We start from the raw sequence: 72,089 nt of genomic DNA on the forward strand, positions 1-72,089 counted from the left end.
GGAAATTATGTTTAGCCAACTGTGTTAAGTGTAACTGGTGACACTCCAGGTATGCCCATTGTTAAACACCCTGCTTGGTCAGTGCATTTACTAATCATGCTCACATTGATAGCTTGCATACACAAGTGGGACAAGGCACTGGTTCTGACATGTGGTTTTTCTTTTGTTTTTAAATAGACAAATACATTAAATGCAGTACTTTACATTTGTTTTTGTTTGCTGCAGACCACCACTTACATCACCATGCCTCTAAGCTGTTGGTGTTTGATCTGCACTGGTCTTTATCTTTTCTTTTTTTCCCTTTCCAGTGATAAAAAGAATCTGGCAAATTCCTGTCTAAACCTATATGTTGCAATAGACCCCATGCTGATATTCAGCTAGAATACAGAAATATCCTGAGACGTTAGTCTGTTAATGTAGAATTATCTAGCTGCCAAATCAGTATTTCCAAACTGTTTTATCAGTCTAAATATATTTCAGCTTTGAGTTAAAGATTTAGGAGTACGACTGTAAAGCCAATGCTTCAGTTATCTCTGTTTGCTAATGCTTACAGTCTAAACGACAGCCGTGGCACACAAACTCTGACACTTTGGTGGTATGGATGCTTTAAGTCCTGCTGATTTCCCCTCTTGACATTTAAAATCATGCAGCCATTCGTTTTAGCCCGAGGTGCTTCGCGGATCAGATGAAAGCTGTTTACAGATTTTCAAAGGTTGTTCAGAACCAAAAGAGATTGCTGAAGATGCCATTTTCCATGTGCTTTGTTCTTCTTCAAAACTCTGCTTGCAGATTTGCCAACATTTGATATCTGGCTTGAGAAAAAAATCTGAGCTATTAAGATCAGCAAATCCCACCGTATGAAAGAAACTAAATATTTTCTGTACTTGCACACAGATCACAGTGACCTGTTGTGTGTCCAGTACAAACATTTCACTAATGGGCTCTCAACTACTCTCACCATGGTGACCACATCGCTCCTGCTGAGTGTAATTCTGGTAGTTGAGTAGTCTGGCTTGATGGACTTCCTTTTTCAGCTCCTTACATGTCAAACCAGGAGAATTATGTTCTTTTTGACTTCTTTCCACCAACAGGAGCAACATTTTTCAAGAGAAACCCTTCACAGATAAAGCAAATAAATGTTAACATTTAAACACTGGAATAAGGCCAGGTTTGAGAACAACACAAACCCAAGGCAGGTCTGGGAGGGCATCAGGGCTATCACGGACTACAAAAGAAGAACACCATCACCCTCAGCCGACAGTTCTACTCTGGCTGAGGATCTAAATCTCTTTTATGCCCGTTTTGACAGGGAGAACACCGACCCTGCTCCGGTCCTGAGCACTCATGAGCTGAGGCGTGTGTTCCGGAGCATTAACACCAGGAAGGCGGCCGGGCCGGATGGAGTGCTGGGCCGGGTGCTAAAAGACTGTGCTGCGGACCTGGCGGACGTCTTCACCTCTATATATAACACCTCGTTGTCCTGTTCACTGGTACCATCCTGTTTCAAAGCAGCAACCATCGTTCCCATCCCAAAACAGTCAAATGTCACATGTCTGAACGATTTCAGACCTGTGGCACTCACCCCCATTCCCGCCAAATGCCTGGAGAGACTGGTCATTAAACACATCAGAGCTGCTTTTCCACCATCCCTGGACTCGCACCAGTTTGCATACAGGGAGAACCGGTCAACCGAGGATGCGATCGCCGCAGTGCTGCACACATTACTGAAGCACTTGGAACACAGGAACACCTATGCACGGCTCCTCTTTGTAGACTACAGCTCGGCTTTTAATACCATCCGGCCATACAAACTCCGTCCCAAACTCCACCAACTGGGACTTAACTCCTCTCTGTGCAACTGGATTGTGGACTTCCTCACTAACCGTAGACAGAGTGTCAGAGTGGGTAAGAACACCTCTTCCACCCTTGTGGTCAACACCGGTGCCCCTCAGGGGTGTGTTCTGAGCCCTCTGCTATACACTCTCTTCACCCATGACTGTATTTCCTCCTGCGCGTCCAATCTCATTGTTAAGTTTGCAGATGACACTACAGTGCTCGGACTTATATCCAACAATGATGAGACAAACTATAGGACAGAGGTGCAACAACTAGAGTCATGGTGCCACGACAATAACTTGGTCTTAAACACCAAAAAGACCAAGGAGATCATTGTAGATTTCCGGAAGAGGGGTCATAACAACCATCTGCCTCTCTTCATTGGCAGTGAGGCGGTGGAGAGGGTGAGCAGTTTTAAATTCTTGGGGGTAACTGTGACCGAGGACCTGTCCTGGGGCAACCATATCACCTCAGTTGTACGGAAGGCCCAACAGCGCCTCTACTACCTGAGGAGACTGTGGAGCGCACACATTCCCAGATCTCTGATGTTGAACTTCTACAACTGTGCCATCAGCAGCGTTCTGACGTATGGATTTCTAGTGTGGTTCCCCAGCTGCACCAAGGCCGATCAGCAAGCACTCCAGCGGGTGGTGAAAGAAGCTGGCAGAATTATTGGAACAAGTCTGCCAGAGATCAGTAATATCTTCCCCACTCGCTGTCTGAGGAGGGTGCACAGTATCCTGCGGGACCAACATCACCCTGCGCGCCACCTTTTCCATCTGCTGCCCTCAGGGAGAAGGTACAGGTCTATACAGGCCAGAACATCCAGACTGGCCAACAGCCTGTATCCACAGGCTGTGAGGCTCCTGAACTCTCTGCCCCCCTCTCACGGACAATAACCATATCCAACTTCTTAATAGCAATGAACTGGTCTGCATTGGTGCATCATATCTTTATTCTCTTCCCCCTCCTGCCCCCCCCCCCCCCCCCCCCCCTCTTTCTTAAATAGATAACTATCATATCTGATATCATATCTCACAGTACAATAATATTGAATGGGTTGCATTGTTGTATTTTGTCATGTTTCTCAGGTCTTTGTCTGAATTTCTACGAACATTATTGCTAAGGATTGTCTTATTGCATTGGAGTCACACTGGGTTAAATATGTACACTTGGGTTTTAAGGGGTATTTATTATTTTCTTCTTCTTTTTTGGGTTGTATGGAAGCCCCAAACGCAATTTCATTGTTCTTGACAATGACAATAAATAAATAAATACTAAATACTAAATACTAAATAAGCTTGTACTTTAATGTCATTGTGCTTGTAACGGAGTGATAAATTCCGAGCATAAACATCAGAGAGACAGCAAACGGTTGCAGTCAGAGCAAATGCAGAATGGAATAAAAGCACGCCTTGATGCAAGATGAGGGAAACATGTGAGATGGTCAAAAGGCTCTTGGGCCATGAAACATTTAATTTCCAACATTTCGTGTTTTTTCCCACATCAAACCACTCTCACCAAAAACCATCTATTCCCTTTTCAGTAGGAGCCTCACTCAATACCCCCTGCCTTGCAGTAGCCATGCAAAACTGGGACCATCTGTAGCTTCAGTAATGATGATGGCAGAGAATCCTAGAAAGGCTTTGAAAGCCTTCTCTTTGACTTTGGTGGGCCAAGATTAGCAATCAGGATCCAACTGCTGCTCTTGGAGCATTGCAGTAGCTTTGAAACCTCAAAGGAGCAAAAGAGGGAGTGTCGCTTGTAATCCTCTTGCATCTGGTTTTCTACATTTCTATCTCTGTTACCACATGATAACTTTATAGAAGTCAGAGCAGTCGCTACTCTCTTGATACATGGTAATAATTTTTTTTTTACTATACATGCAACATATTTAAGTCAAGGCAGTCAACAAAGCCCAATTTTATTTTAAAAACATAAATAATGCATTAATGGAAATGTTCTACTGACCCTCGGCTCCAACAATTCAGTTGAAGGACACTTGAAATGAATCAAGCAAAGAATCTCAAGTCTTCATTTCTTCCCAGGACGGGTCCTGAAACCGCAAGGTGATTTGGCAGATTGATGTTCACAGTTTTCTTGGCTTGTGGTAACTTCTAACTCATTTTAATGATGTATTACTGTGTCTCTCAGGTATGGATGAACATGAGGATGTACTCTTTCTCCATAGACTAGTGTGCAGGTAAGTGCCCACAGGTTTCACAGTTTCAGTCCAGGTGGGTTTCATTGGTGTGCAAGACTGGGTTTGGCAGGTTTCTCCAAAGGTAAAGCAAGTAGGCACACCAAGAAAGAATCTGTGATAACTGAGGTAAGTATTGAGCATATTTCAACAACAAGAAAACAAGCTTTCATTGCTACGAGGCCTGAGTCTCATTACCGCTCAGTATTGCTCAACAATCCAGCGAGGAATTGAGAGGATGACCAAGGTTATATACTGCAGATGAATATACCGGTAAGTAGAATCAGGTTTAACCCAGACAGACACGATAGACAGAGAAAGCAAATGGGGGAGAGAGAAGGTGGGTCAGGACCTGAGAGGACGGGGGAACTATGACAGGTTTATCGTTTCTCTTTGATCAGGGCTCTGACATGCTTTGTGTGTAGGTGCGAGTGCCTGATATGAGCTGTACAAGTGTACAAGTGATTTGACAGCTGTTTCTGAAAATCTGAGATGCTTTTATGAAAAGTTTCTCTTTTTTTCACCTAATTATGAGAACAAATAAATTTGTGATGCTTTTACATTTCAAAAGCAAAACGTCTGAATAATTCACTAGGGATCGGGATTTTGGACACAACAAATCTTTCATGTTTTGAAAAATGTGTAAAATATTGATGTTCTCCTTGAATCTATGCACAGTCAGAATCCAACAGGAGACATAAATCATGCGCAGAGTTTTCTTCTATTTACAATGCAAAGCAATTTAACGAGAAGTCTTTTTTTTTTTTTTGCCACGCATTCATTTACTTTGAAAATGTGTCAGGATGAGCTATTGTGCAATCAAACATCTTTTCTCTGAGATTTACCCCGCTTCCTACCACTTAGTTAAAATGTGCATTTACATTGGATCACATATCTATTAATTTTTTTTTTTTTTAAGAAGCAGCAAATATTTGCCATGTTTTCAGATATAAAGAACTGAATCAATGTTTTCTCAGTGTATTATAAGATCTACAGCTTGCCAAAATTAAACTGGAAACTTTTCTTATGTCTATTTTTTTTTAACATTTTTTAAGACATGTATTTATTTGAACTAATCGGCTAATGTTTTATTACAGTTCTTTTGCCATTTACCAAATTTATAAATACAAAAAATCAGTAGTAGAAGAGTTTGAGGCCTAGCTGTTTTACTTTCATCTGCTACTCCTTCACTAGGATTTGCTACTTTGGATAGATCCACATATTTGATCTGGCACTTTCAGCCTTCCTGATGCAATCCTTCCAGGGACCACAACACTCATAAGTCATGACAGTTTGGATTATGATTGTTATAATTTAATATCTTTCTCTGACACAGATTTAGTTTCCATTTATAGCAGGATAGTAAACATGGCCACATGGATATGTGTACATATGTGCATCCACTATGTCCACATATCCATTCTCTCACGCTTATCCATTTCAGGGTCGCAAGGGGACTGGTGCCTATCCCAGCTACCTGGACAGATTACCAGTCAGACAGACAACCATCCATACCACACTTACACCTATGGGCAATTTACTATCACCAATTAACCTAACCCCACTGTGGGAGGAAGCCAGAGTAGCCGAAGAGAACCCACACACCACACAGGCTCTAACAAGATGGTGGATTCGAACCAGGACCTTCTTGCTGTGAGACAATAATACTAAGCACCGCCCCACCAGCATGCACTGTGTGAGTGGAGAAATTGTTTAGTTACTTTCTTCAAATATTTTAATTGAAATCAGTAGCTTCTCCAGTGACTCTTTCATCCTCTGGATAAAATCAAATTCCAATACCGTGGACTTTAGCAGATGGTGATAGGTCTCGTTTGCTCTGCAGCATCTGTAAACTCAGTCATGTCACGCAACAATCCATTCTACACCTGCTGCAGGTTGTGGTTAGTGTTTAGTTCCCCGTTGATCTCCAGACTAAAAGGAGGACTGGTGTCACCAACTGCATGCCAGACAGTGAGGTAGCAGTTTGTTCAACGGCAGAATGACATCCTCTCTGATATCAAGGACTAACACAACAGCAGCCTGGCCAGCGAGCCACCTGAGGGGAAAACCAAAATATGCAAAGAGCCAAAGCTCACTGGCTTTGTTCTCTTGGATGAATAAATAGCAAAAATTAAAAATGAAATGCTGCAGTGGGGTTCCAAATATATTTGAAGGCCAAGTAATATACGTCAGCAGTATGTCCAAGTAAAGTGTTGAAAAAACAGAGGCGGGGGTTTACGACACCAACTCTCTGCCATCTATAATCCAGTTTTGAGATCCCTTCCCAGACGCCTTAACGCCCACTCACATCCTGGGCCATCTGACCTCAGGAATTCGCATGATAAGGTGGGGCCAGGTTTCACAATGAACACACCCGAAACTCTGGCTGATTGGGACCCACGCCCAGTTTCCCACCTTGGCTCAGGCGATTAGAGGATCATCAGGGGGTCCTTTTGTCCCTCTGTGGGGGGTCACTCCCACTAGGTTTATATCTGGGACTCTCCACCATTTGACCTTAGAACTGAAGAAGCTTCTCGGATGAGAGGTGAAACGTCTTCAAGCAACTTAAAGAAGTCCAGACGCTTTTCTTTGCAAGCTCCTTTGACTGTTGAAAAAACTGCTTTTACCTTCAATTAGTCACCCGACATTCATCCACTTAAGGTTCATGAATTACAGTAGTCTGAATCATTCAGATACTCCCTGATCTCTATTTTCTCTCATCAACTCGGGAATTAGTAGCAAAGACTGTGCCTACGCAGTTCTGCTGCTCTGTCTATAACAGAAGGTTATGCGTAACAGCACAGTGTCCTGTGTGAGTATTGTGCGGGCTACGTGTGATATGCTTTCATTCCAAATTAAAAGTTAGCGTGCCAGGAGGTGGCGGGATCTGGAAAGCAAAGAAATGAAGACACAAAGGTTTGCTTAGAGCATTTAAAGTGGAAAGCCATGGCTGTACAATATATGTTATATCATTATTAAAAACACCAGTGGTGAGTGTTCTATAAGGGGAGAAAATTACATCAAAAGCAACTACATATGACTCTTTTCGAGACCCTGCTCCTAATCCTCTCTTTTACTGTCCATCTATTTCCTTAGTATGCTTCACACAGTTCATATTCTAAAGAATAAGAGTAAATACACAGCAGAGCATCTGTCTACAAATATCTACATTTCAAACTAATTAGATCTGTCTTCTTAAAAAAAAATCTATGATTTTTATTGCTGCATTTACCGCAGAGTTAAAGCCCACAGTGGATGTTTTTATGAGAGTGCAAGGCAGATGAGATTTAGGTTGCATTTGTCATTTGAGCTCATCAAGAAGGGAGCATTTCCTGTGTTTTTCATGGTGTTTTCTCAGAGCGGGGACTTATGGTTGGAGGAACTAATAGAAAAAAATATTTAATACACTTCTGTGAGAAATAACAAAAGGACCGAGACTTAAAATGGTAAATAATTTATAACCATTTCCTTAGGAGTGATGTATTATGTCAGAACAATTCACTGACAAAACTGTCACCAGTGTGAAATGTAAAAAGAAAATTTTGCTCTGCTTCCATTTTTTCTCCAAAGCCCAATCTCCCACAAACTGTCATGTCATCAAGGCCACGAGATCTTCCCTTTTCAAACGCATCTGAAGCAGCAAGTCACAAGATGTCTAAGAAATCCCTTCAAGGAGTGATCTTTTAACTGTGTTGTTGCGACTCACTAAAATCCTTGTCAGCTGCGAGATGCGTGTCAAACATACAAAGTAACAAACCAAGGGTTGTTGGTTATGATGACTAATTATGCATTGCGTAGAAAACGGGTTACCGCTAACTGTGGATCATACAGCCCGTGAAAAAGAAAAAGGAACGATTATGCATTCTCCGTCAGTCACAGTTAAATTCCCTTCATGCATTCAAACAGGTTTTTCTCAGCATTGTGCAGCAATCTTTTGCACAGATTATCTGTAACATCATTTCCCTCCATGTATGGCTCTATAATCTTTAGATGCACAACTTAGCAAGTCAGGAATGAAAGTCAGAAAAAATAGAGCCAAGGCAGACAAAGAGCAAGGACAAAGATTGCATGCAGAGGAATATCATTAATCTGACAGTATATGTGGAACAGGTGCTGTGCCTCGCAGAATGAATATAAACCAGGGGTTTTGCTTAATGACCATTTTAATCACTGGATTTCTAATCCAATCTGTCATACCCATCATCCCACAGGATATTGTGATTGAATGTGATTGATTTCAACATCCTGGAATGAGTCTAGGATTACATTAAGAGACAGAAGCAATTGACAGTCTGAAGCCCCGGAAGAAGTCTGGCAGGTTTTAAAATGCTTGGAACAAACCTACCTGCCAAGTACCCTGATAAAGTGCATAGTCAGATTATTGGTGCATTTATCAAAGGTTGGCACATCAACTACTGATAGAATCTAGTTTCTGTTTCCGTTTACTGCACTTGTATTTATGATTTTTTTTTAATCTGCACCATAGGTACTGTAGGCAGCGTATCTACAGAGTAGGATGTACCAAAGTAACGTGTTCCTGTAATCGCATTACATTTGTCAGTAACGCAATAATGTAAATTTAGCCATTACATTACAGCTTAGTTCTTCAGTTATCTGCATGTCAGATGGGTAAAAGGCGGAGGAGGGTCACACACTTCAGCAGCATTTGTAGAGTAATTTTTATTGCACAAAAAGACAAGAGTGTGATGTTAAATTGCAAACTGTGTCCAGAACAGAAACAACGGCATTATATTCCTAATAGAACTTCGGCTCTTTGAAAGTATCTGCACAGAAAGCAATGCTATCAAATATTTTTAGACATAAGTTGTAACAGCCGCCGTTTTCTTTGTGAGCATTTATTACACGCCGTACTGCGGGGAAAAGCCTGTTCTAACGTTTGAGTCTAAGGTTTATTTTTTAGCACTTGGCGGCTCTTTTTTACTTCTCATCCGTAAATAATCTGCTCTTTCACGTGATTCAGTTTATTTTGAAAAGTCTCAACAGGATCTTAAGCTTTATTGCGATGCTGTTACCGTCGTTGTTGCTAACCACAACGCATAAAAACAGGCGCTTGTCCGTCCGTAGTGTGGTTATATTAAATATAAGAGAAAGAGAGAACTTTAAGAAAATTATATAGCCACTACAGTGACCATCAAAAGGATGAAAAAATATTGCCGTAAACAGTTTATTTTGCGACACCACGAAACAAACCATAGCGTAAAATGAAACGATAGACGTTTTTATATCGTCATCCGATATATATCGTTATATCGAACAGCCCTACTAATTGATACTAAACGTTACTATAGAATTAGATGCTCATTTACAACCTTTTTAGACCAGCACAGCCACAACTTCACATACGAAATACACAGCCTCTCTCCTCACTAGCAGCTGAACATGTGAACAGTAGAATCGCATACTTGAAGAAGTATCTTAAAGATTGTCATCCTACTCTTTCTGAAGAATTCAAGAGGTCAGTAAAGCTTCTGTTTCACCAATATCTAAGTATCCAACAGTTATAACGCATCTGTTAACCTTAGCCATTGAACTGTTAGCAACTAACCACATTAGCTGTGTGTGGCGTTATTACTGAGCAGCTATGTCTTCTGCTTTAACTATGTAGTGCTTTGGTCAACAACTGTTGTTTTTAAAAGTGCTATATAAATGAATAAACTTGAAACTGGAATCTATGTCTAACAATAAAACAATAATGCTAATGTTGGAGCTGGGCAGTAGAGTTATCAGTCCTGCTGAACTGTAGTATTAAAAGTAGTGTTATTTTAACATGATAACACAATTACTATGTTTCACAATTACAGATTTCTGTTGACTGAGGCAAAGAAAAGTCTACCAGCAAATAGACAGAAGCAGTGGAATCCTACCTTATTAACTCTATTTGACCAGCAACAAACATATAGTGACAAATCATTAGGAACACAGGAGATAGACAGAACTCTAGTGATATCATGAAAAACCTTATTGTATTAATTAAACTGATAATTTAAAAAGTTTCTATTTTCATCTCACTTTATTTGAATTTTTGAAAGGTATATATTTTTCTATGTTATGTGAGAAAAAGAAAGCTTTAAATGGAAATGTCTCTGGGGATTAAGCTGTTGGCTCACTTAATTAGCACATCTAGTCAGCACTCAGGTGTGTGCAAAATTCCCTTTGGAGTGATACATTACGGCAATCACACAAAAAGAATGCCAACCAAGCCAAGGCATACACAATCACCTCTCCACCACTTAACATAAATACTCCACTTTAAGCAGACCCAGACTCCAACATTGTGAGTCTGTATGTAATAGTGGGGAACCTTTGATGCACTACAGCTATTGCTGTTCAGTGCAGGATGACAAGGTTTACATTCAGTCCAGAGTGAAAAATATAAGAGCATCAAAGTTATCTCTCTCATCGTGATTCAGCGAATTTGTTCTTCCGAGCTGATGCAAACAAAGAGTGCTGCTGCATTGAGAATGAAGATATTTTATATGCAGGCACATTCAACCTGTTAAAAATTGTATGTGACACTTGAAAAAGCCTCTGCTGTAACGATTAATCTGTGCCACAGACGCTGTTGTCTACATCTATTAAAAACACAGCGAGCCTTTGCGCACTGTTGCATTGGATGACATCTTTCTCCAATCCAATAAACACTTGACATTGTTGTTAAGTTTGATTGTATTCCCCCGATTGTAAATACAGGGGAAAATCAGTAGAATCGACAGATATTATATGTACTAGATGTACATTTCAGTGATGTTTGGAAAGAAAAATATATATTACTGGCTGTGTAAAAGAATGGATGTAGTGCAACGATGTTTCTATGTCAGCTCAATATGCAGGATCTGTCTTTCACTGACCCTTATAAGCAGCCCATGAGGGATGATAAGCAGATTCACATTTTGCCCAACTGATGAATACTGATGGGATTTTTTTTGACAGCGATGATGAATATTTTGACAGGTCCCATTTCTTCAGCCATTGCTGATGATGTGGAAAAAAAACTCAAGAGGATATATATATATATATATATATATATATAATTTTTTTTCTTCATGTTAATCCATGTGAATTAATGTGAGATGTCCATGGTGCAGTGCATTCAGAGTAAATGCTGAATAAAAGCTGTGAGAAACAATAGACCTAGATAGGAGCTGTGATGCTGTTTGCCTTTTAAGATTACACTGAGCTGTCATCATTGGCTTATACTAATGAAAACAAGCTTATAAAGATGATGTGGCACCATTCTTTTACTTTGCGCACTACATTATGAGTCACAAGGAGAGATTCCAACTAAACACAGCATGCAGCTCTGGAAATATTTACTTTTAGTACTCAACTCAGTCTCATTAAATCCCCACTACAGTAAGAAAAATCTTATCAGTCTAATACCAGTGCTTTTATTGCTATAAAAACAATTGTTTTTTAGACCACAGCCTGGTGATGTCTTGTTTATAAAGGAAGCCATTATGTTTGACCTTGAGACATGTGTGTATCTAATTGCTATTCCTGCTCAGCAAAAAACGCTAAATGCTATGACTGGCAAATGGAAAACAGCTTTGTGCACACGATGGACAGAGAAAATGTCATGCACACTTGTAGGTGGATGATCTGGAAATAAACTGGACAAGAATTAATGTGGGCAGGGAAATTAATCCAAACTTAGCTCATAAGGTCAGTCTACTAACTTTTTCTCAGACTTAAATTTCTCAGCATTGGAACAGATTTCCTTTAAAGTTTCTGCAGACATTTGTGGATCCCTGGAGATTTTAATGAGCCTTATTTTCTCACCAAAGCGAACAAATTTCATACTAGCATGCATGTTCCCTGCAGGAAGAAAGCTGGAGTGTTTCCACAAATTCTATGCAATGCTGCTTAAGCCTCACATAAATATTGAGCAGCTTTAAGACTAAGGGTAAGGTAAAATTTCCTCCCCTGGACTGACTGAAAGCTATAGAAATTGATACACAGTCAGCTAAAGAAGCTAGAAGTATGGCAGATATTTAAAAAAGTTGTTAAGCTATGTGTAAGGGGAGTTTGTGAGACTTTGTTGTCTTTATAAAAAGACAGATCCTACTCTAAGTGTGTGGGCAACAAAGGCCGGCCTCTTTGCTCTCATCCTTCAGGAGAACTACTGTACTGCAAATTACTCATAACCTAATAGCAGCTATAATGAAAAGGTGTCAGAATAAAGTGCGTCACAGCTTATCATGAATAGAGCTGTGTATTGGCCCCTGCACCAAATAAAACGCCTACAATTGATCAGCATGGCCACTGGAAAATGGAGCGATGTCAAAAAGATTTACCCAAAGATGATGTGGCAGTAGATGAATTATGGGAGGAAGGCCAGCCACCAAATGCTGTGGTCCTAGCATTGATGAAGATCTTATTCTGACCACCCTCCCACGCTTTGTTGCAGACTATGAACAACCCTTCATGGCAGTGTTATGTGCAGTGCCCTGCCACACTGTCATAAAGAACATGCCAAACATGATCTTTAAATCTGATCAAGCATCTGAGGGATATGACACAGAAAGCAGCCCAAGTACAGCACAAAGTCACTACTTGCTTCTTTTTATTTTTGGAAGTGGGAAACAGGTGTAGTGATTGATTAAAATGTGCAACCATCTACTGTTTGCACACATTGTTATATTCTCTGTCAAGATGATGTCCAACTGCTTCAATAATTTTGAGGTGTGCGCTGTAGAGAGGCCAGTCCATTACTGTGTTCCATTGTGTGTGTGTTTTATATCCAGGTATGCTTTTACTGATTATTCAGTGTATTTTCAGTTTTGTCATGCTTTTTGATGAGATCTTTAACACCATTGACTTAAGTGGAACACCAACCAATGACAGAGCCTCCACCATGTCTTATAGATTTCTATAGAAACGCATTGGTGTACCTCTTGGCTGACCTCCTCCATGCATATTGATGACAATTTAAACCAGAAATTTCAAAATTGAATTAATAACTAATTAGACCTGTTGCCAGTGATTTTCAGACCAGCTCTTGTGTTATTGGCATGCCTCAGGTCCCCCTCTTTCCCTTCTTTAAGAATGACTTTCTTTTCTGCTGAGATCACTTCTGATGAGACTTTAGCAAACAGTAGATTGATCAACTGCAGGGTCAGATGCATCCTTCTTTTGTCCTTTCTGGCCCAGTTTACACAAATTCTTTTTAACCTCCTAAATCCCGAGGAGTGAACTTCTGGTTTCACAGGATGTGACACCAGGTTTGTTGTATAAATAAAAAATAAATCTCACCTAAAAGATATTTGTACGAACACTAAACACAGCTAAAAGAGCAAGTAATCAAATTCTACAAAAAATGCAAAACATGCATTTTCCTCTTCACCCGACGGCATGTTCTCGGACAAGCAATGTATCAGATTCCTAAACTGGAAGTTTCATCACACTCCAAACAAAATTCACTGAACGAGCAGCAAAAGGGGACCAACGTTATGCTTCATGTTTGAAAAACATTATCATGAATCTTCCAAAAGCTTCCAAAACTTAAAGGTACTATAATAAAAATGCACGACTTAATCTCTCCGTGTGTTTCGAGAGCAGTATCCCTTCAAAAATCTAGATTTTCTGCTTTGTTCGCTTGTTTACACATAAAAATAAATTATGTACCAGTCTACCATTGTATACAATAGTGTTGTCATCTATGCTTTTGCTTTGTTTTGTTGTTTTCAAAAATCAACTACAATGAGAATTACTCTGTTTCACTTTGTCAGCATCATCCTTTCAAAGGTAATAATCAAATGCTGATTCATGGTTTCCTTGAATTTTTGTTTTACCACACATTTTCAAAAATATAGAGAAGAAAGGATGGCGTGAGTTTGTAATAGCAGACAAACGGTCAAACTCCTGTGGCACCAGACACCATGCTGAGATATGCCAAATTTTTGCTAATAGCTTTTTGAGAATCACTTTGTTGGTGCTAAAATACTATTTTATGCCTAAAATAACTGGGATGTGTTATAGTTTGCATTTTTCATAGATTCAAAAAACCAGGAACTGTTTTTCAACTGACTCATAGTAATAAATTGTGTAATGATACAATTTAAAATTGGCTCTTTGGTTAGTTGTCTGTTATGTGTAGACCCAGCACTGGTTCACCACTTCCACAGGAGCCTTTTCAGGCTTGGAGGATTCATGGATCAGTGTAAAATCACTTAGCAAACAAACAAACAACATAGATCCTGTTCATGTTTTCCCTGGGCTGTACTGAAAATAGGTGAAAAACCAGCCAAAGGCCTAAAAAAAACAAAAAACAAAAAAAAGTCTGGCTTTTTGGAACCACAATTTGAGGAAATAAGAGATGGTTGGAGACTTTAGCACAGTGCTATAACTGCTGCTAACATACCTGGTACTAGAACAATTTTGAAGTCCATGCCTCACCAGATCAAAGCTGTTTTGTCAGACGAAACTTCAGGAAGGTGGGTTTACTGTTTTGACTCATCAGGGTAGATACATATATTGACTAGAGAAATAACTCTCTCAGCCAGAGGAAATGCCATTTATCCCAGATCAATCATCAAGTCAGTTCTTGTCTTTTGATTACGTTCATCCATTTTGAAGTTCATACAAGTGAACTTTGTTTATCATAAATGTCTGGCATTCTTTTGATCTTGTGGGTCATTTTGGAAGATGATCTCAAAGCCTGGGGGTGTCTTTGTACTTCAGTCATCTGTATCCAAAGCATGACACAAAGCAAGCTCACTGGTCTGATTAAAGCTTGACAGAACAATCACAATTTCAGGAACAAATCAGAATTTTTGAAAAAGAAAATGGATGTAAAATGTTGAATATAGTATTTTGGGAATAATTTCCTTTCCTCTTGAAGTCCCCACTGGAGAAAGGGGGGGAAAACAAATTAGAAATAACCTCACTGGGAGAGGGTCAGGCATCTGCTACAATCTCCCCTCCGTCAGTTGGAGAAAAGAGGCAGCTTTGCATTCTGAGGCACATACAGCTTCCCTGAGCAAAACATAAAGTCAAATAGCATAGAAAGATTTCACTACCATGACCTCTACTAAGACGATTCCTATATACTACACACAATTACTGTGTTATTGACTTGCAAAACAATGTTCATGCCGTATCTATCTGGGACCGAGCAAGTAATCAGTGAGACATATGGGATTAGGTGTTGAGGGTAATGATTGGTTCTGTTGTTGTTTTTCCTTTTTTGCCCACATTTATGGATAAATGAAGGTACTTAACATAAGATTCTTTATCTGAATTCCCAGCCAAAGTCATTGTTTGCTCCTTTTAATTCAGAACAACACATTTTTACAAAATAGTCTTTACAAAATGTGTCAATATAGTTCAAGTGGCAAGTTGTCAAATTGTTGTAACACTATGCTACATAACAAAAACATCTGTTGTAATGAGCCTTTAAAAGCACAAACCAAGCAGTCTGCAAAAGCACTGAAACAGACTAATGTTGGTGTGACCCGGCCATGCTAAGTGACTCATGTTATGTTCATTTTAAAAGATAACCCACACTGAAAAAAAGGGATTGTCCAGCTCTTGGATTTACGTAAGCATCTTGCATGTATTTAACACAATTGCCTCATGCTTTAAAGTTAAGTGTAACTATATAGTGTAGAAACTACATGATATGCAGAGAGGCTAGATTAAATTGTTCATATCATGTTCAAGTGAAGTAAGTCAATAAAATATCAATGTTAAATCCCGCGACACTGCACGGGTTTCAGACTCGCGCTCTTTAGATCGTGGTTTCAGGAAGGCATCCATCTCAGTCAAGTTGAGCAGCCACCTCTACTTTTTTTAGTATACCAAAAAAAAGTAAATTGGGTAGTTGTTACATTAAAAAAGTCTAACTTGTAATTTAAACACAATAATTTCATGTTTCTATGAACGTAACTAAATCATGAAGAATCTGTACGAATTTCAACAACTTAATTTCTTCTTGTTGAGACGACCTGATACAATCTAGTAAGAGCGGTTAGTTGCTGAACTCATGAAATTCACAAGATCGCACAAGATTTCAAACTGCAGGAAAATCACTGGAGTTATAAGAGGCAGACAACTACACACGCACCACGTGCATGCTATTGCTATTTATTGTGTATTATTACAAAAACAAAACAATTCTGCATCAAATACAGGAAATTATAGCTTTCCTACATTTCCTAGATTGTTGGCATGGTGGTTAGTGCTGTTGCTTCACAGTAAGAAGGTCCTGTGTTCAAATCCACATTTTGCAGGTTTCTCTCTGGGTATTCTGGTTTCCTCCCGCAGTTAAAAGTCATGCAGTTATTAGAGTCAGGGTTAACTGGTGATTCTAAATTACCTGTGAATGTAAGTGTAAATGGTTGTTTGTTTCTATGTGATAGACTGGTCAGCTGTCCAGGGTGTACCCTGCCTTGTAACCTATTACTTCAGGGTTATTTCCCAGCCCTCCTGCAACCAGGATAAAGATAGAAGGATGGTAGTTGTTGAAGACCCATTCAATTTTCATGGTAACCAGGATCTAGACTTTGTTGAACATTATGTAATATGAAGACAGCATGTAGTATTTAAGTGACCAAGTAGTATTGGGGTAAAAGTTATTGAATAGTGTTGAAATAAAATGACAAAATTGTGAAGGATTAAAATATTCCAAGAGCTCAACTTACTTCATCTGAATATGTTTCAATCGCGTTTTATGAACACAAAATGCACAGGTTTACTGAATATGAAAAAGTTGTGTTGATTTAACTCAGTTGTTTAAGTTTCTGCCAAAGCAAAACATTTGTGTGCAACCAATGTCCACTATTGAATCAAGTAAATCCAACATGGCCTTTTTTTCAGTGCATGTTTCGTATAGACAAAGAAGAGGCTTGAAAACTTCTGCCAGAGTATGTATTTCACTAGTTTTTGGACTCCATCATTGCCATCTCGAGAATGATCTGGCAGTTTGGATTCTTTCTCCAACATATTTAGTTCAATTAAATTCCGTTTTATTTGTATAGTGCCAGATAACCACAATAGTTGCCTCAATGTGCTAATATTGTAACACCCTACAATATTAGAAAAGAAAAAAAAACAATAATCAGAAGATCTCTTCTGAGCAAGCACTAGGCCACGGGAAAAACCGCAGCAAGACCTCGAAAAACCCGGGCTAGGAGTGAGGAGAAAGCAAACATATTTAACCTGTGTATCCAATAACTGCAGGAACTAGCTGTGTAAATATCTGTGACAGTCTGAGTGACGGTGACCACTTTCTGTGGACTTGGAGTTTTTGTTTTTTTTAACCAAAAACCAACCAAAACTAAATCAATGAATCCAGTCGAATCCAATTTGAATTCATTTAACTAATTAAAGCACATTTAAAACAACAAATTGCTTATAAATTATATAAAGGAGAGGATTACATAAAAACAAATACAAGCTACAAAACACATAGACCCAGGCACACATACCCATGTACACCAGTAACCCCTTCCAAGCAGCTGGTTTTTTAACTAATGGATATAGTTTAGTGTGAGCCTCAGTTTACAAATCCACTTAGCCTTTAATCTTATTGTAACATGTAAGGCACTGCCTGCAAAATGTCAGTAAAACAGTTTACTAATTTAATCCCAGATAAGAAAAAAAGTTGAAAATAATAATGCAGACACTGTGTGGATTTGATGTGGACAAGTATAGCCTATGCTAAATGACATGTTTACATCCAATGGAATATTTCTTTCAGTTCACTGAAAAACTAGCAATTTTGTATTCATACAGTTTCTCATTTAAGAAGTGTTACCCTCATTTTATGTGAGCCACCTTACACAAAGATGCTAAGCGTAGATTAGAAGGGGCAGTTTGATTAGGTAAGGATTTTTCTGTCAGGGGGAAGAAAAGGTAAAGGTTTGGGCCAATGCTGGCACATCCCTCCTTTCTCTTATCCCTATACTGATTAATAGCAGAGTCTCACAGTCCTCTGACAGATCACTGAGGCCCAGGGAAACCTCCAGAGATGAGGCTCCCTGCCAATTACCTTCCTCAATAATGTCTGTTCAGTGCCTGAATGACAGGGACCAGCCCCCAAGGATCTTAGTGGGCTGCTATTAAAATGAAAAGGTGCAGTCCTCATGATTGGTGAGGCTTCATATGAAAACATCTGTAGGTAGGGAACAAACGAACAGTATTATTACTAGACTTTTGCCATCTGATTCAGATTCAGCGCTGTTATATACAGGATGAGTTTGAATGTGGAGAGCCTACTAGTCAGTGAACTGTTTACAAACACACACTCAAACATATGAACTCATCATACATACGTTGTATACATAACCCCATAACCCAAAACATGTCTTAAGAATAGCACACAGCTTACCATGTGTAAAAAAGAGCAGAAATGGCATGAGCAGAAGAGATAGGAAGAAACTTTTTGATTACATGTCTGGGGAAAGGGGTGAGAGCCTTCAAGGGCAGGGCACAAGGACTTCAAACTGTGCCACCTTTGGAGAACTTCCCTCTGAGATAGTGCAGATAAGTGGGGCTGAAAGGAGAGATTAGGAGCTCGTAGCAGAGTCTGCTTCTCCCTGCTGATTTGGACATTCATTTTAATGCGACACTTAACACTTATTCAGAAGCTAGACCTGAAGACACAGAGTTCCTCTTGCTGCAGCCACACAAGTCCCTAAGCAAGGAAACGGTAGCCATCGTGGGCATCAAAAATGCATAACCCTGTGCTCTCTGTTTGTTCAGCAGCCTCACCGGTGGCATGGCTTACTGACAGCAGAGTAGTTTGCAGTCTGAAGAGAAACAGACCTGAGCTACATCCAGCAAATTAAATAGAGATTCTTTACATTTACATTACAGATACACAGAATTACTCCCCCACTGTTAAAGTACCTCACATTTCTTATTGTTTATTTATTTATTTTTTCATGATGGAAACAATATGCTGCCATAGAGACATACTCTGCGACAATGCCCTCATTCTACAAAGCCTGGTGTTATGTATAGGAGGAATTCTATACATTTAAAAAAATACCCCAGTATTTATCTTCATACCTCTGTTAACAATATAGTGGAGAGTTTTAAACCTAATCTACAATTCCATATCAGAGAAGAAACTTTTTTTATTAACATGTGAGGACTTGATGCTTAACTCCATTCTTCTACCAGCATACAGATCGATGCTGTACCAAAATCTCATTAATTGCTGCCCTATAAAGCTACTTACATCCTGCCTCCCTGAGAGTGGGACCATCCAATCCAATAGGGTCAACAGACACTCTAAAAATCAATTCTAAAGACACTAAAGGCATAAAGTCAACCACTCTGATAAGGAGCATCAGCAAAAAGGTGTAACTGAAATTTATAGAGATTTGCCTTCCTCTGCAAAAGTTTTGTCTCCACCTGTAAATTGCTTTATTGCTTTGCCTTTTCAACACTGGCAGGCTGTAGCAGAATGCAACTCGGTGTAAAACTGTGCCAAATACTTTAATAGATTAAAGTAGCAGCCACTAAATACATGGGGAAGGCACAATTTCCAAAAACTACATACGGTCAACAGATTTTTTGTTAGGTACACCTGCCCAACTACTTGTTAGTGCAAATATCTAATCAGCCAATCACATGGCAACAATTTAGTGCATTTAGGCACACAGCCATTGTCAAGACTACTTGCTGAAGATCAAACTAAGTGATGTTAAGTGGCCTTGAACACTGGATGGCTGTTGATGCCAGACAGGCTGGTCTGAGTATTTAAGAAAATGCTGATCTATTGGGGTTGTTCCTAACAGCTATCTATTGGGTTTGCAGAGAACGGTCCAAAAAAGAGAAAACATCCAACGAGTGGACGTAAAGACATGATTCCAGAGGTCAAAGGAGAATGGCAAGACACTGTCAAGCTGATAGAAAGGTAACAGTAACTTAAACATCTTAAATCTTAAAGCAAGTGAGCTATAGCAGGAGAAGGCCACACTGGGCACCACTCCTGTCAGCTAAGAACAGGAAACTCGGACCACAATTCACACAGAATCAGTAAACTGAACCATAGAAAATTGGGAAAGCATCATGTGGTCTAATGAGTCTCAGTTTCTGCTGCGACATTTGAGTGATAGGGTCTGAATTTGCCATCAGTTTGGCATAAACAACACGCTTTGTATCAACAGTTCATGCTGGAGTAGGTGGTGTAATCGTGTGGCAAATATTTTCTTTGCACACTCTTTGAGTATTTTTGCTGTTCATGTTCATCCCTCTACGACCACAGTGTACTTGTTTTCTGATGACTGCTTCCAACAGGATAATGCAACACATCACAGTCAGGTCAAGTCATCTGAAACCAGTTACTTGAACGTAGCAATGAGTTCACGGTACTCACAGTGTCTGATGAGTGTACACAGACGAGATCTGCTTTAAGTAGCTCTACAAATGATTATGGAAATAGCAAAACAATTCAGACATGTTGAGTTACATTGTGCTATAACCCTCTGTGACAGAAATCTGTCATCTCTGGACTACTCATTCACTAAACAAATCATTTGCAAAAGATAAAAGGTGAAATTTCCGATTCAGTCGTCAAACTAAATCGCTGTATTTATACGAGACCTCTGTTCTTGTTCACTTTCATGCTAAAAATTTTCTAGAATATGTGGCATGACATCATAAATGGATCTTTTATAAGATGTTTTTGCCTTTGCTTGACAGTATAATTCCAAATAAATCCAAAACTCTCTGGAGGAAACTCATTTCAAGCAATTGCAGCCACAACAACGCAGCCAATTAGAATGAGTGTACTGCAACAATGGCTCACTATCAAATAATTTTTCTCATTTCCCCTTCTTGTCCTGAACAACAACAGTGCATGGTGTGAACATCCATGTCTTTTCCTGGGCAGAGAAATTGTTGTCTTCTTCACTTCACACTGGCAAGACATATGGCTAATGGAAAAAAAGAAAAGAAAAAGTTTGCGGGCAGAGTGGCACCGGATTTTGATTTTTGTAGACGTGAGCACACCCTGGTATTTCCCCTGCAAGAAAACAACAATTTGTTCTCTTGCATTAGCTATGGCATTGACATTCAGCTCTGCTCTTGCACCCTAGCACCTAGTATATATCTACTACAAGAGATGTTTCATTTCAAGCAACCGTTGCCTGTCTTTTCCTGGTTAAAACAGACTACGTAAAAGGAGTGTAGTCCATATTCAGTGGAAAACACTACAAAGAACACTTTGTGGGCAGAATATCAATGCGTTTTTTCAGAGTAATGTGGCAAGCATGCATCTTGGCCTATGGGCTCTACTGAGCAGGAAGAGAAGAATGGGAAGCCTGAAAGTACTTAATAGTGTTTTAGTTCCAAAGGCTGGAAGGTAAAAAGAAAATTAGAATTATCTGTAATGTGGTAACAAGAAAAAGTGGATCGCTCAAATGGTGCATTTCCAGATTAAAAAAAATAATCTAACTACCAGAAAGCATTCTGGCTAAACTAGAAAAATACATGTATGACGGGTGACACTTCATAATAAAATGTCAAATGTCTCAAGTCAATTACCAGAATTAAAATGGCCTGTTTGAGTTAATTACACCAGTGAAATTTAAAACTACTTAAAATGTCAAATATTTATTCAGTACATGTCAGCCTGCAAATGGCCCAAGCCTTAAAAAAGTGGAAATTATGAAGTGCGTATAACCTTTTGTACTGAATCATGTTCACTGTATAAATTATTGCTTTGCTGATGATACCTCCCCTATGTTTAACAACTCATTGGAAATTCACAAAGGGAGCATTTCATGGCACCAGCAGTGCCACAAGCAAGATGCACACTACACAGGGTATCAATTGATAATCGCTCTTTTCATCTTTCTGAAACCCAAACCACCCTTACACACCCTCGACTCCCAACGCAGAAAACTCACGGACACGCTTGAACAAAATTTTACCAAAGAAATACGATACCAATGAAAGGGCAGAGAAGAGAGAAAGGATCCACCTCTTTGTTTGACTTGCCAGCCAACTGAATTGTCAATCCATTGACCTTCTGTCTTCTGCCTACAGGAAATCAGCGAAGGTGGCATTTGAGCGGACCCGCCTCTTCAGCTGGCTGATGAAGCTGAGGAAGTCATCGATACCTTGGTGTTTACGCTCGATCAAATCAGTAAATTACAGTTAGGTGTGAAGCATAATAACTGTGTGCATGCAAACATCTAAAAAATTTTAAAAAATAAATAAATAAACAGAAATAATCACTTCTATCATCGCTCCAAAATGATGCTGACATTCGAACAGCTCTTTTAAATGTGTGAAGTCAGGGGCAAAGATGTGTACAGTGGTAGGCCTGCTGTAATCCCTGCAGGTGCGAGCTGATCTCTCTGCCTTGGCTGGTTTTACCCATATCACTCAGGATTCTGAGCTATTCTGAGCAACTACTCCTTTTCCAGATAAGGGAGCATTTTTACTGTATGATGAACCCTACAGAGTGACATTTTAGTGCAAAACCTTTCACAGCTGCAGTAAATCAAGATGTATCCTAACATAATCACCGATTAGTAGTAAGGAGCACCACAGAGAATAACCACCAAACTCTACATAGTCCGTTAGGCTATTTTGTATCATTGTTTTGGTTTTAATGTTCAAAGTACTCTTCCTTATCTACTAAAATGTAGCTCTCAGGAGAATCATGCAGCTTTTCCTATCAGATACAAAATTCAAAAATGCTATTAGAACTGACGAGACAAATAATATAGAAAGGTAAAGAAGAGAAAAAAATGGAAAAACACCAATAAACAGAAAAAAAATGGAAAAACACCAATAAACAGAGAAAAAGAGATAATTAATGTTTAACTCTTTAGCTAGTCAAAAGAAGGCCAAGTGCAAGTTAGCTGCCAAATGCTGACCCCTTCAGTAACAGGCAGAGCTCTCTGATAGGCTTAATAGGAAACTGTACTAATCGCATTAAGTGACAAACATCATCGACTGGTCTGAGTAATAGGGACCAGCTGGTGTTAAATAGTTCAGGGAGGTTAACAGGCTCTGAGCTTTTTTATTGATTGCAAGTCTGTGGGGAATGGTGAACAAAAACATCTCCCAACAGGCCTTTGTTCTAAAGTTGTGCATGTGTGTGTACGGATAGTGTGGCAATGAGAGGAAACTATGGGATCAGAACGATGCCACCTTGAAATGAAACCGAAAAAAAAATATTGTAACTGAAATAAATGTACTGAAAAATCTTGTATTGAAACTGAAAAAAAAAATTGATAGTGAAAAACAATTAATTGAAACTGGAATTTTTTTGTTTTCGCTTACAATTTTTGTTTCAATCCATTTTTCGGTTTCAAACCATTTTTCAGTTTCACTCTGCTGGCACTGTTTTGGCATCCGGGGGCGCGCTGGGGGCCGGGGATTCTGACCCGCATGTATTTGCATATATTATAATGCTGACCTATGAGTGGAGAAAACACTGACGGCGCGGCTGCGGTCACGGACAAATTGCATGTGTCTGTTCGGGAGTGGCAGATGCTCAGAGGTCCAGCGGTCCTTCTATATGTCAGAAGCAGATTTTGTATTTACTTTTCTTTTGCCAATCAAGATAACTAAAAGTATCATTTTCACCATACAATTTTTTTAAAAATTTTTTTTTGCCTGTCCCATTTGGTTCTTTAGCCGTCAGAATTGTTGTCTGAAGACCAACAAGGATACCCAATGGATTTACCTTGCCAAATATCTGTGAAGGTTCTCAGTCATCCAGGTCATCGTAGTCAAAGGAGCTTGCAAAGAAAAGCGTCTGGACTTCTTTAAGTTACTTGAAGACGTTTCACCTCTCATCTGAGAAGCTTCTTCAGTTCTAAGGTCAAATGGTGGGGAGTCCCAGATTTAAACCTAGTGGGAGTATCCCCCCACAGAGGGACAAAAGGACCCCCTGATGATCCTCTAATCGCCTGAGCCAAGGTGTGAAACTGGGTGTGGGTCCCAATCAGCCAGAGTTTCGGGTGAGATCATTGTGAAACCTGGCCCCACCTTATCATGCGAATTCCTGAGGTCAGATGGCCCAGGATGTGAGTGGGCGTTAAGGCGTCTGGGGAGGGAACTCAAAACTGGATTATAGATGGCAGAGAGTTGGTGTCGTAAACCCCCGCCTCTGTTCAAAGATGGTCGCTCACAGTGGACATAGATGGCTTCTTTCACTCCTCTTTCAAACCATCTGTCCTCTCTGTCCAAAATGTGAACATTGGCATCCTCGAAAGAGTGTCCTTTATCCTTAAGATGCCGATGGACTGCTGAGTCTTGTCCTGTGGAGGTGGCTCTTCTATGTTGTGCCATGCGCTTGTGAAGTGGCTGTTTGGTCTCCCCAATGTAGAGGTCTGGGCATTCCTCGCTGCACTGTACAGCATACACCACATTGTTAAGTCTGTGTTTTGGAGTTTTGTCTTTCAGGTGAACCAGTTTTTGTCTGAGAGTGTTGCTGGGTCTGATCCATTGCCAAATGGATCATCACGGCCTTGCCGTATTGGTCCATTTGATCAACCTTTGTTGTTATTGTTTATTTTATTTTATTTTATTTTCAGTTGTTACAGATGGGACAGACATGACTGAGGGATAGGAAAGGGTGAAAGAAAGATGAAGGAAAAGAAAAACAGAAGGGAAGAGGGACAGTGAGAAAGGGCACTTAAAAAGAGAAAGAGAAAAAAAAGTCTCCTGGATCACCTGTTGAGAGAAAAAGAAAAGAAAAGAAGCAAACAAAACAGAGCAACATACTAAACACAACACCATCACGTTAATCTAGCGAAGTGTAAACAGCAGTAAATACTAAATATTGAATGTTGTTGTGTAGCAAGCAGGACCGACAGCGCATAATGTGCTTGGAAATAGCAGCCAATAGAGGTGTAGTTTATGTCTATGAACAGTGCACACCTGTGTGGATCATCGCGCTAGTATTCAAAAGGTTTCCCCATGTAATGGTCTGCTAGAGGCTGTAGAGAGCCATAGCCCCGTCCCCCAGGGCATGAAGCAGGCATGGAGGAGATCCAGCCTCCAGACATCCAGAGGCCCCAGAGTGCGAGAGCCCAAGGAGGACCACCGGAGGGGCATCCGTGCCACCCTCCTGGGAAGAGCTGAGGAGAGCCCCAGATGAGTGGTCACCCAGTAGCCACGGAGCAGAAGCCAGAGGGGGCTGCAGTGGCGTGCCCGCCGGCTCTGCAGCAGCCAGCTGTACCAGAGCGAACCGAGCCGCAGGCCCAGAGACCGGAGGCCCGAGGTCCCCTTTGCCCCGGAAGAGGCCTGACCGAGCAACAGGCACCAGGCCCCGCCAAGTAGTCACCGGGAGTGAGCTGGTACTGAGCGCCCAGCCCCGGACACCAAGAACCACCAACGCACCGACCCCTGAGGGCATCAGTTACTGACAGGGAGTGTGGTAAGGGGAGATAGGCCTTGGAGGGCCTGGGAGTTCCCAGAGAGGTGGAGTATAAGACCCGACCTGACATATAAACACAGACAAACAGGCACACACAGACACAAACATGCATTCCCACCCTCATGCACACATATACAAATACTCAGCACTCACTCAACGTAGGGATAGACATACATGGACACTGTACACACAATCACACTCTCCAAACAAACTCTATACCCCAGGTCCAGGTACCCTCACCCCTGGAGGGGGAAACGGCACCTAGACCCAGGAGATGTTACCCTTTCCCCCGGGGTGGAGGCAAGCAGGCCGCCCCAGGCTCCGCAGTAGCAGGTAGGCCCCACATCCCAGATCCCAATCGGACGGCCAACACCTCCTCCCAGCCCCCCTGCCCCCTTCACACACCCCTAAACAGGGGTGTGTGAAGACCCCATACAATTACTAACCTTGTCATTTCCTGCACTGTCTGTTTTGGGCTCTGGGCTCGTCCTTCCCAGTGCTCATGAGACTGCTTTTGGTGCACTGTGGTATGAGGTGCTAACCTGTTAACAGTGTTGGGAAGGTTAGTTTTAAAAAGTATTCCACCAAAGATTATAGAAGTAATGTATTCTGAATACAACTACATGAATGTACTATTGCTGTGTGATTTATTACTATTACTGAAGGCTACTCGCCATACCAATACCAACTAGATGTTTCAATCTTAACATAAATGAGTAACAGTAGGGTGGACATTAGGTAAGGCTGCACTTTTCGCAGCGATCTCGTATAGAAAACTATTGCGCGCATATATAAAACAGGTCCGTGGCTCCGAACCGTAGTAAAGGGACCTCTGGCTAATACCTCGGGTCGGGCTCATAGCTGTAGTTGTCTGGGTCAACTTTGCTAACGAGAGACAGAGAGAAGCGTTGAAAGGCTGCTCCAACGGAACTTATTGTTTCAGAGGAAAACACGAACACGGTGTACAGTCGAGTCTTAATAGCTTACTTACAGCTGGGCTCGTCAGGCACTCTTTTTGACTGCAGTGGTTATTATTATATTTACATGCTTCCAGCTCCCGTTTCTGCTCGGTGACAACTCCTTTTCCTACTTTTCCTTTCTTTCCCTCCCTCGCTCACAGACACATAATGGGTATGGCAGTCCATTCTCCCTGCAGCACGGACTACACTGCCAATGAGGCTACATTGTTTAGGTCGATGCCTGTAACACTCTGCTATTGCCTTCATATTAAATAATTTTTGTATAATAATATTTAGAGCTTCTTATTGCGTGTTTTGTTTGGGTTTCCACCGGCGTGGAATTACCAAAAATAGAGAGACCATAGCCTAACATATGAAACAGGGAAATGCCGCCATGTAATCCATTTATTTCAACAAAGTAACTGTATTCTCAATATCACCTATTGAACGGTAACTGTAACGGATACATTTACTCATATTTTGTATTTTAAATACGTAACGCCAGTGCATGTATTACGTTACTCCCCAACACTGCCTGTTGATGAGATCTTGTGCCGTTCCTAAAACACCGGCCTCCAACTCCTAAAGACACACGGGTGTCCCTAAATTTAGCAAATATTAGCTTCAGGCTAGCTTGCTACGACGAATAGGCTAATACCAGCATTTTACCACAACTTGTAGCTAAAAAAAACTAAACTAATGTCCAGTGCGGTGCAAGGTTATTATCGTTAACGAAAACTAACGAAATAACGAAAACTAGAAGTGAAAAAACATTTTCGTTAACGGAAATAAAAATAAAAACAAAAAAAGGAAAACTAACTAAAACTGTAATGAGTGTTCACAAAACTAACTAAAATTAACTGAATTTATAGCAAAAATGTGTTTAGTTTTCGTAGATGTGTGTGTGTCATACAATAGTCAAGGGTGAAAATGAAGTTTAGTTTCCAGATTTTTTTCTTGCTGTGTCTCATTATGCCAGCAGGTGGCAAGTACGTTAGTCGAGTCGTCTGTGTTGCTGCTCAGTCCACGCGCAGAATCATGTCAGGAAAAGTCGGGAGACAGCGCCAGAGTCCAATTTGGGATTACTTTGAATATGACTGTGTTTTGGATAAAGCAAGTGTCTTGTAGTGGAAAGAGACAAATTATGAGGGACATTTCTAAAGGGAAAAAAATCCCACAAACCTTAAAGTGCACTTGAAAAGTTCACACAAGAAGGATAACCTAGCTTACCTTGAGAAGGGAGCACACTCAACCCTCATCCCCAGAAAACAGAAGCTAACCCCAGGCAAGGCAGCGTGATGCATCCTGAGACAACAGGACACAACTGTGTGAGTCAATTGCCTTCAAAAAGTTTGTCAATTCACTTGAACCAAAATTACGAACACCCGGTGCTGCAAGAGTTAATAGTCTCATTGGGGCCAAGATATAAATTTTATAGTTGCCTGGTATCAATGGTTTTTCATCTGCCTTTATTTATTTATTTATTTAAAGAACCCATAGGTGGGAATGTGAGTTGTCTGTCTCTGCGTGTTAGCCCTGCGACAGACAGGCGACCTGTCCAGGGTGCAGGGTATGGTGGCTGGAATAGCAACATACCCAAGGATAAGCAGAAGAGCATGACTGATATGATGAAACTGGGATTTTGTTGCACTTAATTATTGCAAACACAACTAAAACTATAACTGAAACTAATCAAAACTAAACTGAAACTAAGGATTTTCAAAAAAATAAAAACTAAACTAGCAAACAATTGGTAAAAACTAATTAAAACTGATATAAAATTGAAAATCTGAAGTCAAAACTAAATAAAAATAAAAACTAATGAAAATGGCAAAACTATTAAAACCCTGGTGCAGTGGGACAGCAAGGAAAGATGACAAAAAATGATTACTTACCTACAGTTTAGAGGGTCAAACTGATATTGAAGCAGCCATTGAAAGACGGGAACAGAGAAAGATGGCAGCTTGGTCAGCACTAGTGGCCTCTATAATGTATGCAAATACATGCGGGTCAGAATGTAGCTGAGCTTATATATTACAAAGAAATTGTATAAGGGTTTTTTTTGTCATCTCTTCATTCGTACATGTTTTTAATCACAGTAAAAGAGCTACACAAACCAATGGAAATTGTTATTTTACTTTGATATTGGCACAGTCCTCATTCCCCTCCCGAGCATACATTCCAGGTTAAAATTACCCTGAATGTTTGTTTTCAGTCCCTCTTCAGACCAAGATAAATATTGCCAATCTGGCTTCTGCTGGCTCCTGCTCAGTTCCTTCTCCGTAGCCAAAAAGAAAAATGGTCTGCTTTCCCAAAGGGGCAGAGGCAATAGAGCTATGTGCAAGGCTATCAGGGATGAGCAACTTAGGGACGCTGTAGAAATTAGATTGCACTTTCTCTCCTAAAGAATGTCATTTATCTCCTCAACCTGAGCCACCTGATTGGTGGGGATCGCATTCTTTGTGCAGAAGTCAGGGGTGACATTTTGAGACATTCAGCCAGAATGGAATATTTGGAGTAAGTCAGCGCAATAGCTCAAATGTTGACAGCAGGGGGTATGCCAAGCCCTACGAGAGTACATCCCTCAAGTGAAACATTTTTAGAGATTGTATCCACCATATGCCAGATGGAACAAGATTATGATGTACTGTCTATTCTGACAGCATCTGGCCTTGTGCAGGCTGACACAGAATACTGACTTTTTTTTCACACATTAATATCTACCTGTCTGGATATTCTTATCAACATAACACCACTATCCTTTCTTTGACTGCAAAGTGTGTATATCATTCAATGCTAAAGATCATACAAATAAAAGTTTAGAATAAATCCCTTTGATGGGATAAAATAGAAAAATATCAAGTGGAATGGCTGACAGCTTTGATGACAGGGTACATTCAACACTGAGCAAACGAAAACTATGATACATTAGATCTCAGTTACACAGCCTTTCAGTGTGGACTCTGTCTTTTATGGGCTTATATCAAGACTTGAGCATAGTGGTGAGTTCCTGGCTTCAATTGACAGCCTCACACTTCCACTATTGTAATTAGCCCCTTGGAGACGTAAACAACACGCTGCAGAAGAAGATATCACTACTTTTTCATGCGCCTGTTAGGAGTTACACATCTAGTCCCAGTTGAACTCACTAAACTAAAACCCAACAACTATATTAACTTTTAAACGCAAAACACGCCAGTAAATCGACTAAATTGTTACTACCGGCACTTGTTTAGTAGATATTTTCTATTTGTAGGTTTGGATTAAAAAGAAGGGGAAAAATGCACATTTCAACATGGAAATGTAGCTGTGCTATGTTTACAAAGAAAGAAGACACACACTATATTTAAAGCACAGCACAGTATATTCAACATAACAATATAAACAATGTATTTTATATTTTCTAGGATAATTTAAACTGCCTCAAACCATCTATCTAATCTATTTTAACTATAAATAGTCAATTGCATCACAGAGGGGGGAAAAGTGTTGCATTAAATTAGGTTAAGGCTAATTACTTTAAACACGTCTGCCTGTCACCTAGAAAATCAAGTTGTTTTGTTCACTGATTGTCTTTTTTGAATGTGGAGACAAACTCCATGCAGCACAAGGACACAAAGTGTCACTCCGCGATCGTCTCTGATTATAATTACAGCTGCAGCCAACACAAGATTTTTCTTCCTTCTACCTTGTTCTATTGTGAGTGATTGAAAAGGATAAGATGCAATGATCTTGGCCTTCAAAGGAAGAAAGAAGTAGAACTAACACAAGTGAGATACTCTTTTAACTCAGGCAGTATTTTTTAGACGCGAAACACAAATATTAATTTAAAACGAGAAACATACCAGTAACAGTTACTCTGAAAACCTTCAGATTTTGAAAATACTAAACATATAGGCTCCATGAAACACACGCACTTTTGCACAGTCAGTGAAATATCCAATCTTTTCTTACCTACTATAAGTCCAAATGTTATTTGGCTTTTCTGATTGATTTCCTATAGTATACAACAACCAAAAAAAATGTCTGCTGCCTGCTCTGTCAGCTCTTATGGTGAACCTTGACTGCATTTCAGCTTGGCTGGTCGAACATTAAAAAAATATTTGAAATACAACAAGCTTTAAGAGCATAAACATATTGATAGCAATACGGGGTTCTCGGTTTGTACCATAGAAAAATATTAACAGTACATGATGGGTAGAGTTTTCTACCCATCATAGTCAACTGAGCACAACAACCTTTACTAACATCTCCACAGTTCACAAAAAACATGACTTCTTGTTCTGTGTTTCCTAAACCTGTTATATTATTTGGTCAACAGAGCTTTGTGAGGCAATGTGAGGACTGATGACTAACCCTGGAAACATAATGTATCATCGGGTGCTGAACAAATAAGCCTGATCCAGCAGCAGGAAAGCCATATGCTCTTCCATCAAACTTCTTTTTAGCATTTAGACATGTCTGTGTGAGTGACAGTTGCCGCTGACTCATCAGAAATGCTGCTGATTAAAATGGGTAATAATAGTCCCTTCAAATATTAATACATCCTAATGCAGAGTGTAAATGCATTCGGCTAAGCCTGCTGATAAAAACAAATGACCTGCCCTGTGTTGAGCAACAAACAATATATTAACACAGTCCCCTCAGAGAATGCATTTTTGCTCATTTTTACTAAATTGCAAATTGCAATTATCACAGTTGACAGAACCAATAAATTCTGAGTCCCCTGAAACATTGTGCAGCCAATGAATTCAACAGATTCCTTGCATGGCAGTAGAAGGATTAATAAAAAAAAGGCAGAAAGCTATTGCCCATTATGACATGTTTAAGGTTCTTCTGGAAAGTCCTTGCACTGGTTTAAAGATTGATTACAATAATGTAACCATTTTACAGAACCAATATTTAGTACCCATGTTATTTTATGAGAGCAAATGGCACACACCAAGTTTATGTTGGTCATCAAATATAGTATAGGATAGATAGGATATATATATTTAATCAGAAGACAGCCTTGAATGAAGGCAGCTTTTTTTTGCCCTTTATGGGAAAAGACACTGAACTTTTTGAAGGCACCTCATAAAAATTTAAATAATAAAAAACCATAAAGTAGTTGTGCTCATCAATCATAATACATGCCACTAAATTTAACTCCCCTCCCTTGCTTGTGATCCCTGAATACAATCTGACAAGTGCATAAGCAGCTACTTAAAACCAAGCCTTTTTCTCTCTCTCTCTTTTTGTTAATGCTGTGCAGTTATCTAAAATTTCCCGGGGCAATGTTGTCTGTGTGGACAATAAATCATGCTGTAAAATTATGTGTGCCTGCCTTGAAACAAACGTAAGTCTCCGAATGTCTCCATCAGAAAGCTTGCTTGAGCCTGCAGGTTACATTTTTTAAGGGTTTAACTGAATTTTACAGGAAAAGACTAGTTTCACAGTGAGCTACATGAAAAAGTATGAAGCGCAGATGATGTCGAAATATTCCAGTGAATGGTAAAACAGATGGAGCGTTTTCTATCAATATGTCAGTTTGATTTAATAGTTGAGAAGGCAAAGTATGTTCTCTCATATGCATTCATTCTACTCTGATACACCCGCTTTCTCTCATATATTTCTCACATATTTACATGTTTTTTATGCAAAATCTTGCTTTAAGTGCTTATCATATTTCATGTAGCACGCCAGTCTCCTTAAATAGTGCACTCAGATGACTAGTAATGGAGGAGAACATATAAACAGATAGCCTTATTAGATACCTAGTTATTGTGTGTTGAACTAAGAAGGATTACAGGGGCATTACTACCTTATTGCTCAGACCGATCTTATTAAGTCACATAATTTCATCTTGCAAGATGAAACTACTCTAAAAGGTGGCGTGTGGAAATTGCTACTCCCAGCGCTTGATAACAGCTATATCTTTTTTTGCACAATTTATCAAAAGAATTTGGCTTCTTTCTTACTTTTCTTTTCTTTTTCTGCTATCTTTCCATGCTTTGCATTACATCCACCTTCTGGACAAATTAATCTTATCCAGAGTTGTGTAGCATTGGCGCTGGACTAAGAAACAAATTCTAGGTCTTCCTTTCACCAGCTACATTTTATTCAGTTCATTTATATAGCACCAAGTCACAACCACATTCATCTTAAGGCACGTTATATTGTAAGGTAAAAACCCTACAATATTAGAGAGCAAACTCAACAAACACACAATCCCCTGTGATTCGTCAATTGGCAACAGTGGGAACAAAGAACTTTCTTTCATAATAAGTCCCTCAGCAGCCTGAGCTTTTGCAGTCTGCTTAGGGTCATCCAATTCTCTCTTACCTATAAGCTTTATCAAAAAGGGAAGTTTTAAGCCTAATTTTACAAGTACACATTGTGTCTGCTTCCTGAATCCAACGTGGGAGCTGGCTACACAGGAGAGAAGCCTGATAGCTGAAGTCTCTGCCTTTGATTCTTCTTTTGGAAACTCCAGGAACCAAAAGTAAGCCTGCAGACTGAGAGTAATGTACTCTGCTGAGGTTATGTGACACTATCATGTCTTTAAGATATGAAATCAAAGACCTTCCCATGAGATTCCAGAGGTATTCCTATTTCACTCATATTTTCTTGATATTTCCCAATGTCTCCTGCCTATAAGCCTGGAAAATCTCTAGAGGAAAAAGCCCCTAAGATGCAGGCTGATTGGATGTCTCAACTCACACAGGCCTAAAGATTGGTCGCAGAGCCCCTGGTAACTTCAAGTCACAGAGGAAAAAGGAAAAATGTGTCTTCCTGACAGCTGAGTAGTTGCTTGCTGTCACCCAGTGTAATTGGTTGTAAGAGGGTGCTGCAGATTGCTGTGATCGCTTGTAGTTTGCAAGGAATATGCTGACCTATCTGCATACACACGCCAACTACCACCAACGGCTGGTGAAACATGAAAAAGTGTGATGCAGACTGGAAAAAGAGACGTTTAAATGCAAAGTACAACTTGCACCTTTTGAAATGTATTGGTTGCAGCATTAAGGCATAACTTTTACATTGAAGGCAAGGGTGTCAATTTTTTTCCGTCACACTCTCACTCCCAGTCAACAAGTACTTAGCAAGTGTTGGTTATCTTCCATGCAAACTACACGTAACTTTAGCAACCTGCTAGCAACTATAATAACCATAAAAAGGTTTTGGTTTTGACCTATTTCACCTGGGAACCACTGGTCAACTGGTCAGGGAATGCATTTTTTATCCATTTCCATCTGACTTAACTAGCTCCTTCTAATACAAAGGTGAAAACTTGGCACAGTAACTCTCTCTTCTGTGAAAGCTGTTCACATTCAGGAGTTGTTCGAGTTTCTCTATATGGTACCTAGCAATGTTTAAGTTTCAGGTAAAGTTTCAGTCTGGTCTGCTTTACTGGCCCACCTGTGGGCAGAGTCTCTTCTACCCATATTGTTCTTCTTGCACCTGCTGAAAGTTATCTCATCAAGCTCTTGGTATATAAAGGATGGATATTGCTGCATTTCTACACCAGACTACTAATGCCATTAAGGTGTTGTACATTTAGACTGTGTCCTATAAACCTGTTCATCCCAATTCCTGCGTTCAAGTGGAGTTTTGCAGTCACCACCAGCCACTCTTGCCTGGACCAGTCAGTCACTCTTTGTACCTGCAAAGCAAAGTACTTACTTGTAGACCATCTGCCTCCTCACTCTCCACCCCTACTCACCTATCCACTTTTAATTTACACCTGTCAGCCATTCATTCCTCCAGAGCATCTGTTCAAGAAGTAAAAACGTAAGACAACTGAAACAAATAACAAATATTACAAGGTCCGTCTCACTTCTCTGTTAGTGCTCCTGGCCATGTTTCTGTTAAAACACCATCTTCTCAAGCCATTTGCCTGCTGTTAACTCATTTCTACCTCTGTAAAACTGCAGATTGGTCTAAGTTTGATTTCAGCCTCCAATTTGAGCGCAAATACGACAAAATTAGTTCTCAAAGGCCAAGCCTTTGACTTTTCAATGGTTTGCCAGAACTGTAAGTCTTCTCTGGAGCTTCCTCAAATTCCTCCCATTTGTGGTTTGGTCTGCAACCACTACTGCCAAATCTGCTGTAAGATACAGAATACAATTAACCATATAACACAGCTATCTCTAACTTTAGCTCATTTGGAAATATATTACACATACACAGACCATGTTGCCTTCAACTTCTAAATGAAATGTGAAGCAAGAGGTAATTTCTTTCATTTAACTGACAACTGTAATTTGAGGCACTTGGCTGTGATCGCTTGAAGACTGTCCACAATCTCCTTGTGCTACTATGAGCTCCCTCCCACTCTTTATGACAAAACGAAGTGCTGCTCCTTGTTCACACTTCATTACCCACAGTAATGCCTCAGCACAATGATGTATGGAACTCTTTTCACTCCCAGACTTGCTTCTGGCAGGGATGGCTCAACAAACTTGTAAAAGGGATCTAACAAAAGTGTTTCAAACTGCAACTTTTATTTCCTTTTCTTAGTTAAAAAGCAAAAACTTAAAAAACACTGGTGTGTGCAACCTATATGAGAGTACAGCATATATGAGGGTGTGAAAAATCTTCATAACTACATAAAATGCATGTGGATAGACACCAACAGCACTTTCTCAAGGTTGAAACATACAGTTATAGGTTGAATAAATTGATATTTATGTTAAAGCCGCATGTATGAGTCCTTACAGTTTCTTAGAGAAATAATTTCTAAACTAGCTGTGACTGGTTTGCCAGAAGCTCTGCTAGAATTTGTGTATACAACAGAAAAGTCCTGTCAACAAATAGCTTGGATTTAAGTCTAGGTGCATCAGTTTACTGAGATGCGCAAACATACATGTACACTATATAAGGCAAAAACAGTGTGTGCAGTTCTAACAATCTTGAAATACGTTATTTAGACAGCTTTATTCTTCAGCATAGGCTGAACTGTTTCAAGCTTTCTTGTAATTCCTTCAATAAGTAGTCTCCAGGGACATTTTCCCAGGATTTTTGGAGGATATTCAAAGCTCTTCTTCTTCTCTTGTCCATCTTTTTTTCTGCTCTCTGTCAAGATGATCCCACAATCTTTAATAATGTTGAGGTCAAGGCTCTGGAGAGACCAATCCGTGACTGGTATGGTTTTTCTAACCAAGTATGCATTAAGCACTGGTTCTGTCTTTGGGGGTCATTGTCATGCTGAAAAAAGTGGTGGTCAATTGGAGATTTTCTGATTGCTATTGCATAGCAGATTAAAAAAAATCTGACATTTCAACATTTCTACTTTCCATCCCATCAGTTTTGACAAAAACCCACACCACTGGCTGAAATCCAGCCCTAAACCATGACAGAGCCTCCACTATGTTTTACACTCAGTATCGTACCTGTCCCCTGAGCTTCTCTGTACAGTACATCCTAATAGGGATTTGGAGCAAAAACCTCAAATTTATATTCATAACTCAAACCTGTTGCTGCTCATTTTCAGTCCAGTTCTTCCATAATTTGGGATACCTCAGCTTTTTCTCTCCATTTCCCTTCCTAATGGCTTCGTGACAGCCACTCTTCCTCTAACCTGATTTCTGATGAGGCTTCGGTGAACAGTAGGTGGATAAACTGAAACGCCTGATTCATCTCTTAGGTCCTGTGTCAGGTCTTTGTGTGGAATTTTTTTTTTTTCTTATGAACATCATTTTCAGATATTATTCTTTTGTTCCAGACATTTTTGTAGGGCAGCCACTTTTTCTTTTGTCCTCCAATTCTCCAGTTTGATCAAATTTGTTAAGGACACAATGCCCACCACGCGGAGATATGGCAGTTTTCAGCTAATAGCACTTTGGGAATCATCTTGTTGGTGCAAAATACTGTTTTATGCCTGCCAAACTGTATTATCTTTGGCATTTTTAGTAGATTCCACTGGGGAAATAGAGCACTTTGTTAGTAGCAGCCTGTAACCATGGCACATCACTTGCTCCTAAGATACCATTTCAAACTGGTACTTCACTAAGTTACCTGTTTGGGTCAGTCCTGTTAAGGTCAGTTTAAATTGGCTTAACGAAAGAAAAAACATTCTTCAGAAAATGAACAGGTACAAGAACTAGACTGAAATTGAATAAAAACACATTTTTTAATGTGTTCAAGTCCTTCATTAAAAATGACAAGAAAGTCTGGCATTAAAATGGAATGTAATGCACTGATTTTGGCTTCTGAAATAAACTTTGTCTAAATTCATTCTCTCCACTGTTGCTTCTTTGCAGTCACCACATGTCAAACTTAGAGGAGACATTACAGCCGAAACATGTTGGTAGGCAATATTCAATATTTTTATTTATTCATTTATTGTTATGTGCTTCATTTGGCGCAAATACAGTAGAAAAAAGTGCTGTGCACCAAATAACAGTGTTTTGTTTCGGTTCGGGTTTACCCAAATTTCAGGCTCTCTACATTTTAACATTTTTGCTATGCCACTTTATCACAGATATACATATTTATATCAATAAATCAGGCATAATGCAGCTAACTTTTAAACCTAAAATGTTAAATTACTTGAATATAATTTCTATTTTTTTGTTGAAATTCAATAAAATACATAATAAATGGTATTCTGAGAGCTTGTTAAAACGTCTAGACACTGAATAGACATGAAAATCACTGTACTCAGGAGGCATGCAATTTTATATAATAAAGTGGTGTATGTATTTTCAACACCGGTTAATAATTACAGTCATCATAACCCAGAGCCCTGCTGCATTTCATTCTATTAGTTGAATAGAATCTGATTTAAAGCTAGAATGCTGTAAGAATACAAACCAGCTGATGGGCAAAAAAAAAAAAAAAAGAGGCTTACAAGCCCATTTGATACTGTTCAGAAATTAAAGAAGTAAATGAGAAAATTAAAATCCAAAATCCAAAAAATGTGAACGACTGCTTAGATAAAAGAAAAAAAGAGGAGGGGTTAATTGCCGTCTGGATTTGGTAGTTTTTTTTATTAGCAGCATTTCTTGACTTTCCAACCCATGTCTGAAGAATAGAACTGCTTTACTAAAACAAATATTTTAATAAAAGCTGTTGACATGGATGTTTAATCTTTACAAGACTAACAGAAAAAAAAATAAAAATAGTGATAGTAATAGTTTAGTCAAGCAGAAAGACAATGCTGTCCGAAAATGACAACAACGTTTCTTTTTAAGAAAAAGGATGGGCAGTTATGTGGAATGCTTTTCAATTACGGGCAAAGCATCTGAAATCCTATCTCTGCACCTTTGGTGCTGCTTTATACAATAAAGGCTTTACAGAAACATGTTAGGGTGGACAGAAATATATAAGAATGACATATTTCTTTTTCATTGCAATTGCACAGAGACCTTTTCTTTCTTTTGTTGTTTTACAAGCTCTACATCTCCAACTGACAACAACGAGTGGAAAGCAACACTTCACAGTGGTAGTTGAAACCTTTAGATATATTCTTAGCTCTTCCTTAGCTTTGTTTCATTTCACAGAATCACACGAGATAAGTGGTATGAAAATGCTAAACAGACCAACCATGTGATTTTCTGTTTTTTTAAATAAAAACAAATACTATCCTAAGTATAGCTCTACACGTAAAAAGAACATAAGCAAATATCAGTAATTAAGGGCTTTGAACGTCTTTGCAATAATTTAAGGGAATTTTTTTCATTTTATATTGATGAAAATTCAATCTTTGCGTGATTCATTAAGAATAAATAAATAAATCGATGGCATTTCCATATCATCTACTTTACCATATTACCTTAATTATTCATGGAACAGAAGGTGCCAAAGGTGCGCGATTGGATTGAAAGATGATGAGTGTGGAGGCAATTTGAATACAGTGATCATTGCCACATTCAAGAAACCAGTTTGAGATGATTTGAGGCATATTAAATCTTCCTGGTGGAAAACAAAGACAGTACACTGTGGCTGTAAAAGAATGGACATGGTCATTAACAATTCTCAGATAGCCTGGGGCAAAAAAAATATGTTCAACTGGTACTGGATCCCAAAGTGTGCTAAGAAAATATACCCGCACCATTACACCATTAGCACCAGCATGAACCACCAAGAGAAGGCAGGATAGAGCCTTGCTTTCATGTTGTTCATGCAAAATTATGACGATAATATATAAATATGTTGCAGCAAAAATTGAAACCAGCTCATCAAACCAGGCAACGATTTTCCAAACTTCTGATGTCCAGTTTTGGAGCCCCTCAGTTTCCTGTTCTTACCTGAAAGGTGTGGCAACTGGTGTGGTCTTCTGCCACTGTAGCCCAAATGCTTTCAGCATCAACATGTTGTCCATTCAGACCAGTTGGGGCTCTGGCATGAACAACCATGCCATGTTTAAAGTCACTTACATGGCCTTTCTTCCTCATTCTGATACTTTGTTGAACTTCAGCAGGTCACCTTGATCATATCTACATGTCTAAATGCATTGAGGTGCCATGAAACTGTATAGTGTATATCATAGTAGTACAGTTATATGGTAAAAATTGTTATGAAGCAGTGTGCGGGTATAGTATTTGTGCAGGATTTTCATAATCTGTAGTGCCAGCATGTAATGCAAATTTACACACACTGACCTCGGAATAGAGACTTAAATAGTACTTAAACAGCCATTAATCCAAAGTGAAAAACATACCAGATCACTGCAGAGGCAAATCATGTCTATCGCAGGCTAATACCAGCTACTCCACTGAGATGAAATACTCCTGATTATCCTCCTATTAACCTACAAAAGCCTCCAAACAACGGTCACATGACAGCACCAAAGTAAGTCTTATAATAGCTCTTTGTTGGCTGAAATCTGGAGCAGGCTGATAATAATAATTATTCTTAACAGTGGATGGAGCTAGACGACAACCTAATTAGAGGGTCAGAATGTGAGTGGCCACTTAATTGCACAATGACATTAATCTCGTTTCAGTTATTACAGATTTTTTTTTTTTTTTTGTTAAAAATATTTTTGTGCTTTTGAGAAATAATTTCTGTTCACGCTTGCCAAAGAGGATTTGCCAAAATCTCCCAGATCAGGCGCAAATCCTCGTGAAAGGCTAACTGTCAATGATTACTGATGGTATATCAAGTGATTATTAGCATATGTTCCCACTCTGATATCTGCGAACCAAAAGCGCACGCCCTAAACAAAAATCCTCTAATGTGAGGTTTTTTTTTTTTCTGAATAGCAGAGACCATGCAGAGTATCAGGAAAGTGACAGAGCCAAAGATTTTCATCAGCAACCAAATGTGATGCAACGCAGCACAATAGCGCATTGCTATATCGCTGCTGGGTGCCCCACAACAGAAATGGAGTTTTGAACTCACAGGCAGTGGTGTAGTTTTTTGTGGTTGGAATATAGTTATGATTCTCTCGCAGCCTCATGCACACACCTCCCACAGCGACACTCCAGAGGGACTGCCACACTCTCTAACAGACACAGTACACGCATCCACAGGTGTTATTAGGATATTCACACACTGTAACCCCAGAAATCTTTATATTTTCAAACAATAATTGCACTATTTTCAAGTTATTTCAAAGTAAAATTGATATGAGTCACCGTGCCCTGCCGAAGATGTTTCTGGTCAGATGGGTGAGCTGGTTTTCGCAACGTGGATTCAGAATATATTACAAGCAGAGTTCTTGTGCAACGTCGGTATTGTTTTTCTTTTTTAGATTAAGGCGTATAACCTAAAAATTATTTTTAAGTGCTGTGCTCAACCCTGGTCTTATAGATTTTGCTTCTATTACATGACAAGTGCTCCTTGGAAACTTTGACCAACTTGGTGTTAACTCGCCTCTTCGTCACCTCCTTAGTAACTCTTTTGGTGTCTCATCTGTCTGTCACAGCCCTCGTACCCTCTGCTCTCTCCTCCTGTTCTCTTCCTTCCTGTCATGCTCCTAATTAGGGACACATGCCACCAAAATTTTAAAACAGAAGCTCTTTGATGTGATGAGTAAACATATTTTTATGAAAGCACATCCAGCCAATTATTTGAACCTTAAAATCCAATCATTAATGCACAATTCCACCCAAAGAGGGCAAGGAACTGGCCAGACTCACCTGCTGCTACAGCAACAGGAGGCAACTCTTCCTCCATCCCTGTTAGCCTCTTCTGCTATCATCCTCCCTTTTCTTTTCTTCTCTTTTGAGTTTGATATGTGCAACCCTGGTCTCACCTCAGTGAATTACCAAGCCATTAAATGCTAACAATCAAATATCTGTGCCCATGCCAAGACATGTAAAAAAAAAAAAGTTTTGCTTTAGCACATAGAAAAATCAAAACACATCCGTGCATTTGAGGGTAAAAGCTTTGTCACAGAGCTATTTTTTTTTCTTTTTTACATCTCTATACATTTTGAAGTGGAAAAACAGATATCATGGTGCTTTTTTAGATGGTTTTTATCTATACTGGAACATCACACAGACTGCACCTCTGCAAAGCGGTGGAAAAATGCTTTAGAACCATACAAAGTTTCTTGCTGCATAATTTGGTTCCAGGTTTGCATGAATGTGCTCAGTCAATTGTTTATGCTCACGCTGCAAGAACAGTCTTTCGACCAGAAAGAGGTGGAAGTAAGAGAAATAATATGAGCATCCACTGCAAAGAACACACTGGACAGAAGTGAATCTGTAACAGTTAAAGACTGACAAACAGCAAACCAGGATGCTGAGGGATACTTACTATAGCTGTTCATTTCCACATCTAGATTGAAAATCTAGTAGTGATGGTTTTGTGCTAGAAGATGAACAGATGGTTTTTCTCTAGAAAATTTACAGAGCTATACTGCAGCCACTTAGATGAAGAAAAAAGCTCAGCATTCTGGTTAAGCGTGAATTTCTTGCTTACTAGTCCAGACACAGCCTTAAAGTAACAAAGGTAGCTAAGAGCCTAAAGGCAACATCTGTAGTAGGAGAATAGCAGAGCTCCTGGCAGACTAGTCACAGCTAGTTTAGGCATCGGCAAACTGACAAATTATGTTTAAAAAGAAAACAAAAACAGTTGGAAAGATTGCCAACAAAGCTAGATTTAGGGAGATCCAAATCAGGTGATCAATCAGTCGGTTTGCTCACAAATACAACAAAGAAACTATAAATCCAGAACAGTGCTTGAGAGTAAAAGAGCAAAATGAAGAAGGATCTGTTGTTGCATGCAGGTTATATAACGTCTGCCCCAAAACAGTCAGGGAGTCTAACCACTTGTATTTTTCAAGGTTTCTAGATTGTTAGGCTTTTTTTTTTCTTTTTCTTTTCACAGTCAGAATTAGTGGAGTGTCACTGTACAGCTGACGCCCATCCTTTACGTTTTACTCAGACACAGTTTTTTCTCACAATCAAGGCTCTACAGAGGGCTGACTGAAAGATCAAATGACCTGCTACCTTCAACTAAATGCACTGGTCAGTCAGATTTGAACTGGTATTTGAAACTTAGGGATGAGGATGCTTGAAGTAACAGCTGACTTTTTCATTTTTGGATTTCTGTCAAGATCTATGGCCGCCTTAACTGTCAGATTGGGCTCTCGACTGAAAATCTACATTTAATCTACATTGTAAATGGATACAAGAGTATCATGATCTGCTGTGTTCTGCATTATATTGAGCAGTGAAATGTGTCGCTGTTAAACTTAACAAGCAGCTTTTTTTTTTTCAAATGATGTGCCTTTTTGCAGCTTTATAGTGATGTGGCAAATGATGTGATGTTGTTTTGTTATGCTGCGTGCTGTGAAAAGATGATGGAGGCTGACAGCAGATTCTTTTGATATTTGCATGTATCCAAATTTTTTTGTTTGGTTCATTAGCAATGCTCCTCATGTATGTCAAGATTTCTCCCTGGGTTGGCAATGAATTTGTGTGTTTATCAAATGGAAGAGAGAGAGAGAGGAACTAATTTCATTGCCAGTTCTCGCTTCCTTGTTGACTTGACGATGTTTTCCCCAGTGGTACATTGTGTTTCACTAAAATCAGTCAGATTTCTCAAACGTCGCCCTGTTTCAAGGAACTGCCATGCCTCTCAGATATGAACGTATGCACTGCAACAACTTTGTGTGACCAGATCTTAAATTCATATTCAGCATTCAGCTCCTATCCAGAGCAGTTAATCTCTGTTGTTAGCACTTCACACATTAGCATCTGACTTATTATCATACCCAAAGGTGGTACCTTGGATCAAACGCAAGGATGTACTGTTTAATATTTCTGCCTCATTAGAGTATAAGGGCTTTTGATTACTAGCCTTTGTGTGCCTCTGTCAATTTGAGGCGGTGATGTCCTTTGCTGTTCAGCAGGAAGTGCAATATTAATAGCGTCGGATCTTCACTGCTGAGCTTCAACACACCAAGTTTTAGGCGGTGCAGGTTCTGTAATTGGTCTTCATGTGTCACCTGCTTGACTTCATGTCACATGATATTCCTTTGGGAAAGCTACTCTACCTATTAAACATATTTCACTGTCTATATTAATATAGCCTTTCTAATGTCATGATCTGGTATTTCACATCTGACACTGCAAGGGCCATGTGGTCTACATAACCTTGTTCAACAAATGGACCAAATGCTGTGTTTGATGCATAAATGCACCAGTGTATTTCTTGATTCTCAATTTAGCTTTTGTTGGATCATCGTCAAAATAAATTATGCTCTCCTTGTGAGTGTGAGATCTTTGGTTTATTTTGACCAGACCAGCTGCTTTTATCTGAAGCTGAGCAACAATACAAGTGATTATACAAGGTCTAGGAAAAGTGGTAATAAAGTTCGAAATGCAGTTCTCAAGAGGCAATATTGAGCTTGCCCCATGACCTTTAAGCAAGACGCACTGATTAATTTCACCTGAATCCAGACTTCTGCTTAATGGATCACAACATGCTGTCACTGAGAAGGAAGAGTACAATCTAACCCCTTGTCATTATTATGCATATGAGCCTATTATCTGCTCATTCACAAGTCTGTGAGGATACATTTATAGTAGCTGTTCTGGAGCATCCCTCTGCTCTTCTGTGTGAGCCAGAGCAAACTCACACTCCTCAGGTGCCTATATATCAGCCCTATATGCTTGAGTAATTATAGGAAGAGGCTCAGGCTAGCATGAAGGTTGTTATTGTTTACCATGGATGAATACACAGTGTGATGAGATGGGCCGGCTGACTGACGATGCAAGAACTAACCTGGTGTCAATGCATCGATTCACCCACACACTCGGGCCAGTGAAGCCCACAGCTCTCGGATCAACCCCGCTCCCCAGCCCTTAGCTACTTTTTTATTTTTCAGCTACAGCAAGGTTGCCAAGACTGCCTCTGTCTGCTGTGGTATTTCTACCACATGGTCTAATTATAATGTGTCTATATACATATTCCCTTTGTGTCTCAGTAATTAACATCCACCTGTTTGGGTGACGCCATCGCCATTAACAGACAGCATGAGGTTCTGGATTCCTGTTAAAGCCTGGAGCAATTTTATCAAGAAATGTTTTCTAGAAATTTTGGCTTAATAAAACAAGGATCAAGGATTTATGGAGCAACTTACAAGACACCAAGGAGATCATTTCTTCTCATACTTCTCCACCTTCTTATCAAGGCCCGAACACTCTGCTCTCACACCAGCGAAATCAACTTGACAGTTTACAGCAAAGTTTAGTGATTAGTTTGTCCACTTCTTTGCACAGTTGTTGTTTTTTTAATCGGCAACAGTTCTCCTGTGAAACATTGTGAGATTCTTATAAACACATATGCGGGAAAGAAAAATAATTGCCTCTTAGGAATTCATTATACTCTCATTTCAAGACCAGCTGTCAGAAACAAATACCTCTGTTTAACCTGACAGATGAAGCTACTTTTTCATTGACCCACATAGGCAAATAGTAAATATATTTCGAATGGAATAACCTTATGTGAGACAGAGCAGACTGGAGCTACTGAAAGTATAACCTCAGCACAGAAGACGTGCTGTATATGAAAGACCCAGAAGCTTTCATTAGCTGGAGATATGAAATTACAAGTGCTGGAACATCTAACATAATGAAGGGTATGACAAGGGTTAATGTAGAAGGATGGCATCAGGTGCCAGTTAGAATAATTAAGGTGGAAAAGGCAATTAGAGTAAAATTCATATATGTAAAATAATAAGGCGGCTGCAGTGCACATTAGGGTAGTATCTTGGGGGGAAAGTTATACTTCCACAAACAGCGAGGCCTGTTCATCAGCCAAATTCAGGTCAGTCAGTGCACCCGTCTAAAATTATGCTCTCTCTCGTCACACTGGTACAACCAGTCAAATGCGTAACCACGCGACCTTGGTGGTTAATTCATGTGCAACCTTAAAAAGGCAAATATTTCAGTCACTTAACAAGTAAAGCAGCTCTGTGCATATGAGGCTCAGAATTTATTGCACCAACCTACTGCTAATGAAACCGTGCTCTCTCTCTCTCTCATCGTGCACTGAGTGAAAACCCAGTCCGCCAGTGTGAATATTAATAATGTGTTTCGAGAAGTGGTCCGTCTATGCTTGGAAGAAAAAAACATTATTGACACAATTTGATAAATGCTAAAATTATTAAGCATGAATTATGTTAATTTGAGGAATGTTAATGACAAACTTTCCTGAAACAAAGTTAGAAACATTAAAAGTGTAACTTGCACATATGCATATATAAAATAATTTCTGGTTACTTACAGCTCTAGTTAGAAGTTTACATACACTCATCTTGGTCAGAATTATTATACAGCATATGTTTCAAACAAAAGAATTGGATGCACAAGTTTGAATTTATTGAATTTATTTTGGATTTTCTCTAATCTACACAGAGTCAAAAGTATACACACAGCTTTAATTATATACATCTACTCACCTCAGTGTTTTAATATTTGGTGCTGCAGGATCTACAATGCCTTTTAACTTGACCAGTCCAAGGCCCATTGACTTCTTGTTAGTGATCATTTTTCTCTTTGTTTGGTGAATGTGATGAACACTGTCAACTTCAGACAAAGGAAATTGGTTAGGATAGTCAGGAATGACCCAGGAACCACCAAGCCTGCCATGACCTGGAAACTATTGGAACACAAACACTGTCCACAGTGAAGCAAGTTTTACATCTCCATTTACTGAGAGGGTGCAGACCACAAAAGAAATCCCTGATCTGCAATAAATACCTGAACTTGACTGAAAACTGCAGCCTTCCACTTGGAAAAGCCATATGCTTTCTGGAGTAAGGTTTTATGGTCAGAAGAGAAAAAGATTGAGGTATTTGGCCACAGTGACAAGAAGTATGCTTGAAGGCATAAAGGTCTGGCTTTCAAATCTAAGAAGACTGTACCAAGTGTCAAGCATGGTAGTGGTAGCATGAACCTCTGGGGTTGTTTTACTGCCAGTGGTAGTAGTACAGTATCAGAAAGAGGAGGGATTAATAAAGGAGGAGAAACCTGCAGTCAGCTGAGACTGAAGAAGCCACTTGGATGAGTGACGAAACATTTCTCCCACTGAAAATGCTACATCCAGATGAACAGAATCAACTTTTGAAAGGTCTACCTAAAAATCCTTTAACTTCATATCAAATTAACAACTGGTTGAAACTTGGACACAATCAGGTGTTCCAACAGGACAATGATCCCAAAGACACATCAGAGATGGTTTTGGGATGGATAAAACATGCTTACATTAACCCCCTCAAATAAGCCTTCCAAATATCGGACTTTAGCCTAATTGAGAATGAGTGGACTAAACTTAGAAGCCGAGTCCATGCCAGGAAATGAGCAAATTTAAATAAATTCTAATTCCGCCATCAAGAGAAGTCAAATGTCCAGCGAGAGTTAGAAGCTTGTGGTGTGTTTGTGGTCAAAGTGCAACGTACTATGGGACATTTAAGCAAGTATCTGGGGGTTAATGTATATATTTAATCCTGTATGTATACGTTTGACCCATAGATTAGAGAAAATCCAAAATACCTTCAAACTTGTGCTCCGATTTTATGTTTTATATTCTTCAACTTACGTACTTCTGTCCATTTTCCTGTGCAGCCTTTTGATTTTACTCACACTATTTCACAATTACTAGTTGCTTATACGATAATGATAATGACTTGTTTGATGTCGGAGCTGGGATATTATTAAAAGGCTTGCTGAGCATTTTCTTTAGTTCATTTATTTTAATACAGTGGTGTGCTAAACCTGCTTTAGAAATTCAAACTCTGTTTCACGTTATGCCTAATGCCACTTGAAATACTTATTTAAATGTAAATTATACGCTGTCATGGCTTATTATTTCATCATGATTGTGCTAAAAGACTGAAAGTTTTTGTTTTTCAATTACTAAAATACTTTAGCCAATTTTGGCTTTTATATCATGTTACAGTCAATCACTAGGCATAATGGATAATGCATTTTTTCCACTCTCAAAATCTGTTAAGAGCCTGTTTTGCATTGAGATAACGTCCTGAAAGTAAACACTATTTTACGCATGTCCTGTTACCATGCTGTTGAAATGCAGGTGACAGATAGCACAAAATAGGATTAAACAAATAGAAACTCATACACACAGCATAACTGTCATTCACGCATACATAAAAACAAAGCGCCGCACACCTCTTGTTTACGAGGAGGCTAACTTTCAGCAGTGTGTAGCATTAAATGAGGCGGATTCCCTGTGATGTTCTTATCACCTCATCCCGCTCCTCTCCAGGGTCCACTAATGCCTTCCCCTCCTCGTTGATGCTTGACAGAGCCAGTGCTGTCTGGAATGAGATGAGCTGCTGGCCCAGATATGACACAGAAACAGACAACACTGAGGTCCTCTGCCCAGTAGGGAGTGGAGTAATTACTAACAATATTATCTCCAGCTGTGGGCTGCTGTAGTTTTTCCGCATTTCAGGGTCTGCTGGGAATTCCTTCCGTTGTTCTCCTGTTATCTTTTTCAATTTATTGCGCAGTTGCTCTCATACAATGCAATGAAAATTCTGTGTGATGCATCATACATGTTTAGGCTTAAATATAGCACACAGGAATATTCACGTCACACTCTTTTCATCCCTCACCTCGCCGCGCCGAGCTGAAAATGATTTTGAGGTCTCTAAATTAAATGAATGAATCCTGCTCATCATTGTCTGGTACTGTTAACCTCAGGGAAATTATGCCTCACCCACATGAAAATTAGTGAGTTTTCTTTTCACTGTTAGAGGAATGTGAGATCGCTCATCAATTATTGGGACTGGAGTTAATAAATGCTCTGCTCCTTGTTAAAAAAATTCACTCGGCAGAGGATGGAAAATCAAAAATAAAAAACCAACTCCAGCATCTTTATTTTATGGTAAGTTTGAGGGAGCTAATGGTCCAAAGATGACAAATGTATTTTTGTCCTAGCTTTTTGCACTTTTACTGGGCTGGTTACCATGATGAGAAACACCCTGCAGAGAAGATGCCAGTCATATGGATACATGTACAAGTGTAAACTGATCATTAGAGTAAGCCAGACTCTGCATTGAACAGCACATGTTTCTTCCTTCTTTGCTGTATACTTGTGCCATACCACCTTGTTGGCACAGATCCATAGGCCTAAAACAGATAAGGGGAATTTACAGGGAAGTGCAATGTTCAGCTGAATTCACATGTCCTCTTTAAAGTGGGAGTACAGCTGCAGGTCACACCAGAGGGAGCTGTGTACAGATTGGCTTTTGTGAAGTACAAAATGAAGTAAATGGTTTATTGATTTTGCCCCTCCCTAAGACAGAACATAATAGTATGAAACGAGATATTAATAAAGACTGAAGCTTTAATGAGATGGCACCTACATTGCCCAGCACCTGCTGGGTGATGCATTCAGTTTTAGTTTCCTCGGAGTGATTCAGCACAGCTCCACAGGAAGTACAGTGTTTTCAAATGAATACAGTTTTTTTTCTCTTTAAAATTGAGTAATAAAGCAAAGATACTTTTTCTGATGCTTCTCTAAGACTTAAAAATAGTCTAAGTGGGTTTGGACAAGTATTATTAATGACTTGTATCAGCCAAAATTGATCAGGGCCTTAGAGAAGATTATCAAAAGCATTTGAGAGAGAAAGAGAGAGAAACTATTGATTCCTTGGGTTGGTTGCTTAACTATTCCACTGAAATCTCATTAAGGATGAAGAGCCCTGCCACAGTTGGCTTTGAGCAGTGTTTACCATCTTCCACATAGAATTTTTTAATTACGGGAGCTGCCGAGCTGCCAGAATCGATAGTTACGAATCTCATTCCACTGGATGGGTAGAGGAATCCCACTTCGGTTTGGAACTGGACAAAAATGAAACAGATGGAGTTGAGCCCTTTGCACTGAGCCCTGAGTTCACAGCACAGTCTTTCAAAGCATTGATTTTGCCTCCAATGTCCTTGAAAAAGAGACCAAAAAAAGGCAGACAGCCTTACTGGCAAAACAGACGGAAATGGCTATGATGTGGAAGGCTGGTCAGTTATGCATGCTATTTTCCCCCTAACCGATAAAAGCATCATTAGCCCAAGGTCAGTCCACTTCCACTCTTCTTGCATTTTCATTTCCTTCACATGAATTCTGCTTTTTACAAAGGTGCTTCACATTGAAAGGAGAGAAGCTATGCTCTTGCCACAGACCTTGCAAACATGATTAGATGATTTCCCTCTCTGTGAAACCTACATCCACACTCTCTTTTAATGGAACACTCAAAAGATATTCTAATCAAGACAAACCCTAGAAATTAAAGATTCAAATTTTAGCACCCACATCCACCAACATATAAATGTAAGTAATTTACAGACTTTCTGCCCACACAACAGAATATTTTTAATCATGTTGGTATTCTGTACTAGAGACAGGGCTCTAGACTAACTTTTTGACATGGGCGTACCGGTACGCCTAACTTTAAAAATTTAGTCGTACCGGCACAAAAGTTAGGCGCACACTTTTCAACCGCATCGCTTATCACTGCAGTTTTACATGTGCACTTTCTTTGGGGGAGGGGGAGTCCATACAGACAATATTCATTTCTAAATTATTAACTAACAAACTTGTGCTTAAAGTGCTTTGTCAATATTGTAGAAAATGTTAAACTTAATCATCATCTCGGCCTCCTCTGACGACCTGTTTGCTGCTGTCTGTTGCTGAAAGGCAGTGGGGAGAGGGGACACTTGGGCAGTGCATTTATTGCAGCATATAATGTGTTTCCTGGATACACTGCTGCTTTTTCAGAGTTCAAAGATTGATGGCACTGTGTCAGAGCACTGGCTATGAATTTCAGACGGATCAGGCCTTAACTTAGCAAAAAAGTTATCAATAGTTCTTTTCATCTTTTCTTATTACCCACATCCACTTCTGTCAGGCCAAGGCTGCTCACTAGGGCTGGGTATCATCACTGATTTCTATAATCCATTCGAATCCGGTTTTCAAAGTCCTGATTTGATTCAATTTATCCTCAGACAGTCAGAAATATTATAATTCTGATCATTTATCAGTACTGATACATGTGAGACTTCATCAGAATTGTGAACATCACAGCAGATGCCTTTGTGTGAAAGTAACTGAGAATAAAACACAGAAAAACATGAAGGAGATTTTCCTGGTCTGGCTTTTTATAGCAGATAACCTTAAAAATATTCTGCAATTTTGCATAATTTTAAGAAGTTTAATTTCTTCAGTATTGAACAGCAGAAATTAGGCTATCTTGTCCGAGGTCATTTAAGTGAAAAAAGAAAAAGACAGCGCTGTAAACAACGGTAGACTGGTGGGTAATAAGCGAATGAATAATGCAGAAAACAGAGATTTGAGACGGGAAACTGTTCCTGAAGTACACAGAGAGAGAGCTGTGCATGAAGTGTGATTTTTATCGCGGTGGAAGCAAAACAGCAAAAGTCAGAGGGAATTCATGACGACATTGATCAAATGTGAAGTGTAGTTCGCTGCTTCTTTTGCTGCTGGCTCGGCAAATTTTGGTTGGAGAGAGACAAAACCTGCAGCTCAGAATCAGCGCAAAAAAGACGTAAACACAGAGCGGACCCGACGCATCAGAATCGCTAAGCTCCGACAGTGTGTCCGTGTTCGGGCCGTCGGGTGAGAAAGCCGAGAAAGACAAAGCTGATTCTGATGCGTCGGGTCCGCTCTGTGTTTACGTCTATAGAGTGGAATCCGTTAATGAATTGATATCGCTTTATTCAAACTACTCACCTCTCTCTTCCACCTGCACTTTCAACTGGACCACGGCCTATCAGAGAGGTCCCGCCCCTGACTATCTCTGATTGGTTTAGTCCACGATAGGGGCTAAACCAACTCTGTGTGGTCAACAACAGACCACACAGAGTTGCAGAGATTTTTTTTTTTTTTTTTGTTACCCGAACAGTTGGTCGCACAGGTGCGACCAAATATTTTTTTTAGTCGCACCACTGAAAAATATGGTCGCATTTGCGACCAAATTTGTCGCACTCTAGAGCCCTGAGAGACCAATGTTCTCTCTAATTTTTCATGTGTCTGAGCGAACACACAAACTCCCTGAGCGATCCCGTGGACCACTGTGAGCGACATCAGACGTGTGCACTGTGGTTACATGGTTTATTAAAATAATCAAACTACAGCATTTACATTTATGTTAGACTACTTTTAAACTGCTGTAGCCCACTTACAATGAAAATGTAAAAAAAAAAAAAAAAATCTAGCCATTGGCCTGTGTAGTATGTTAACACTATTGGAAGTAAAAATGACTTGAACTCCAATTTCAAAAACACAACTTTCTTTTTCTTTTCGTTTTTTTATAAAGCTCTGACTTGTATTATGAGTATGAGTCTGTGGTCTGGGAGAGAGTCCTGTAACTCTCTGTCTGCAAAATACAGTATATAATGACCAATGTTGGGCAAATAATTATATAGTTACTCCTCAAAAAAGTAACTCAGTTTGGCAAACAAAAAAGGTTTTTGCAGCTATTTTTTTTTAATGCAGCCAATGCATTTTTAAATAAACATTTCAAACTATTTACAGAACAATCAGCTGTTCTGCATCAAATCTGATGCCACACAAATTATTTGTGCCACTCCAAAAATAATTTCTGTCCACTATGAGATAAAGGAGAACAACAGCCTGATACCTGCAGGCCTGACAACAGCAGATGTATCACTCCTGTAACACCTGTAACATTCAGCAGTCGCCTCATTGTTCTGACACACTCTACAAATCTACTGACTACACTACACATTAACTACACAAGATTTGCGCTAAACGTCGCAAATCTCTCACATCTCAAAGCACCGCTGTCACTCCTAAAATTTCCCCCGTTTCTTAACAACTAGATGCCACGTTGCCATACCATTTTTTGATTGGTCGACATGGTACTTTTTTGGACGAATAGGAAAGAGAGAGGGGGTGGGGGGGTTTGTTTTTGCTCACATGCCGAGAGTGCTTTTGAGCCTTTTTTCTTATAAAACGCCGTTTTTACCGTTTCTTCCCGCAGTAAATATAAACAACGATAGTATTCAAGAAGGAAACCAAACATTGCATATTTTTTTTACCATAACTCTGGTTTTACATGGTCTATCAACACAATTTAAAAACTGGTATAAAGTCCACACTTTTTCCGTCAATTGTTTGTCTGTCCTGCTCACATTTCCAATGGTTGTACACGTTGTCATTACAGTTTTTTCTGATTGCTTAAGCACATTTTTTGTAACTATTGGCTAATTTTGCAAAACTCTTCACACAAATAAGAAAACCTGTCACCCAATAATCAAAACATTGTAGTTCTCTTGCAAAAGCAAACACAGCTAGATTAACTCTTCACACCTTTGTAAAAATGGTGTTTCCGTATCAAACAGTACACACAGGCCATCATCTACTAAGCACACAATGCGCCAACTGCACACTGATGGTATGAATACAAAACACATCTGGCTTTTGCTTTCTCTGTGCACAAGGTAGGCTATGTCAGTTTGAGCTCATACTTCTGTCATAGATCCATAAGCATAGAGGGATCCAAACTTCAAGTACATCAAAACAAACACAAGTGTTTATTTCCAAGTATAGGATTATTTGCAATCGCCATAATGACTATATGGGTTACTTGGTCTGCAGTGAACATGCTTCCTCTGCCCCCAGCATCTGGTCATCTAGCAATTCTGTAAAGTAACAATTTCAGTATTTTTACATCAATGGTATTGGTGTGTTTCTCATTGGCATATGGCAGTGCTACAAATCTTTGTGCGAAGTGACTGTACTAACCGATTCTCATTTCAAGATGTCCTTATGGTACTTGCTACAGTATAGCGGCTCGAGTTAGGCTGGACCCGTTGGCCAGCTACCCTCAGGGTCATTCCACGGTTGATTACATGGTCCACTATTGTAGCTCTGATGTCATCAGCAATTCTATTTCTTACTCTTCCTACCCTTCCTCTCCCCCCTCCTCATCTTCCTCTCCCTCCTCCTCGTCTTCCTCTTGCTCCTCCTTGTCCTTGTCGTCCTCTTCATCCTACTTCTTCACCTCCACGTCCTCTTCCTCGGCCTCCTCTACTTCTCACTCTTTCTGCTCCCTCCATTGTACTCCGCACACACAGCTTACCTGTATTATAGTGCTTAGGCTGATTGCAAAGTGAACTAATTATCTAAAAAAGTTTTCACATGTGAAAGTGTGCCAGACAGTTGGCAAGTTAGTGTTAATGATAGCCATACATGTGTATACTTTTGCTAGGAGTGTGTTGGAAATTTGGTAATTGAGTGTTGTGCAGTGAATTGTGCCTACAGTTTTGCAAAGTGTGTGTTACAAAATTGCAAACTGAGTGCAAAGCAGTTTTTGTGCTTTTAGTTTTGCAAACTCAGTGAGTGGTTTTGCTATAAGTCTGAATAGTTTTAGAGATTGTGCTACAGGAATCACAGTTAGGGTTTAAGCATTCAGAAAAAACTGTATTAATAAAAATGTTCCTGTGTTATCCTCGACCAATGCTCGCCTCTTAGTGGGTAAAAAATCCGTTTGGAATGGTAGCACTCTATGTATTCAGACAAATCCAATTTAACCAAAATTAAAACTATGATTAATGATTAATTAAAAAATAAAACGTATCCCTGATAATTAACATCTCCCTTCTGGTTGAGGACAAACAACACACTGAGAAAATGATGTGGCTTGGGAACATTAGGGTTTAATGAGAGCAACGCTGTTGAAGAAGAGAGCGCATGAAACCAGGTGATAAATTTTACATTTAATAGACTGAAGGGTAATACAGCCTCTGAATTTTACTCCAGGCAAGAAGGCAGTGAAACAATCCCGAGACCTATCAAAATATTTGACAGTCCTTGAAATATCTTAGGCCGATCAAATCAAAAACACATTAATGTTAGAGATTATTTCACTGTATGCTTGGGTGTGTTCATGATGGAGCTGGTCTCCAGAGCTCCAGAAAATGTCAACATTGATCAAAGCTATTTTACAGACAGAGCTTTAGAGGCTCATTGCATATATATTGATAAATCTGAGTACATACGCGATAAATTAAATTATCCAATTCCTGGAAATAATGAAGAGCTCTGGTCCTTCACAGCACTTAGATCCATCATTCTTGCTGATACTAGTAAATAACCTACTTAAATTAGTTCAGTAACAGTAACTATCCCTTTTCGTATCTAGAAACCCTTAAGTCAAGTTAAAAGCGAGTGGATACTTAAAGTCAGGCGAAATACATGGTCTCCACTTGCTGTTATAGACAGTACTTTCCCATTCTTATGGAACACGTTGAGCATCAAAAGATATATCCTTGAAATATTTTAGTGTGTTGCTTTTACTTTAATCAGATAATGTGAAGCTTCCAACCTTGACTACAACGTAGCATTCATTCATTGTCCACTTTGTCTGTTTTATAGGTAATGAAACCATCCAATATTGCTGAGCATGGCGTGTCAGTGCAAGAGGGAGCAACATAAACTGTATCGACACACAGCGTTCACGCTTTCTTGATGTCCTCGTCAAACTGTCGGGCTTAAAAGCCAGCTGCTCTAATTAGCTATGGATTCTCTTGTACAGTGGCTCTTCCTCAATATTTGACATGATGTCATTTGTACAGCCACCAACAGTAAGTGTTTGAGCAGCTGCTACACCCTTAAGTGAAGCTCTGAAAGATGTTTCATAGACGCATCAACAAACATAGCCAAAAATGTTTGTGTAGTCCAGGATTTTCCTTTTGGCCTGACATCATACCCATTTCTGGTAATTACTTACTGACAGAAGGTCATAAGTAACACCAGCTTGTAATCCTGGAAGGATGGTTGTAACCAAGTTATTAGCTTTAATCGTTCCAGTGTTTGTAAGACTGAAAAACTGTAATTTTGAATTATAAACTAAATAAATATTACAGAAACCAGACCAATATTCAACAGTCAAGACTGTATTTCAGCAACTAAATACTCATGTTCTTAATGGTCTTAATGATAATGCTAATGTGCCAACATTCAGTAGGCTTAACACTGAAAGTGTGTATTGTGTCCACATAATCAGAAATATTCAACCCAGTGTTGACTGTTTCAACCTCGTTAAGATATCTTAAGTCATGCAGGTTTTTGATTATAAAATACTAGATGAATTAAAACTGAACTTATTGTAGCACTGCCTCCAAAGTCAGGAGACAAAAAATATATACAGTGTCTGTGGAACATCCGTTTTGTTGAAGAAGTAAAAACTGTCAGTCTACACCAAAGTAGTTAATGGACCAAGACGCCTATTCAAATTGCCATCTGTTAAGTGCAGCTTCTATGGTTAAATCTCTATATTGTGCTCTTAAGTCTACTCGGACTGTGCCATGTTATAACGTCTAGTGTTTATATTCCTTTGCAGAACAATGACACAAGCCCACACATGTCCGAGTGCGAGAGCAATATGTCAGCCTCCAATCAAGGTTTAGAACCCTTTGCACTTATGAAGGAAACCTGTCCCTCATTAAGGTGGAAACACCAAATTTGTTTCACCATTTGAGGCAAAAACACAACGTCTACTACAGCAGGGCTGTAAACAAATGACTCATCCAGGCATTACTGGAACACTCCCTAGTTGCACTCAATATTACAAGAAGAGCAAATACAGATGCAAATTACTAATGCAGCTTCATGGAAAACCGGGGCTTTGAGCAGCTGGTTAAAATGTAAGATCCAAGAAACAACATCACAGTAGAAAATATTTTTTAATTATATTTCTAATATTTGACGATATTATGCTGTATCACTGTATATGATACTGTGCCACTGCTTTTGCACTATCATGTTGCTGCAGCTGGCACCTTGATAGATTCACAATTTGAATTCGGCAGTCTGTAATCAATTATAGCAGATCATTGGGGAAAAAAGGATGGAAAATGTCCTTCATTTCGTTTACACTAATAAATGCTGTTTCATGCAAACTGCAAAAACCAATAAAACACTGTTTTACAATACAATTTTGATGATATATTACCTTCCCTAAAAAAACAAACAGGCTAGTTATACGTTTTGCATCCTCTTGCAGTATAATGTCCCATTAGCCCCACAGTTTATAGTTTTCATTCATGTAACACTGTCATACATTCGGATTTGATTTTGTCAGTTTTTTAAGCTGAAGACACCAACAATCAGACGGCTCCCCGTGTCCATGCTCTTAGCAAGAGTGGGAAGGAAAAAAATCCCTTTTAACAGGAAGAAACCTCCAGCAGAAGCTCACGGAAGGTGTAGCATTCTCCTGTGACCAGGTGGGGGGTAAAAGGAATAGAGCAGAGGGCAGAGGCAGACAGAGCATAAGATACACTGTAGGACAGTGAACCAGAAGTCATCTTTGATAAAATAATTAGTGAATAATTTAAACTGAAACTGGAAATGTGTCTAATTTGAAACATTTCAGTATTGTAGTTCATGTCATATGGCATGAAAGTAGCTAGCTAGCTAATAATAGCTATAGCACTCACCATAGCTTTGAATTGTACCAGACTGCTGAATGTTTGACCCATCTAGATGAAACACATATACAGCACTGAACCTTTTCACCCTGACAGCAGTGCATGGGGAGAGATATATAAGATATATGCAAACCATTGGCAAAGTGGAGTTCTAACAGAAACTTTGCAGTTTTTGGTGACTGAAATACTTGGGTGGGTGCTGTATGTGGATCACAAGTGTCCAGACTTGCAGTTTGTTCACATATTTGTTTTTCATCTTTTGAGATTTGATCTTAATATTCATGACTGGAAACTCAGTGGAAACCGGTACGCTGGGCCGGTGTTTGCTCTCCCGAGCTTCACTTTGGTCACATGATGAAAACTATGAATAAATGGATCTCTTCTTCTTTTGATCATGGTTGCTGTTTTGTTTGTGCTTTCCACTGCCAGCACAGGGCCCCAATGGATACAACTCACCGAATCAGAGCTCCTGATTTTGAGGCATATAATGACAGGGATTATTAATATATATACAAGTATAAGAAAATCATTAAAGTCAATTAGATGTCTTTGTATTAATAGAGCTGCTATTGCTGGGAACATTATGGCTTTGAAGTAGATGGTGTTTATTCCCTTTATGTTGTGTTTTGCTTGAATAATGTTTATGTTACAGTTATTTGTCCTTTACTGAAAAGTAAAGAGCAGCTCACAAACAATTTCCCCCCGCTCATTTGCAATGACAAAAAATAATAGGTCAGCGATGTTTTCTACATATGTTTCTGTTTAAGAGTACACAATTCGGTGTCAGATTGTTCCGAGGCTCAGTAAAAGAAAGCTCCAGTGGACTCAAAAGCACGTGCACAGACACCTGCAAAAGATCCCTTGTGAATTTCTAGGAAATGCTTCCGTCAACACAAACCAAATCAGCACACTTTGTGCTTGTTTCAGTAATAAGATTTTCATGGTGCGCATTTTCAGCTGCAACCTACATGGCCTGTGTCACCTACTGTTTCACACTCAAAGCCCAAGCCTCAGAACCACTCAGCTCTTCCCTCTGAAGAATTCTAATCAATCAGGAAGCCCGCCGGCCACCTCTACAAGAGCTCTCTCATTCCCAGCCAGGACAAAAAAAGACCTCAGTCAGTTGGGAATATAGAATACTGAAGCCTGTGGATAAAATGAGTGCCTGAAGTCTAATTTTGGTAGATGAAAGACAGGGAACATTGGTGCAGAATACAGCCCTTTCCCAAAGAGCCTTTTACAGTCAGAACTTTAAGTTAGCACTTTGTTGCTCATAATTTTTCAACTAACTGACTGAAGGGAAAGAGTTAGCTACTTTTGATTAGCTGAGTGTACCTCAGTGTAAACAAGCTGTACATCTGCTGTTTCAGTTTATGTGAGTTCAATGCATAATAAGACTCTAACACTTTGTTATGCTGACCCCGGCATCACACACACACACACACACACACACACACACACACACACACACACACACACACACACAAAGCGTGATTAGTATGATGACAATCAGCTGTTGTCCCCTGAACCCACTGCTCCACCCCTCCCCTGCAGCTGAGCCATAAAATCACACCTCATCAAATACCCCCATCACCCGGCCTAGCCTACCCTGTAAGGCCAGATATTAACAGGTGATTCGGGTGTTAGCATCCTTCATGTGATGGAGTCACTGAAACGGGTGAAACGGGTGGCGGGTGTGACATCCAAACAGAGGGTGTAAGGGTGGCCCAGGAGGTAATAACGAAGAGAGTCGACTGCTCAGTGGATCACCAAGCACTCCTTTTCCACCATGCTGTTGCAAGCTTCTTGCAACAGCGTGACAGCTTACGGTTAACGTAGACCATGGGAGGTCACCCCCCTGGGACAAAATGCCCCCAGTCTTCAATTTGAGGCAACAGTCTGTAAAGTAAAAGGGAGGGAAAAGTTTGGAGTGTGGAGCAGGGCTTTCCTACAGAGAGCCTTCTTCACCTGCACAAGCATTGCAATGCACTGCTCCGCCCACTGGACCAGATCTGATGGACCCTTTCAAGGGAGATCAGTCAAGGGGCTGGTCAGCTCCACAAAACTGGGCATGAACCAGCGGTAATAACCAGCCAGCCCCAAAAGTTGTCTCACCTCTTTTCTGGTCTTGGGCAGGATGTGACAGCTGCTGTCTTGTCCATCTGTGGGCGCACCTGCCCACCTCCCAAGTGGTGTCCCAGATACTATATCTCCTTCTGTCCAACCACACGGTTCTTCGGGAGGCCCGCCTGCCTCGGGGACTCCAGGACTATGGCCACCCAATACACATGCTCCACCCACTTCATTCCCCTTGCGGTAGTCAGCATCGCCATCTTTCTACACCACAAGAACTATGGAGCTATACCATGTACTGTGTGACTCTTCTAATACTTCCAGTTTCATAATTTTAGCCAGTCCTCTCCAAACAATTTGTCTATTATGTTCAGGTAGCGGATAGGGCCGTGAACCCACAATCGCACAAGGGTGTATTTGAAAATGGTGCTCTATGAGACTTGTACAATGCCAATGCGAGAACCAATGCCTAATGGGACCTCTTTAAATGGTAGTGGACACAACAGCACTTTTGGAATGCCCAACTGGTTAACCAGCTGAGATTCCTGGCAGGGCGCACACCATCAGCGCACATCCACCAAGATACCTGGCCAGTAAAATGGGCCATTATTTGCTTCAAAGTTTTGGCATATCCCATTTGCCCCTCCATGGGGTTATAGTGAGCTGCCTGAAAATTCATTTCCCAGCAGCTTTTAGGCACCAACAACTGGGTGTGTTCTTCTTCAATGTGAGTCTTTTGACTTATTCGATAAAGCCTATATTTAATCAATACAAAATGCGGGTAGGTCAGCGCTGCTTCAGGGTGCACCATATGACCATTAATTTTTATTACCTGATCAAAGGCTGAGCATAGGGTGTCGTTACACGACTGCTCTAGCAGGAAATCTCCCGTGGAGTGAGAGCATGGAGGCAGTGGGGCCTCATGAGAAGGCTATGTGTCACCGCTGAGACTATAAGCTGCTAAAGGTCATGAACGCATCCCCACACACTGCTCCACTAGGTTATTAAACCTTGGCCAATCTGTCCCCAGAATTAAGAGCTAATTATGAGCTAACTGCAGCCTTAACACTATGCATTTCGCCCTTATATTACATTTAGAGCAGCACAGTAGGATATTTGTAAATGTCCCCATTCACACACTTAACCTCCACCCAGTATTCTGGTCACCCACTTCGCCAACATTCCTCCCCCCAATGTTTGTAATTCCTTGGTGACATGGGTACAGTGCCTTTAGCCGGTGGGATAGAGAGCAGCGAGGAAAGGTTGTTGGATTGTGGCCAACAGTCCTCGGTGGTTGGTGGAGATGGGGTAGGCCAGGGAAGTTTCCTCCTCAGGGCCAAGACTGGCTGGCCTCCCCCCTCCCCCGGCAGCAATCTTGCAGGTGGAGACATCTGCTGTATATGGATGTGTAACTTCTCTTAAACATATTGCAACCAAATGGCATTGTGTTTCTCATGGTGCCTGAAAGTAAATTTGAAAATCTAACAGAAGTGTCTCCTCTCAAAAATCATGACCCTGTTACTTAAAAAAAAAAAACCTCAGAAAGGTTTTCTGTAGGATGAGTTTTCTTTGTACCAAATACCATCTGCCAACCTAAAGAAGCGTGCAGCTAGCTAACTTTGGAGGTCAGCCAAGTGGGACCCCATCAACATTTATCTCATCACAAGCAGATGTACAGTTTATTCTACACAGTGATACAGTTGGCAGGTTTAAGACAACTTACATCAAAGCATTCTAGATGGATAATGATTCTGGGATGAATATCCCTTTAACTATTCACCACACTGGCCATATTTCCCTGGTTGTTCAGCTCTATAATAAATTAATGAACCTCTGGTGATGCCAGCTTCCTCTGAGATGCTGATGAGAAGAGACACACGAGAAAAAAAACTCAGGTGGGATTCACACAGGCCAACAGGGAAGCTTATCACTTATAAATGGTATCTCACGTTGAAGAAATTTCTGCATCAAAAGGACCTTAATGTCACAGCTTTCAAACTGACTTCTTTTTTAAATGACAAGATGATCAGTGTAAAGCAGGGCCACTGCTAAAGCAATGGGAACAAATGTCTGCGGTTCAGCCGCAGGCATTCAGAAGATGTTTTCCCTCTTGACAGAAAAGCTACACCATTTGAGTAATAGCAACTCTGAATTTTGATCTTCAGACTGATAATACATTGGCATGACATAGTCTCCAGTGAGTTTCAAGATGAAGCGAATTGGATTTGTGTCACTTGTTTGACATAATTTTACACAGTTTTACGGAAGTCCTGTTAAAGCTCTGATATGGTCTGTTTTTAATGCTTTGGGCAAAATCCTACAGTAAATTTCCCAATTAATTCTTTAGTGCCAGACAAAGGATGTAAACTGGGGAATCATGTGATATCTCTGCAAGCAGATGCGGCACTGTCTGTTGTTCTATTACTTTGACGCAGCGAGTCGGATTACTGCTACCTTTTAACTTGTCGGATTTAAATGTAGATTTCATTTCCTGCATATGAAGTAAATGGCCCATGACGTTGCTTATCGTGGCCCTGAGTGCATTTAGGGTTCAGCTGTGCATGTTAACTGTGTTCTTAGTCAAGCTAACTCACTCAGTCACACAGCATACCAATATCAACACACTGTTGTGCATGAATACACACACCCACTTCTGCTAATTCTTCTGTGACTCTCTTTTTCTGCTTCTTCATAATCAAACATAACCAATAATAATAAATATCACCACTTGCTCAAAGGACGATTATGAATACAACTTAGATCTTATTTTTGGAGCTTTTACCATCATTCCTACCAAAGATGATGAAGTAAAAAAACATTTTCATTGTTTAAATAAAGCCTGAAGGGATAAGAAATAATGGATTATATAAATCCCCATGTTAGAAAAATCTTAAATGTGAAAGAAAATAAAAGCAAACGGTTCAATAATTACCTGTAGATACAACACTCAAAATTTCATTCTTGCTTTTATTTTTTCATTTTTACCACCAAATAAAGTAAACTCAATAGTTATATATTCTTTCTTTTACATTTTTTTTTTTTTTTGGTTTGCTTTTTTATTCAGATACTTTGAAGGCTGTGATTGGGAATGTCCACAATAGTAATGTGTTACAACCGTTAGATCAATGGTGAACAAAATGTTCTTCGAAGCATTTTCTTTAATGTCAGTACTGTGGTAGCTTGGGGAAGTCATTTGGTACAGACATGGAGAATTTGAGAGAAGCGGTATTAACTTCTCCTCGATTGTTGTTTAGCTGTTGTACGAATAGCATGTGACAGTGAAAAAATACAGTATGAAAAGCACAGACAGTGACTGTAGTTCAACTTTTCATAGTTTCGACACTCGTTTCAGCTGTTTGTATGTTATAACTTCGCTGTCCTCCATGGCTGGCTCATGGACCAATAGCAACATGAGCATGAGTGGCCCACAGACCCGTTGTAGCACATAGTCTATCTGACAACAGAGCTCACTGCAGGTAGACAGGCAGTACCTGGAGTGAAGGCGTCAGCAATTGTGTTATCTCTGCTCAACTATAAAACCAGCATGAGGCCATCTATCACAGGTGTAGACACTGATCAGTGACCTCCCTCTGATCATAAGGGGAAAATGTGTAATCCCGACCATTTTGCAAAATGTTGCTGACTGTTGCTGGGTGAAATCGATCACAAAGATGGTGCTGCATCAAAAACCTCTCTGATTGCTCTGGTTGCTACCAGATTTCCACAACCATCTGTACAGTAGTTTCATGGAAGACTGACCTGTACAGTCTAAACTAAATGTGTCTCTCAGTAGCGATTGCAAACATACAGTAATGCATTTTGCAAAAAGGTGCGACATGTGATATCTATATTTTTACACTTAAGAGAATGAAATGTAGATTAATAGAACCTCCCCCAAAACATTTCTATTCAGGATTATAACCTGTACAAACTGAAATATATCATACTAAGTCATATACTACATGATGTGTTTAGTAGCTACAGACTAATACTTGAGTTCAAGAAATGTAAAGTTTACATGAAGTCACTGACAAACCGTTCATGTTTAAACTAGAGTATCCACTATACAACAGATGCATGCATTTGGATCTGTAAAGTGAGGCAATACCTCTACCCACACTTCACGGTTGATATTTTAAACAAGTTATTAAAAATATAATACTAAAATGTCATAAGCCCACTTCTCAAACCAATAAGGAACCCCCGCAAAGAACTGTATATGAGTTTGCTTAAGTGCTCTATCCATTTCACAAAATATTTCACTGTGGCTTTCTATTATGAATATAATGATGAGTGTAGGTGTTATATTCTGTTACTCTGTGTAACTCTGTTGCAATCCTTTGTATTTTCCTCCGCACAATATAAATCTTAGGTGTTATTTTTTTGGTTAAAATGTGACTATGATGTGTTCTGTTCTCGTACAGTCAAATGGAACTTTGAATAAAGGTATGCAGAGGTGCCAAATTAACTGCTTTCAGCGTTAGAGGGAGCAATTAGATATAATACAATGAATTGTGTTTCTCAAGGTAGTTTTAACTTAGAAAACTCGCCAGTGCTTCCTTGGGTTAGTATGAGGCAATAATCCAAGTGAACAGAAAGGTAAGAAGTGGAGAACAGTTTAGTTTAGGGCGTCGACAGACAGTTGTGTGGTAATTAAGTCAGCTTGGCATCTTTGTCTCGGCACTAGAAGAAGTGGCTCGGAGTGCCAGGCCTCCACTGGGCAAGCTGAGTGAATGCTAAAAGAGATGCCAGCAGGTTCTGTGATATACTTGTTGAAAACCAGAGTTTTGCACAATCACATCTTGGTTTTGAAAAACTAATTAAAATGTGTGCTGTGATTTATTTTACGCATTAATCACACCACATGGGATTTATATAATCTTGCCCCTGAAATTTAGTTGAGGCATTCACCAAAAGGACATAAATGGCAACCTTTATTACTGTGATAATTAGAATTTCTATAGTTTGTTGGGCAATGTTAGGTTTATGTTATATTTTTGAATACTTCCTTTATGTTTTATCTTTTATTACACATTTGTGTTTTGTATAAAGTAGAGTGATATATAGAAAATGCCACACCCATACAAAACAAGCCTGTAGCGAAAGATTATTGGACACAGTGGACAGGACAGATTCTGGTGTGTGTGAGTGAGTAGGGAGGAGTTTTTTCTCTTTTTCTCTTCACAGGGAGAAGACGCCTGACTTGAGTGACGACGTAAGATGAGCCAGGAACTAGACCAATTTCCAAATACGGAGAGCTAAGTTTAAACTGTGGCTCCTCATGAACTTTTTGACCAGTTGTGTCACGTTAGTATGACATTAGAAAACTATGTTGACTAGGGAGTTGCACCCTGTCTTTGTCTGGACTACCGGACAGAGCGAGGTCCATGGCGTCATGTTATAACCTTCAACCGTTTAATACATTTTGAAAATTAATGATTTGAGTTTGTTAGTCTTCTCTCAAAAAAGCAACATTACAGAAAAACGTATTTATCCCATTGAAGAAAATACACTTCTTCAGAATATGAGGAAGGAACAGACCAGTAAAAAGTATCAAGAGGTTCGCTAATTAATATTCATCTCAAGTCTGAAGGTTTTAGAACAGTTTAACCCCGTCCAGCCTTTTAAAAGATTGATGTAGTTTAAACTTCAAATATGAATCTTTCATGGAAATATACCCCAACAGGAAGACTTCATAAAAAAGAATCTAAACTTTCAGTTCATAAATTTCCATAGGCATTAATTTAATGGCACTGCATATGAATGCTACCACCAAGTTGCTTAGATTATTAGCTGGATGACGTAAGACACACGAGCATGATTAGTATGTCTTGAAGTAATCACCATGATAAAACTATGGCACACCTTCTCACAACATTGACCTAAAGAACAGAATTTCACTCCTAAATAATGTGCATGCACATTGTAGTCAGCAGTAATCAATTATTCTCAAAGGGGGAGCGCTGCATATGAAACATCAATATCAATGTCTGAGAAAGAAATTGGTTATAGTCATTTCACCATCCACAGCAATGCCCTGCAAATCAAAGCCTGTTTACACTCGTGAGCACTGCATTGAAGTTTATCCATGTAGCAAGTGCTGAAGTCAGTATCGCACATCAATAAATTCACAACGCTGCATCATTTGTCATCCCTAGTCCCCAACTCATACGTAGTCAGCAGCACCACAAACACACTCTTTATATAAATGGCTCTTTGGTATTATCTGCCGCAGAGAAACACAATTAGTTTAAGTACAGCGCTTGCATCAAAGATTCATGACAAGCCTATTTGTTATAGGTACGCGTTATGCTTTTAATGGTGCATAAAAGAATTTACATTATCACAGAACACTAATCAAAATTTGTGCAGTCTCCACTTAAACCTGTGTAAAAGTAAATGGAGATCTTAGTGCCAGCTTTAATTTTGTGCGTTGACAATATTTTAGAGAACGTTGCTGCAGTAAAACTCCTTGCAGGACAGCCTAGCTCAAATTATCTTAGAGTATTAGCAACTTTGACACCCAGTTGACACAGGTTGGCAGTTGAGTCCACACTGGTTGTGAGAAGTGATAAGAATTCACTTTCTTCCCCCCATACATCCCCACCGCCCAATGTTCTAGCAGCTCAGTTTGTCATCTTTGCTCTGTCATTTTCCTTTGATCACAATGTCAATATCTGTACTGAGCCAATTTCCCCGGGTGACTGGCTGCCATTTACACTAAGAAATTCATTCAGAAAGTTATTAATGCTCAATCATAAGGGACTTGTGCCTCAGATTTCTATGTATGTACGTTTCCTGAATATCCCTTTTATATTTACTGGCTTATCGTAGATGAGTGTGAGAGCGCAGGCCAGGACGCAATGCAAATTAAAGCTCTCAGTCTTTGCTTAGGGTGAGAAACGGAACAGGCATGAGGATATTCAACACAGTGACTGAAATGACACATGCTGCGAGGGAGCCACCCACCATGTAATTGCTTTCACATTGTTATTCCCTATTTATTCTCCAGGAAAATATGTTAAATGCATATTAAACACTGATACAAATGTCGCGCAATTATAGCGTGCCGGATCCGACTCTGTAGCACTCTGATGCTACTATAAAAAGCATCCACATTATTGTAAAGCAACATGCAGCACACACAGAAATTTTACTTGACGATATATTAAAAAATTACTGGGTCAAGTCTATTCATCTCCTAATTAAGAGGTGTCCCATTAAGTCCCATTGCCACAGCTTGTGCTGCCGCAGTAAGATGCTACCATCACAAGTCAGCCCATGAAATTTCTTCCCTCCTGAATATTCCACGATCAGCTGTGAGCAACTCGGTCACAATGTGACCATGTAAAGTTACAGAATAAGATGCTGAGGCGCAAAGTGTGTAAGTCTCCAACGCTCTGCTGACTCAGTAACTGCATAAGTGCAAACCTTGTGCATTGTGCACTGGAAGTTTCTCATATAGTTTCCGGTGTCCCGGTACTTTTGTCTACATAGAGTATATGTACAGGTTCTTTAGTCGGTATGGAAATAATTTCTTCAAAATTGTTTAATATATATGCATGAATTACATTTTTCTTAATTTTTTAAGCATGACTGCAATAACTCACTGCTTACACAATAAATTATGCAACTTGGATTCAATGGATAAATGACCACTTCATAAGTTTTACGTTTTCTGAAAAATGTCTTAAAGGACCTCTGGTCTTTCAGATATCACTAGAAAGTGCTCTAGGAAACTGGTCTGAGCTTTCTGGTAATATAGAATATACATAATATAGAGTATATCTAAAATATTAATGAAAAGACAGCTTTTTAAGTAAACTTTCAAACTGAATTGGCAAGGGTCTTACTGTGCTGTGTCGAGCTTATCCATGCACTTTAAGCAGTGATCTGAGCAGATCGTGTTAGAGTCGGAGATAACAAATGCTGAACAACCGTTACTTCGACAGATATTACTCCACTAGGAGCGAAGGAATACTTCCAAACTGACTGAACTGGAACAGATTGGTAGACCTATGAATGTAGATGCTAATCTGGGAGATTAGTGGCTATAATACTAGCATTATGAGGCAGCCAGACACAATTAAGAAGCTACTTTCGGCTGCTCCGTTGTTCACAAGGGGTTGCCAAGGCGGGAAGCAATGCATGTTTGATTTGGCAGATTTTTACACCGGATGCCCTTCCTGACACAACCCCCAAGGGATTATAGTCCGTTATTGCTACATATTGCATTTTCCATCACAGAAGAAATATCTTTGTGCAAGTCATGATGCTGTATATATTTTAGGAATATAAGAATCAAGACTATTGCATTGTAGCAGCCTGAGGGGAGGGGCCTCCAGTGCAAAGACTCACAGTATTGCTTGTGTTGGTGTTGATACGTTAAAATACAATGTTATAAAAGCTATTGCAGTTATGTTGCTTGTTCCTTCATTGTTATTGTTAATTTATGGTACGAATATTTTCTTGGCTATTGTCTGAGGATGGTGTTAGATGTATTTAGAGATGGACTTTCATGACTGAGACTGCTTTGGTAATTAATGACTTCAGGTCGCTGATCGGATTTGATTTGGCTTGTGTTAATGCTAATAAAGTTGTATTTCTGTAGTTAAGGGAAATCACAGGAATTGTAAAGACAGGGTGATGTTGGTGTTTTGTGCTTATTTCTTTTTCCTGAGTTTTCCACATTGTTACATATTGCATTATATAAGTGCATTTTTTTGCTCTGTTTTAGAATAGTTAATGCATACTACATAGTATATACTTAGTTTATCAAAGACATTCTAAAAGTCCCATTGTTCTTCTCCTCATTATTGTCAGAAACTATTATACTTTCTGGAGAATGAAACAGATTATAATAGTCAAAGATGAAGAAAAAGACAGCCCCAGCGCACAGGTTCCATTACCATAATGTAACATAATGTTCAGATCAATCCTTACTGCGGTGTTTGAAAAGGCTTACAAAGAAGACCTGAAAAAAAGAGTGAGAATATGAAGTACTTCTGACAAGGAAAAAAAATGCTTTCACTTTGCTAAGGTTTTGGTCAGTCTAATGGATATTATGGGAATATACATACGTAACTATTTATGTAGACTTAGTATGAGTTGTGGCCTTTACGACTAATAAGAACTAATAGGCAAGTTTACCCAATCATTACTAAGACTGGCAACTTCAGGAAAGAAACTATTTTCAATCTTTTCTTTCTGCTTCAAGTAATGTCCATTCATCCACTGTTTGCTAATCTATCATACAGCTGGAGAATGAGAGAGAGAGGAGGATTGCAGGCGTGGGGGAAATGGTCTATATTTCTCCTCCTGACACCCTCCTTTTAAAGCGACTTCACTGAATCTCTTAATCAAAGCCTCGGCGCAGGAGAGGATATTTAGGATGGATGTTTTGCACTTAAACTAAATGAATCGCATCTTTTGTCATTAGCAAGTCCTGCTTTGTTCCCCTCCCCCCACTTTGACGTTGCTGATAGAGAATCCTGTACGAATGCAAGAGGGATGTCCTCTGTCATGTAAAGCCATTCAGCTGGGGAGGATGTACCATGGCCCTTCAGTGAATGGCATATTCCGCTGTCTCCTAGACAATGTCAGCTAATAATGAACAATCCTGTAACTGTCAAACCGTGCTAGTGTCTCATGCGCTTTTCCAATTGTATTCTGGTTGAGTGTTATTGTTGGCAATGAAAATACCCTGCCATAATGGTAGCTAATGGGGCTTTAATGGAGAGTGTCATAGAATAATCAATCTAAGAAGGAGAGCAGATGAACAGGAACCCAACACTAATGAATTTCTGGAACAATAAGACGAAATATTGTTCTTACAGCAACTTGTGAGATTCACTGGCAATTTAAGCCTTTCCAGCTCATAATGGAGGGCCATGGGCTTTTAAATGTAATCAGTGAAAAAAGTGAGGCGTTTGAAATAAAATAAAGAAGACGAAAACTCCACTTTTGTTTTACATCCAGCAGTAAAATAAATCACAAAGATAATATAGTTAAAGCAGACGTTTCATCACTATTATCCTGGGAAAAAAAACATTCAAGTCTAACCATCCGATTTCTGAAGCAAGCATAGAAGAGGACAAGAAAAGGCCGACGAAAACTTTGTGTATGCGTTGTATGTGTTTGTGATTTTCTTTTTCCTCTTCCCTTCCCATAACCCAACTCCCTGTGTTCCTGCGATAGATCTGAGTCACTCACACCGACCTAGATGGCAACCCTTCGCCCCCCCCCCACCAGACACTCAGCACGACCAGTGGACCAAGAAGACGAAAGAGGAGGCGGGTGGTGTGGGGTTATGTGCGTGTGAATTGAGGGCCAAAGCCATGCTTGATGTAAAAAGACATTTCTTTTTTAGTTCTAAAAACATTTTTGGACTGGGCTGACAAATACAGAGTGACATCGCTGCCACACTACAGCCAACTCCAAATGCTGTTGCACACAGGAAGTGCTCTACTTTTGCAGAATGCTGCCAACAGCTTGTAGACTTCAATTCTAACTTTTTACTCATTTGGTTGATCTTTTTTTCCCTTTCAATAAGTGTTTCTTTTAAAGCTATCATCCCACTAGATATTACATTACTTCCTTGTATTCCACTGCACCAGAAATAACTCTCTGACCTCTATTGGCGGATAATAAGCAGACCTCCACAGTGCTGGATTGATTCTGGGCTCCCCGAAGGACCCTGCTGTGCCCAGCCATGATGAAGACAGCAAAATTATTTAGAGGAGCTCAGATGAGCTTCTGGAAAATGTTCTATTTGTTGCAGGTTTGAGTCCCTTGAGCACAAAGATCAGTATTGTGTCTTGTTGCAGATGCTGAGGACAGAAAAGGGCTGTCAAACAGTTATAGTTAGTTATAACTGCTCCAATATCAGACTTTGGAGATTTCTGCCTTCTTCGTTTAACGTGAAAAACAGTGTTTGGTAAATGTTGAGGGAGGATTCATTTGGTTCCTTTGTCTCTTGTAAAGATAATACTTTAAACGCATGAAGCAGAAGACATTACACTGTGCATTAGAGATTGTGGACAAGATATGCAGTTTTACAAAGAGCCCTTCAGGATTTGTATTCATCTGTGCTTTTGCTGAACAAGATGTACCATTACCCCGGTGCATTGACAGGTGGCGCAGATGTTTTGCAATCAGCACATTTCATAGTTTCCTGATGAGAATGACAAATATAGGTTATCATTTTGGACCACAGCGAATGGTTAAACAGAAGAAGACTGGGGAATATTTGCAGTCATGTTCTGTTGTGTTTCGGCATTCATTTGTTTGTATTTCTGTTTTCATTTGGATTACTCTGTGATCAGCTCGCCAGCAGCAGAATTTAGCCCAACAAATGGGAGATACTCAAGGAGTTGACCTGGATTATATTTCACCGAGGAGAGCCCGATCAGCTGAGGATGCAGCTTTCGGTACAATGAAACCCAATTCATGCATAGCTTTTAAATTACTAATGAGAGTTTGAGTGTTTCATAAAAATGACAAAGTGGCATTTTATTGAAATTTACTACCATCATTAGAACCGTCTTGTTTAATAATGACTTGTAACCTATATAAGCAAGCTATAAAGCCACTGCTCATATAGAACTGAGGTTTGAGGTTAAGGGATGACTTTCAATTAGTTGGTGTGTTTGTAGTCGTGGGAATGACCTTTTGAGGTTTAATGGAGAGGTGAAGAGATACACTGTGAACACAAACATTTTTGATATTTACTTTATATACTGCGGTGAAGCACCGAGTCGAGTTTCTTCCTCCATTTCCTGCAAAATAGCCGAAGTCAGTATTTCTCTCAGTGATGTTTTGGATGAGGAGCTATGAGCAGGTGCCAAACCCTAATATAATTTGCTAAACGTGTGTCACAGGGAATATTTTGAATCAATATTCACTTGTCTAATCCTCTTCTTCCTGCCCTCTCAGTTTTCAAACTATGCATCCCCTCACTGTTGTACAGTATGTATTACATTCTTCATCGAATTCTTCCTCCAACAACCACACCCTCCATCATCACCGCCGAGCACTTCTGCAGAGCAAAGATCAATTACAAGCCGGCCTGCCAAGCGATCAAGTCTATAATAACACAGTCTCTCCATCTTGTTCTGCTGCAGTAAATTACCTGTGCTGCAGGACAAGCCTCATCTTTCCCTTTGTCAAACCCTTGAGGGATCTTTATTAATGCCGGGGCTTTACTTCAAATACAGTCAGGTACCCTGGTAATGAGATCACAGCCAAGCCTGGCCTGATTTAAATGCTAAATGCAGGTCAAAGCCAAACCAGTGACCTAAACATACTCCGCTGGCTGGGTGTAATGATAAACCAGAACCTGATGACACCAGAGAAAAGCAGAGGCAGGATATGTGCTCGCGTATTTGTTTAAGCATTACGCAGTGCATGATGGGCAAGATGAAAAAGTCGAGACAAGCTGATAGACAAGTTAAAAGTGAGAATATAAATATCTGCTGAGTTGTTTTTATAAGGGTTTTCATGGGATGTGTTTGTGTGAAAAGCGTTGATGTTACGAAACTAACGGCTGCCCCCAAAGTACCTTTGCACATCCTCTGTTTGTCTGACAGACGCCAGACAGCTTCTTCCCCCTTGTTTTCCCTCACCCCTCCCGACTACACCAATTACTCAGGCCCTCGGCTAAATGTGAGCTGTCTAAAAGTTAAAAAAGAAAAAGTAACAGATGAATAAGAAAACAACAAACTTGTGGTAATTAAACATCAAGGCTGTGGAAAAAGGAAGTGCTAATCCGCCCAACTCAGCTGATTCCACCATTCCAAAAGCATTTACACTTTCATTAAAGTGTGCAGCCAAGTAGAACAAAATCATTTAGAAGGCCCTGCATAAACACCAGAAGTGAACCTGTGGCTGTCTGTGCTGCACAGTTCAGAATACAATAATTAGGACTAGCTGAGGCCACGGAGAGAGGGAAAAAAAGGTTCAGATAAAACGTTCAAGGATACACGCAGATACCTGACAATGAAAACAATAGTGCATTCATTCCCCTCGGATCCTTGACAAAATTAAAATAAATACTGCAGTAATAATAAATCTTTTTTGTTTCTATTCCTTATCTATTTGTAGCACAAACAAAGTCATTAAAGCCCAGGGTTCCTAGAGAGGGGTTAACGCAGAGTTTACTCCTTACTAGACTGAGCCCATTAAGTACGTCTCCAAATGAGGTGTTTATTTCAAACAATGCCAATAAACTCTCTTTTTATGTATTAATTATGAGTCATCTGTAATGATTGTTCAAATGAGCCCAGTGCTTAACATCTGTAATGATCATGTTTTTCTGTAACTCTCCACATCACTCAGTCAAATAAGGACAGATTTGCCTGATTCATATTAGTAGGACCTGCAGCATTGTCATCTTTATCCTTCCTACTCAGATGTCAGTTTAACAGGCAATGCAACAAAATGAAATGCAATGCAAAACAGATACTACGCTCTTTTTTTCTTTGACTTTCAGAGTTCATCCGGACGTTGTAAACAGATGAGAAAACCTTTTGTGGTTCATATACCGTCATGGTAAAGAGACCGTTTTATGTATCAGAACATATAAAGATAATTTGGTGCTTAAAATGCCACAGCAGTGTATGGAAAATAGAAACACCCTTACTGCTTCTATAGAAATTAAGAGGGTAAATAGCAGCCAGGTGGTGCTAATTAAATGCACTTTGCATGAAGAGATCATCTAAAAAGTGGGATCACCTCTATAGAAACTTAGTAGTCTGAAGCATTCAGGTGTGTGT

General features: G+C 39.7%; 1 long non-coding RNA gene across 1 annotated transcript; it reads left to right on the forward strand.

Moving 5' to 3' along the window:
* The first annotated feature begins 9,340 nt into the window (after window positions 1-9,340).
* On the forward strand, window positions 9,341-22,212 carry LOC101483855 (uncharacterized). The gene is made up of 3 exons (XR_191071.2): window positions 9,341-9,512; window positions 19,823-19,922; window positions 22,058-22,212. It is a non-coding gene; the product is annotated as an uncharacterized LOC101483855 (long non-coding RNA).
* Window positions 22,213-72,089: the final 49,877 nt, after the last annotated feature.

Source organism: Maylandia zebra, linkage group LG9, assembly GCF_041146795.1.
Source record: "Maylandia zebra isolate NMK-2024a linkage group LG9, Mzebra_GT3a, whole genome shotgun sequence".
NCBI lineage: Eukaryota > Metazoa > Chordata > Actinopteri > Cichliformes > Cichlidae > Maylandia > Maylandia zebra.